We start from the raw sequence: 72,089 nt of genomic DNA on the forward strand, positions 1-72,089 counted from the left end.
CGAAAGGTCAACCTTTTGAAAAGCAGTGAAGAGGAAAAGTTGCTCAGAATTATGTTTTAAACAAAATTGATTTTTTACATAAATTTTAATTTTGCATTCTGGGTTAAGAAAAAAGATGTTAGTTCAAGGTAAAGTAAACTTGTACCTAAAATGAAGTCAAATTTGTTAAGTCGTACTTAAACACATTGTTTTTTTTTGTTAAGTCGTTCTTGAAATGGTTAAGGGTTTTTGGTTAAGTCGTACTTAAAAACATTCGGATCATGTTAAGTTGTACCAAGAATCATTCGATTTTTTTTATCATTTTGTACTTAGGTTTCTTTGTTTCTAGATTAAGAACTCTGCTTCTTAGACGTACTTCTAGTGTTGCTTTCGACATTAGCGGAAAACCCACTCGTTGCTTTGCAACGAGCTTTGCTCTAGTTATTATTATTATTCTTTTTTTTTCTTACCGATTTTGTGCAGACGATTTCTCGGAGATGGCTGGGTCGATTTCGCCCAAATTTTCAATATAAACGTGTTTTTATCTAAAGCTGATACATTTTTTTTCATTTTTGAAAAAACACTTCCGGTCAGAAGTTATCGTCCGTTTACGATTTTAAAAAGTCAATTTTGTCTGTCGGGTTTCTCAAAAACGAGTAAAGATAAAAGGCTGAAATTTTCAGAGATGATCGATCTATCGTTTTTCTGGTGAACCTCGGTCAAGAGAATGTCCGCCGTCACTTCCGGTCGTCACCGGAAGGAAATTTGAAAAATTGAATTTTTCGACTTTTTTATTTTTAAATATTTTTCTTTGAAATTTTTACACCTTATAGTGACCCTTTTACTGATTATGAATATGTAATTTGTTTTAAAATCGATCGAGGCATTCTCGAGAAATTAAGCGTCAAAGTCCTGAAGCGAGAGTCCGAGTAGCTCAGTCGTTATAGTCGTGGACATGGCCCAGGCGACCCGGGTTCAAGCCTCGAGTGCCGCAAAATTTTTTTCTCTTTTTTTTTGCTCAGATCTACGATTTTATCTTTGAATTGATAAGTTTAATCTTATCTATTCAAAAATTGGACGGAAGACCCACTCGTTGCTCGCAACGAGATCGAATCTAGTTATTATTCTTTTTTTGTCTTACAAATTTTGTGCAGGCGATTTCTCGGAGATGACTCGTTCGATTTCCTTCAAATTTGCAGGGCTGATGCCTAGTCATATGAAGTTTATACCGCCGGAACAATTTTGAAAATTTCACTTCCGGTCGGAATTTATCGTCGTTTTACAATTTTTAAAAGTCAATTTTGTCGGCGATGTTTCTCAAAAACGAGCAAAGATAGAGAACTGAAATTTTCAGAGATGATAGATCTAGCAATATCCTCGTGTACCTCGGTCACGAGAATGTCCGCCGTCACTTCCGGTCGTCACCGGAAGCAAAATTAAAAAATGAAAATTTTCAACTTTTTATTTTTATATATTTTTTCCAATAAGATGATAGTGACCCTTTTACTGATTCAGAATATGTAATTTGTTTCAAAATCGATCAAGGCGTTCTCGAGAAATTAAGCGTCAAAGTCCTGAAGCGAGAGTCCGAGTAGCTCAGTCGATATAGTCGTGGACATGGCCCAGGCGACCCGGGTTCAAGCCTGGAGTGCCGCAAATTTTTTTTTCATATTTTTCGCTTAGATCTACGATTTTATCTTTGAATTCATAAGTTTAATCTAATCTATTCATAAATCGGACGGAAGACCCACTCGTTGCTCGCAACGAGATCGAATCTAGTTATTTTTCTTTTCTTTTCTTACAAATTTTGTGCACGCAATTTCTCAGGATTTTCATGAAACTTTCAAATCTGATAGATAATGATCTAAACTTTATTGGTTTTTGCTTATATTGATGACGTCACTTGCGTTTATGAGAAATTGACGTTTTAGCGATTTTTAGAGGGTCGCTTGTCCCTCTACGTTCTCCTAAACTATAAAAGATATTGAGTTCAAACTTTCAGGGATAGTAGATAAAATATTGTAGATTTGTAATTTTATTTTCATTTTGATCTGTCTTGAAAGGCGCCGTAGCTCGCCTGGACCCGACAATTGAGATGGAAAAAACGTCGTAATTTTTTCTGGTTTTCTTCGATAATCTCTTTTCTGAAAAATATGTTGTTAACACTTGTAAAGTAAAATAGGTTTCTATTTACAAGACCGTTTCGTTGAAATCAAGAAAATAGGGCTGGCCCCTTAAATAAAGGGACGAATGAGCTCTAAAGTCTTTAATCTGTAGCCCTTTACTGAGAGATATTTTGTGAAATGTTATAGAAGCAAATATGTTTATCATGCAGTTATGTATCCAAACAATGTAATGATTTTATTATGTGTTGCGTAATTAAGGGTTTTTAGGGGCCAAAAGTCCAACATTTCGATCACCCATACCTCGGAAAGCAAAAATATTTTGTAATGCAATACAGAAGAAAAGTTGTTAAAAAAGATGTTCTCAACAATATGCAACCGTCAAAGTTTGGCTAAACGGCCCCTAAAAGGAGATAAGGGATCTGCCTCTAAAACCTTCTTTCTCATATATCTCCAGAACGGTAACGAATTTCTAAACACTTGTTGAACAAAACTTGTTTAGAATTAAACGACCTTTTATTTGATATCAAGAAAATAGGGCTGGTCCCTAAAATAAGGGGACCAAAGGGCTCTAAAGTCTTTAATCTGTAGCCCTTTACTGAGGGATATTTTGTGAAAGGTTATAGAAGTAAATATGTTTATATCACAGTTATGTATCCAAGCAATGTAATGATTTTATCACGTGTTACGTAATTAAGGGTTTTTAGGAGCCAAAAGTCAAACATTTCGAACACCCATATCTCAGAAAGGAAAACTATTTTGAAATGCAGAAGAAAAGTTGTTCAAAAGGATGTTCTTTATGATATGCAACCTTCACAATTTCGCCAAACGGCCACTATAAGGAGATAAGGGATCGGCCCCAAAAACCTTCTTTCTCGTATATCTACAGAACGGTTAAGAATTTCTAAACACTTATTGAACAAAATTTGTTTAGAATTAAATGACTTTTCATTTGCTTCCAAGAAAAAGTGGCTGGCCCCTTTAATTAGGGGATCAAAGGGCTCTAATAATTGTTATCTATAGCCCTTTAATGAGAACCATTTTGTGAAAGGTTATTAAACCTAGATTAGGTATAATACGTTTAAATACCCAAACAATATATTGATTTTCTCTTTCGTTACCCAATTAGGGTTTTTAGAGGTTAGATGGAAACAAGTTTAATCTTTTCAATCTTTTTGTTGTCGAAAATCAAAGTCAATGATGTCATATTTTCTTCTAAAAATCGGACGGAAGACCTCCTCGTTGCTCGCAACGAGATCGTGTCTAGTCGACTTTCGGTCGAAAAGACCTATTGTTCTCGTCTTTTTAGAGCTTTTCGACCGAAAGTCAAAAAGCCCTATTGTTTTTGTCGTTTTAGGGCTTTTCGACTTTCGGTCGAAAAGACCTTTTGTTTTTGTCTTTTTTTATTATTATTATTATTTTAAAACAAATTTCTGTCAGCGATTTTTTGAGAACTGGAAGGAATATTGACACAAGTATACATTGGTCTGACAGCTAATATATCAGTTTATGAAATGTAAGGTTTTCGATTTCCGGTTCCGAAACTTCCGGTTTTAACAAGGAAAACTGCAAAAATTGATTAAAACTCAATACTTTGTTTATTTTTTAATGTAGAGCATTCAAATTCTATAACGAGATTTATCATAACTAGTTGTACAAAATTGTAAGCGTTGACAACTTTCTATCTCTTACCGTTTTTGAGATATAAAGCCATAAATTTTAGAAAAGGGGATGAAAATCCAAAAAAACTCAAATGACCTTTAAAAGTTTATATGACACTTGAATATTATTTAAGTAGACGTTATCAACCTATATTCCAAGTTTAATTTAAAAATGTCGACTATTTCCGGTTTTATTGGTCGATGAAAATCGTCTATGGGAGTTTCAATGTTCAACAAAAATCACGCGTCATTCGTTTTCTCAAAAAAGTCTCCATTTATAATATAACAATATTTCTTCTGTATATACACACACTCCGCAGACCGGAAAAAGTTTTGGGTACACAATTCTAAAAAATAAGGGGTATACAAGGGTCAACGTGCAAAAGAGCCCTTTAACTGTAACTTTTTTTTATTTTTTATCCGATTTTTAAAATCTTTTCGGCTTAGAATTCAAAGTAGAGAGTACAGTTTAAAAAGTGTGGTCCGAGGGGCCACTTTTAGACTCCTTAGAGGAGTTTTGAAGGCCCAAAGATCACATCTTGTTTAAATTTCAAAATTATTTTTTGGAAGAGTTATCTCGCTTTGCTCCAATAATGTAGAACATAAATACTCTTGGCATACCAAGTTTTGCGTCCCAGGCATGAATACTTACTTTGAAATAATTTTGTGAAAATATTCTTCTGAAAATTAGAAGTGTTAGCTACTTGTTAAAATCTGGAGTTATCTTTCTTTTCACACTGCAGTACTCATAAATCCTATCTAAGCAACTGGTTATACTGAGGCGTTTAGAAAATTTGGAAATAGATTGGTGAATATTTTTTTTGACACTTTAAATTAAAAAGGGCAACTGGGGCTGTCGAAAAGCCCTTCCTTTTTGTTAAAGACCAAAACAGTTCTAGTTTTATTATTATTATTATTATTATTATTATTATTATTATTATTATTATTTTTCTCGACAGATTTCTTTCAGCGATTTTTTGAAAACTGGAAGATATATTGATACATTTTTGTAATGATCTTATAGCAAATGTATCATTCTATGAAATGTAAGGTTTTCGATTTTCGATTTTCGTACTTCCGGTTTTAACAAGGAAAATTGTAATAATTGAATGAAACCCAATATTTGGTTTATTTTTATAGCTTGAACGTTCACATTTTAGAATTAATTATTTAGAGCATTCAAATTTAAGAATTAGATGCATCTTGTCCAGTTGTACAAAATTGGAAGAGTAGGCTTTCCTCTATCTTTTTACCATTTTTGAGATATAAGGGCTCAAACTCTAGAAAAGGGGGGATGAAAAACCAAAAAAAGTTTAAAAAAAACAAACTTTAAAATCTTTTAAAGACACCTAAACATTGTTCAGATAGAACTATTTAACATATATTCCAAATTTGAATAAAAAAAATTGAGTACTTCCGGTTTTATGAGCCTATGAAAAATTGTCTAATTGACTAAAATCAGGCGTGATTCGTTTTCTCAAAAAGTTTTAAAGTAAATTTTACAATATTTTTTTTGTGTAATGACACAACCAATGCGCAGACCTGAAAAGTTTTTGGGTAGACAATTCGATAGAATAAGGGATCTGCAGGGGCCAACGTTCAAAACAGCCCTTTAGCTGTAACTTTTTAACCTTTCGTCCGATTTAAAAAATCTTTTCAGTTTATTGTTCAGAATAAAGAGTACACTCTTAAAATTATGGTCCGAGGGGCCACTTTTTGACTCCTTATAGAAGTTTGGAAGGCTCAAAGATAATAACTTTTTTAAATTTCCAATTTATTTTTAGTTAGAGTTATCTCGCTTTGCTGTAAGAATGTATAGGTTAAATACTATAGGCATATAAAGTTTTGTGTCTGAGAAATGAATACTTACTTCAATATGATTTTTTGAAAATATTCGTCTGGAAATTAGAAGTTTAGCTACTTGTTAAATTCTGGAGTTATCTTTCTTTTCACATTGCGCTACTCAATAATTCCTATCTAAGCATCTGGTTATACCAAAGCGTTCAAAAATTTTAGAAAATAGATTCGAGATGATTTTTTTAGACATTTTCAAAAAAAAAAAGGATAATGGGGCTGTCGAAAAGCCCGTACTTTTTTTTTATTATTTTTCTCGACAGATTTCCGTCATCGATTTTTTGAAAACGGAAAGGATTTCAGAAACAACTATACAATAGTCTTATAGCATTTTTAAATGACACCCGTATGTAAGGTTTTGGAACTTTCGGTTTAAAATACTTGGAATTAAAAAAATCAAAATATTGTTTTTATTTTTTGAGGAATCTCGTTGTAAATTTGGAGTTATATTAACCTTGTCGATTTGTTTAAAAAGTTAAGTGGCGGCAAGTTTCTATCTCTTATCAGTTTTGAGATTTTAGGCCTCAAACTTGAGAAAAGGGGGGATGAAATAACAAAAAAATCAGAAAAGCTTAGGAATGTTCTATGACGGAAAGATATTGTTTAAATAGACGTAATTAAAGCTGACATGAATTCATAAAAGCATTTGGTCGCCATATTACTTTCGATCGCTCCTCTACTGCCACTGGGGTTTATATACCGGTCGAGAAAGTTACGGTCGGTTGCTTTCCGACTGAGGCAGTCACGTTGCACGGACTTCTTAATGCAGGAACTACACATTGTAGTAAAATATTTGTAATAAAAGAATAAAGGAAACCGTGATTTGAATCATTATGTATATGTAACTCTATAAATGTTTTATTTTCAGGGTAAACGGATAAGATTACCGTTTTAGTAATCTACGTCTAATGAAAGATTTAAATAAGGTAGTCATTGCATAGTAAATAAAATACTGCAAGGCGCAATGCGTGCGCAAATAGTTAAATTTGCCGGATGCCTCATATGGACACAACTGTGATCCGCCGAAGCCGATCACAAAAATTACTGTTATGGGGATAAATGTATTATCGTTATTTTTAAGAAAAAAAAATACAGCGGAAAATCATCTTGAATAGTAGCCATTTGTTAATGTTGATTTTGAATAAAGATGAAAATAAACGATGGGCCTTGGTAAACTAGAGCGATATGCCTGTCAAAACATTGTAGTCTGAGGCTCATTGAGTGGGGAGGGGGGCTAGACCTTATCAGAAATCTTGTCAAGCAAGAAAGAAAAAGATTTTGAGTACGGCTACGTCTTACTTTGCAAAAAAAGTGGGTAGGGACCCCCCCCCCCCCTTACACGCCTATGCATTGATTATGCATATACATGTAATAACTCTTTAACATATCACATGATAACATTTTTCATTCGAGCGTATTCATCGATCAAGTGTGTAAGGTAATGAATCGTCGCACGAGTTTTTTTTTTTAAAGATATTCATTTAGATAATAAAAAGGAAGTGAATAACTTGGTCTGAAAGCATTCGTTATGGTCTTATGTTATAATTCCTTAATTCTTACATGTACACACCTTTAACCTTCGGTATCGAAATACATTGAGAGGCCTATTGCTTTATTGTCACTGCATTGTAAAGTTTCTTGTATTCGACTTTAAAGTCCTTGGAAAATGTTATACGATATCTTGAATATGTGATATTTAAAAACAGGTACTATTATTTATCTGAACTTAAATTAGGGTAGAGTACAATCCCGTTGGTAAACATCACTTTAGGTTCTGTAGTTTTACCAGACTTGTTTTATGATTTAGTTATGCTTAACTTGACTTTTAAACTCATTAAAACACATATAAAAAAAAAACGGGTCAAGAGAATACGAAAAAAAAAATCCCAATAAAGATTATGTAATACACATGCAATCCAAATAATCTGTTGAAATACAATCAACATGCCTTTTGTAGCTTTCAAAATGGATATATATTGACAGAAACCTTTGCGTAGGTCCAAAGAAAGTGCTCCACTTTTCAAAAACGTAATTAAAACTTACATATCTGGATCAAGGTCACCCGTTATTTTGATTGAATGTTCAATGTATAGTCTGACATATTCCAGGATCAAATCACTCTTGAATAAGTGCCAAAACCACATTATGTTTCATTAGAATCAATGCTAAATTTTATATAATGTTTTTGGAATTTATACAAAGTGACATTCTAGTAAACATTTAAGTCATGCAATCTAATGCAATCTCTCTCTCTCTCTCTCTCTCTCTCTCTCTCTCTCTCTCTCTCTCTCTCTCTCTCTCTCTCTCTCTCTGGCGTCACATTAAAACTTCATAATTTATCCCTCAGCAAAGTAAGTATGGCTTTAAACTGATTGGCATGGCATATACTTCGATATTAAAACCCCAATTAGACCACGTTGCTCAGCTGTCTCATTTTTTAGTTGACCCTCAATTCCAACCCATTTGGTTATTTTTATCAAAACAAAACAAAATGTCTCGTAGCAATATTCGCAAATCCGGTCTTTTTATCTCTAGATTTTAGACTAAAAGAGCACCATTAGTGGAACTAAAATAATAATATTTCCTAATTTTCAACAAAAGAGGATAATATCTATTGTTGTTTTTTTTTTTTTAAATCATGATTTTCATTTGAAATAAAACTTTAAGAAAGTCGTAAAATCATACCGAAGCGATATCGCGTTTAATTATGTGAAAAGCAAATAACATTTAAAGGAATACAAACGGCCAAGTAAAAATCATCTACTAATGTTCTTTTTTGTCGAGTGTATATAACTTTTTTAAACTTTTTTTCTGTGATGAAATGTACATATAATTTAATTAAGAATCAATTGTTTTACTACATTTATTATTTTTTTAATTTTCAACGCTCTGAAGAAATGAGGGATGCAACAACTCTCAATTTTGTAAAATTCTGATTCAGAATAAATGAAAATTAATCATGTCTTTTATATAGCTTAAATAATTACAATTGGGTTTTGACAAAACCAGTGAGGATGACCAAAAACAGTCACGAACAACCGGATGTAATTTAAACATGCGCGCAAGTTGTATAGATATAATCTAAATATTTCCAAAAATAACGTTCATTTAAGGAAGGTCAAGAAGCACCTTATAAAAGACGTAAACCAAACATTTGCGCAGTATGTATGTAATCGTTTTACAACAACTTTTGGTTGATTGATGATTGACACCTGTATGTGAGGATCATGTCTGAACCAACAGACGTCAAACACGGTCAGGTAAGGTGGAGATTTTATTTTAAAAAAATCATACTCTGTTCACTCATATCATGCGCATTACTGTTGCTTGTTTTTTTTTTTTTTTTGCTGTGTTGGTTTTTTGTTTGTTTGTTTTTTGTCCTTTCCAATCTTCAATAGTCAGAGGGACATTTAATTTAACGAGCTGTGTGTGTGTGTGTGTGTGTTCTATAGACAACACATGACAAGTTGTATCAAAACCATATACCATCACAAATCATTAGGGATTCTTTTAATTGCTTATTTCACTGGGTCTTTTGTTCAGCCTTAATATTTTATATCTTGAAGAAATTATTATTGTTAGCCAAACAACGCATTTATCACAAGACGTCATTAACCTTACGCATGCAAAAAAAGTTCCTTGAAGATTAACAAACAGACATTTCATTTTAAAACATGTAATGATCAATTCATGAAAAAAATTACAACAGCAATAAATGTTTTACATGTTCAACTTTACGAATCCATTCTGTTTCTTTTTTTTTCTAACTGATTTTTTTCCTTTCCTTTTTTTAATTATGTCAACCAACCGCCTAAACCTACGTAATGTTTCATTACGACGTCATGTTGGTTAAGAAAACACAGTGTAATCACAACAATGCATTACATGAGTGACATAAACTGTAGATTTCGCTATTAAACACGAGATTACTAATTTTTTTTTCATACAAACAAAACATAAAGTCGTTCTCAACAGTGTACGTTCGATATGTATCATAGAATGATCTCAGATTGCGAAAAAGGGGGAGGGTTAATTTACTGCAAATGACTCAAATGTATAGAATAATAAAAAGCTGGTTGAAAAAAAATATAGCTCAAAAATGAAAGAACAATAATTTGTAAAGACATTGATATTTCATTATGTTTAAAACCTTTATCTGTAATCTTTTTAAAAATGTGTTTTTACAAACCGATTTATTCATATTTTTTAAAGAATAAGGTTTCTGTGGAAGAAACATGGAATAATATCCAGCAGAACGTGAACGAAGATGAAACAAAAAAGAAAGAAAACTTTACGGGGACAAAGGACACTGAAAACATCAAAGAACCCAAGAAAGAAGTCCGTTCTACCCCTACCATGGTGTTTTCTGTGGTTGGAGACTCAGACAGTTTTGTCCCAAAACCTTGGCCAAAAACAGTGTTCCAGACGGCGCTGATAGAGGCAGCAAAGAGTGGCGGAGGTGAAGTACTGTTAACACAGTGTTTAATATTACAATATTACCATGTTTTATCGTACACTTGTGTTGGACACATGCTCAGAGGCAGAACAAGCTCTCTCCATAAAATAAAATGTTGCTTATAAAACAAGTAAATCAGCAAAGGGATTTCAGTATCTTCGAAACATATTAGAATATCATCCTAGAATATAAAATTAATGGAAGGACGACTATCATAGTGACACTTGTAATGATTCTTGATATATTTTCTTGTAATAATGTGGGTTTTTTTTAAATATTAAGAGTAAGTCTTCCTTTAACTTTTCATATCGTTTCCATATCACAGAGACCTGGATTTTGTACCGAGGGAGTGACGAAGATGTATCAAATGTAGTGAGTGATGCCTACCAGCAATATGAAGACATGGAATTTGGGACAAAGACTTCAGGGATCAGTGACCCAAACAGACATATCAAACTTATCAGTATTGCGGGAAAAAAGGTAAGACTATTTCACCTTTAGTTTGACTAAAATGTATTGAATGCTTATTTTGCTTTGTAAGTTAAACAAAGATTTACTACGCAAAAACAAGCAAAAAATGAAATAATACTGTCCATTGTTATAATGTAAATTGTAATTTGACTTTCAGACTGAGTATTCTACCATGGTGAAAAGGAAACCAACATCATATGAAACCAACATTGGGGAAGGGGATATTTTTTTGCTGGAGTTCGAAAAATTCGTTTCAAAACAAAAAGTTTCATTCTTTAATGAAAAATTGGACATCGGTATGTTTTTTTCAATGTTTGCATAGTTTTGAATCAGTGAACTAATTAGAATATGTTTCAATATTTCAAAGTCTCATTTCTAAGGAATTTTTGAATTAAATAAAACTGAAGTTGCATAATTATTTGCTTAAATTTAAATTTACAAAAGCAAGCGAATACACTTTACAAGAACGGAAACATCATCTAGAATAACTATCAACAATGTAACAAACCAACGGATTTACTGTATAAGATGGCGATAAGTTTTGAGGAATTTAAAATCTAATTTATCAGCGGTTATTGTATACTGTATCAAACTTATACCAAACAGAAGCACAGCCAGGGAATAAACAACTAGTGTTCGTTTATACTGACCAGACGATTAAGGTTTTTAATAAGAATTAAAACCGTCTTTCATAATTGCTCGTAAACGTCTGTTCAATATGAAAACAACTCGATTGCTAAAAAAAAAATAACTTAGCTTGATCTAAACCTATTGATCTTAGTTTAAACGCCAAATTGTTGTAGAAATGTCGGTTCCTATGGCCATCATTGTTTGTGAGGGAGACATCGATACCATAACACATATCTCAGAAGCACTCAAGAACAAACTACCTGTTATCATCATGAAAGGATCAGGAAAAGCCGCCGACCTGGTGTCTGACTACCTTGATAAGTATGAATATCAATTAAGAGAGTCAAATGATTACAATGAACAAAGCTTTCATGTTTAACTAAAAGAATTGATACGCTTACAAAATATTTTTCAAATCCTTCTCGACATTTTTCTTAGAAATGACTGCGATTAACCGCTAGTTTAAAGCGAGCCATTTGAAACATTTTACTTTGGAATTTTATAAATAGTTTGTATGTTTCACTAGATATGCAAATGTAATATTTTTTTTCTTGGGATCGTAGAACATAAAATAATTAAAAAAAAAAATTAAGTTGAATTCTTGATGTGACGTATATGTTTTCTATGTTTGGTATTTTTTTCTCCATTTTTTTTTGTATAAATACACTATATTTTTATGTTTTTTAACTATTGTGTCGTTATTGTTCTGGAAAAGGTTGTTTATTTTATAAAAAACTAAATTTTCTAGTTTGCATTATCTGAAATTACATTGGGGTTTTTTCCAGTCCAAGTGTACTTCGAAAGAAAGCAAACAATTTATTCGGTATTCAGTTTGATGATGCGAAATATAACAAACTAGGAAAACTTCTCGAAACAATATCTGAAAGACGAGAATTGGTGAGTATTTTTATGTGTTTAATTTATGTTGCAATTATTTATTATTTTGGGTATTTTATAGGAAATGTAATAACATTTACATATAAAGTTCCGGGATAGGCAAGCAGGGTTTTTCATTAATTGTGTTTAACTCTTGTTCTAAATGCTAGTCAAAAAATGTTTAATGATAATATGCAATCGCTCTCATGAATTATTTTTGACATTGAAAAAAATTGTAAAATAACAACGAAGAATATTTAAATCAAGCCCGGATTTATAACATTTAACGTTGGAATATTATGCTTTTTATAAAATATGAACCCTTTGTTTGTAGATTGGGGTGTTTGACCTAGATCGAGATGATCCCTTTATGTTATCCAGCATTGTTGGGGAGGCAGTAGTCAGTTGCTGGTCCATGGAAAATATCCTCCCTGCTGAGTCAACTAGTAAGGCCACTGACAGTAAATTTTTGTCAAAATCTAGAAGCTCTCAAACAAACAAAAGTATCTTATATAATCAAATGATGGAATGGAAAACGATATAGCCTCTTTACAACATGTTATTGGATTGGAAACAAAACTTAAATAAAAATGAATTTCATCATATCTAATATACATGTAGATATGAAAGATATTTGATCTTTTTTTACGAGGTTTGCCCCAAAATAGCGTAGACAGAACACATACCTTAAAATCTGTTCACTACAATGCCATAAGAATTCTATGTTTTCTTCAATAACCCTTTGGCATACAGTACTAAAAAAGTCAAACCTCTACTTTATTTTTTTTAGGAAATAAGTACTTTAAGTCTTAGATAATATCCAGCATACCTTCATTTCACTAATTTAAACTCAAAACAAAATTAGATTTTATGACATAATTTGTATGCAAATTATTTGAACACATTGTAACAGAAGTCTCATCTTCCAGAGTCTTCGACTAACGACAAACGCCATTTGTATTCGCTATTTTGGGACAACCCTTGTATATTATGTATATTAATACAATCACTATAAAAATGCAATATGAAATGGTTTTCCTTGTCTTTGGAAACAAAATGGGAAGAATATAATCAGCTTGAAGCTACAACGAACCTTATTGATTAAATGAAGATAAAACAATAAGGAGTATATTTGAATGGGTCATAACGAATTACTTTATTATACTATTCATTTTATTGAGAGAGGTTCAAGTGTTTGGATAATCAACCAATAGAATTTGATGGGCATCATTTTTGAAATTTGAATATTTTCTATAAGAGGTAGAGAAAAATAAAAAGGGCATATTTATAACAAAAAAATATTTACTTTTTAACTTTTTTCAACTGTTTTGACAATGGAAGGGTTTTGATTTATTGCCCCTACTATACATTTTAGAAAGTATAGAAAAACCAGCCAACGGCTCATTAGAAAATACAGGTATGAAATCATCAAATTCGAACCGCCTACGTATAAAGGGCTTTTCTCTTACCTGGAAAGTTCTACGCAGAAACTCCATACGACCGGAAGACGAAATCATCGAACAGATTTTGAAAGGTTTCAAAAAGGAATCAAAGCCTTACGTGTTGAATCCAAAATACTCCACTCCTACTTCGCTTCCATTGTATTTTTATTTTGGTTATCAGCTGTTCCAAGAATCAAAATGCTTTGAAGAATGCGGTCCTGTACGTAACAAATTTCTTGTTTTCCTGTTTGTGTGCGTGTATGTTTGAAGTCAAGTAAACAGTTTCAACTTCTTAGAAACAATTGCCATTGGGTGTTGTTTTTTTTAAATTTTCTTTTACAAGTGGCCTCTAGATAAACTTAATGTGATCGACTTTCCTAAATATGGTTTAGATTCTCCTATTTGAGGCACTGAAGGCGAATCGATGTGATTACGTGAGGGTATTGCTGTCCAAAGGAGTAAAGTTTGACATGAATAATCTGCCGGAACTGTACAGTCAGGTCAGTTTGATGACGTGTATCTTATTGTGTTTATGCCAAACTGTCTGAGTAAGAATTAACAGTTAAGAATTGCTATTACTTCCAGACTGTTGCGTGTCAGGACTGCAAGTTTAAAGACGAGGACTGCCTTCATATGCAATGGATTTTGAAGGTACGTAGAATTACTTAGTTACTTAGTTTTTAGCTTTCCGAGACGACTTCGGTGGAGGGAAGTTGATGATATATCCTTGGCGAGCGACCATGGTGGTAATCGTAGCTTGAGCATATCCCGTATTGACTTCTTATTAGTCCCATTAAACATAGGTTATGATGCTGTTGGATGTACACATTTTTAAGGCAAGTGCTTTTTAATGACCATTTATAGTTATTACTGGTACTTATTTCAACAAACATGCTTGAAATGTGCATCATAAAATAATTCTTTTTTTTCCTTCTTTTTTTTTTTTTTTTTTTCTAATTTAGTCAAAGTTTTCAGCTGCTGAAGTAGCTAATAGTTTTTAGCATGCTAAGGCTAAGGTTTTTTAAACGTGTAACTTTCACTTATTCATACCGTGAGTCATGTCATTTTATTTAATACTGCTTCATTATATGTTGGAATACATTATAAGAAGATGATTAAATATACCATTGAGAAATACGACATGATATTGTAACGTATAAGATGATGAGCTGCCGAATTTTATTGTTTAACTGTTAAATATTTACTTCAAATAATACCATCAATTTAGATTTGTGTTCCGACTCAATTTGAGAAAATAAATTATAAACTAGTATTAAATTTTTTGTATATACATTTTGTTACAGCAAATCAAAGAAAAACAAGCCAGTGACCTATGTCAAGAACATATGCAGCTGATGGAAGAATACGTTAACGCAGAGGATGAAAATGAGAAGAAGATGTGCCTGAAGAAAATGAAAGGTTTAGCCTCTCCAGTGGCAGATGCAGCCAAGCACCTGTGTTGCTCTATTCTCCGATATGAAGGTAATGGAGGAAAACCAAACAACATAATCCGAAAAATCATTTAAAGATGTTCATCATATAAAGTTAACTTGTATATAAAGTTAGATTTAGTCAAATTAGTTAAATGTTTTAAATTAGTTAAAACTAAGTAAATTCAGTTTAAAGTTAACATTGGATGCAGAGATTGATACAATTGTATTTGCTTCATCATTTCCTTGTCATCAAAACATCTAATAAGGTATGGTTGCCATTTTTTTAAAGAATATGTTTTAAAAGAGGAAGATGAAAAACCTGAAGATGAAAATATTTCCAATATTCTGTTGTGGGCAATATTTGCAAATCGGAAAGAATTAGCTGAAATATGTTGGCTGAGAGTTGAAAACCACTTGTGTAAGTTTCACAATATTTTCAATTGAAAGACAGCACAATGTGCAGATTCAGATAATCAGTACCTGCCACATTTCAATTATTTTTATTATTGCATTGCAAATATTAAGGCATTAAGCACAATGTCAAACAATTCATAGGCTTATTTTACAATTGTTTTTGTCATATTGAAACTCAAAATAGCAACGTAAAAACAAATGTATTTGGATCCTAACTTATTGTTCAGATATTAGCAAAAAAGGTAACTTTCTTTGACATCGTTTTTTTTTTCTTAGTGACAGGACTAGTTTGCTCCGCTATTTTGAAAAAGCTTTCCACAAAAGCCAACAACGTCAAAGAACAGATCTTATCGAACGAACTAGAGGAGCACTCAAAGTAAGAACATTCAAGTACAATTAATTAATTGAAACCATATTATTTTTTCAACACCTTGAATAACATTTAGAAATATATAATCTGTTTATTGTTTACTTTAAATCTAGTTCAAAGTAATAATCAAGTGTGGTATATGACATCAATATTTTTTTTTTGGTTAAACATATTATAGCCTCAATTTCTACTGTGCTATATAATGATATTTTTTAAAGAAAGACGAACAATTTGATGGTTTTTTAAAAATAAAATTTCTATATTTGATTTAAGTATGTTCAAAAATAGTCATCACTGTTTCGAAAACATTTCTTTTGTGATAGCAGTTTTAAAAAAAAGAGAGAGTTCATTTTAATTTTGACTGATTTTAATCTGTACCTTATTGCTCTTCAAATAAATTAATAAAAAGTTACCATAAATAAAATGTGTATAAAATTAATCACAACTAGACTTTGACCCGTCCGTGCACGGGTTAACGTTGTAAATCAGGCATTTACGAAATAGGTACATCGACACACCTTATTATTGACATTTACGTCTACAATAATGCTACTAATTTCCCTACGTTGTCCTTAGTTTTAATAATCTAACCGTGTCTCGGGAAAGGCACTCACCACAGTTAGATTGCTTTGTAAAACTGGGTCCGTAGGATATTATTCATTTTTACGATAAAACATATTCTATCTTCACTCTCTTAACAAATATTTTGTAACTTTTTTTGCATGTAATCAAATATATTTTGTCATCACGAAGACAAAAGTAAGTACTGAGTTAAAATGTATATATGTCATTTTATACTTTCTCTCATATAAGAAATCATTAATATATATGAACAGAATATATAGCAAAAGTCCAATGAAAATTTACCCGTATTTAAACAAAAGATCCCGTTAGCGTGAATGTATTGCGCAAGCGCAAGATTATAAAATCCGAAAAATCAAGGTGATTTCCGGGATTATTTGAGGAATTTTCGTTGATAATTAATTAGCGAAGCTTAACTGAGAAAAAATAAAACCATATTGGTAATCTTCAAATACCAATGATGTTTAAAATATATAAAACAAAAGACAGTATTCTTCCGATTTCTCGGTATCAAAGACCAAAAATTCGAGTCTATTATTTTAATATAGTATTATAGATTATCATTTACAATTTGTAATTCATGGATTAAGACACGCAAAACATATACAAAGAACTATTTACTAATATGGTTTGCACTTTGCACAATATTTAATTAACAAGGAGTGAAATCGCTGATAAGTTTTATTGTAATTGTTTTAGAATATTTGAAAAACGTTGTATTGGAATTATGGACAGCATGTACAATGAAAACTCACAACATGCCATTGAACTTATGGATGACGACGCGGTGGTTTGGGGAATAAGATCGAGTCCGCTTACTTTTGCCTACGAAAACTTCTTGTATGATGTAGTAGCGCATGATTGTTCCCAGAAAAATATGAACAAACAGTGGTACAACAACTTGGCACCTGACTTAAAGTTATTCTTTATGGTAAAACAAGGCTGATTCAACTACTTCTTACATATTATTGTAACTCACATTGAGTTTTGAAATAGTGCATTAACTATTGAATTGCACATGCAACTTAATCATATTGGTCCATTTATTCGTATGTAAGTTTTTAAAATATAATTTCAGTCTGCATTCACAAACAAATATCTTCAGTTCTTTACCGCACCACTGACAAGATATATATTCAATTACGTGAGTATATATTTACAAATTACAGTATTTAAAGCTAAAAAGACTTAATAATGTTTCTTTTCAGATCTATAACTTCGTCAATAATAAAAGAACGGTACTTTCGTTAACCGATATTTATTCATATTTTGGGTATTACTTTAGATGCTGTTTTTCTTAATGCTGGTGATGTATAGTGCCATTGTGTTGACAAGTGTAAGCACTGAATACTTCGACCTACCAACTGCACAAGTGTTTGAATACTACTTGTATATCTGGGGTGCAGGAGATTTCATTGAAGAACTCATCAGCTGTTTTGTAAGATTCTTCATCGATATTAAGGCTTCTTAAGAAATAGATAAAAGCTTATCAACTAAATTCTGGTTATTGCAAGGAATACTCATTTTGTGCAACATATATGAAAAAAGATGCAACCATTTCAAATTTAATGAAACAAAAACATAAACATTGTTTGTTAAAAAAAACCATGCATGGTATATGTAACAAGAGGCCCAGGGGCCACATCGCTCACCTGAGCAACAATTGCCTTAATTCTGATCAAATTAGAATTACAGTATCAAAATATCTTGACAACTAAGTACAATATATCTTGCTAAAAAAACCTGAAAATCTGCCAATTTTTATCCACCTCTTTTTTGGTAAATACCAAGTCCTTTTTGTTGTTGTACCTGTAAGAAGATTTTTCTCTATTGCTATATACCCCCTCCCCCCCCCCCATTTCGTGGCCCCACTTTTCTCTAGGGAATCATGGTTTCATCAAACTTAAATCTGCATAACCTGTGCTTTCACACTAAGTACTGAGTTTTGGACCGAAAAATTCCCAGAATATTTTTAGAGATTTTTCTCTATATATTCCTATGTAAAAATTCAAACCGCCATCACGGCCCCGCCCTATCACTAGGGACTGTGAATTTTCAAACTTGAATTTACACTACTCGAAGATGCCTCTACACAAGTTTAAGCTTTTTCTGGCCAAGTAGTCTTTAAAAAGAAGAGTTTTAAAGATTTTCTTTATATATTCCTATGTTAAAATTCATCCCCCATTGTTGCCTCACCATACCCCTGGACTATTATTTAAACAAACTTGAATCTATTCGATCTGGGGATGTTTCCACTCAAATTTGGGCTTTCCTGGCCTAATAGTTTTGAGAAGAAGATTTTTAAAAGATTTTCTCTATATATAAAAATTTATCCCCCATTGTGGCCCTGCCCTACCCCCAGGGACCATGATTTGAACAAACTTTAATCTACATTATCTGAGGATGGTCACACGCCAATTTAAGCTTTCCTGGCCTAATAGTTTTTGAGAAGAAGATTTTTAAAGATTTTCTCTATATATTCCTTTGTAAAACTTGATTCCCCTATTGTGGCCCCACCCTACCCCCGGGGACCATGATTTGAACAAACTTGAATCTACACTATCTGAGGATGCTTCCACTCAAATGGGACTTTTCCTGGCCTAATAGTTTTTGAGAAGAAGATGTTCACTATATATTCCTATGTAAAGCTTCATCCCCCCATTGTGGCCCCACCCTACCCCCGGTGATCATGGTTTGAACAAACTTGAATTTACACTACCTGAGGATGCTTCCATTTTAATTTGAGCTTTTCTGGCCTTATAGTTTTTGAGAAGAAGATTTTTAAAGATTTTTTCTATATATTCCTATGTAAGATTTGATCCCCCAATTCTGGCCCCACCCTACCCCCGGGGACCTTGATTTGAACAAACGTGAATCTACACTATCTGAGGATGCTTCCACTCAAATTCAAGCTTTCCTGGTCTAAAATTTGTTGAGAAGAAGATTTTTAAAGATTTTCTCTATATATTCCTATGTAAAACTTGAATCCCCCCTTGTGGCCCCACCCTAACCCCAGTTACCATGATTTGAACAAACTTGAATATTCACTACCTGAGGATGCTTTCATTTTAATTTGAGCTTTCCTGGCCTAATAGTTTTGGAGAAGAATATTTTTAAAGATTTTCTCTATATATTCCTATGTTAAACTTGATTCCCCCATTGTGGCCCACCCTACCCCCAGGGACAATTATTTGAACAAACTTGAATCTACACTACTTGAGAATGCTTCCATTTTAATTTGAGCTTTTCTGGCCTAATAGTTTTTGAGAAGAAGATTTTTAAAGATTTTCTCTATATATTCCTATGTAAAACATGATCCCCCTATTGTGGCCCACCCTACCCCCGGGGAGTATGATTTGAACAAACTTGAATCTACACTATCTGAGGATGCTTCCACTCAAATTTGAGCTTTTCTGGCCTAATAGTTTTTTAGAAGAATATTGTTAAAGATTTTCTCTATATATTCCTATGTAAAACTTGATCCCCTAATTGTGGCCCCACCCTACCCCCGGGGACCATCATTTGAACAAACTTGAATCTACACTATCTGAGGATGCTTCCACTCAAATTTGAGCTTTCCAGGCCTAATAGTTTTTGAGAAGAAGATTTTTAAAGATTTTCTCTATATATTCCTATGTAAAACTTGAACCCCCTATTGTGGCCCCACCCTACCCCGGGGGACCATGATGTGAACAAACTTGAATCTACACTACCTGAGGATGCCTCCACACAAGTTTAAGCTTTTCAGGCCGAATAGTTTTTGAGAAGATTGAAAAATACCAACAAATTTTCAATAATTCTCAATAATCTCCCCTTTAAAGAGGGCATGGCCCTTCATTTGAACAAACTTGAATCCCCTTTACCTAGTGGTGCCTTGTGCCAAATTTGGTTGAAATCTGCGCAGCGGTTCTTGAGACGAAGATGAAAATGTGAAAAGTTTACAACGACGACGACAACGACGACAACGACAGACAACGGACAAATTGTGATCAGAAAAGCTCACTTGAGCCTTTGGCTCAGGTGAGCTAAAAAGGCATTTAATCTTTTTATCAACAGGGGTGCTTGGAAGCTCGAGGTCGCTCTCACAGAGGTTACTATTCCCGAATGAAGAGATACTTGTACGACTTTTGGAATGCGGTGGACCTGCTGTCATACATCTTACTTATAGCGGCGCTCTTTGTGCGTCACTTCTACTCTGATTCTTCGTTTACAATAGCCAGGCGGATGTTTGCTCTCTCTCTGCTTGTGATGTACCTGAGATTTTTGGAAGTGTTTCTTGTCCACAGAAAAATGGGACCGACTCTCATTATGATCAAAGAAATGGTATGTGTTAATATTTTTTAACAAAATGAATATCATTATGACAAACAAGGCAATAAATAAGTCAGCTATAATAGAACTAATATCCTTTTGGGTTTTTTAGTTCCCTGTATGGGATTTCCATTTTTTAAAAATATTTTTCAGCTGAAGGATCTGTTGAAATTCCTGTTCATAGCTGTATTTGTTGTTTTTGGCATCGGAATCTATTACCATGCCAACCTCTGGCCGGACCACCGATCGTTCTGGGATGGAAATTGGCAAAACTGGAGAGTCTGGACCATCTTAACTTTACCGTACTGGCAGCTTTATGGGGACCCGAATCTTGATTCACTTGACGGTAAAAGCCACCGTATTTGTTTCATCTAATCTATTTGCTTGTCTAAAAAAAAGATCGACCCATATGTTTTAAAAAGAACTAATGTTGATGATGTGCGATATTCTGGGTTTTTTTTAAAGGATGTAAAAATGTAATCCCGATATATACCTTCAATTTCATATCATTATAAGGACGAGGTTTAAGGAGAGACTGTCAACATTCTAGATATTAAAAAGAATATTGCAATGATATAAACGGATTTATATTTTGAATTTCACACACTTGTTGACGCCTCTAGCTGACCTTAAGGAGATTTTGGAAAAAAACATATTAGCTTGAAATATTGGATAGAATGCTTATGTCATTCTTTGGATTAAAAAAAAAACGTGGTAAAGAGCACAGGGCTTTAAGCCCAAGGCTTTAAGCCCAATTTGTTTTGGCAACAAAAAGCTGTGTAGTTGTCATATATTCACTATTTGAATATTTCCTATACTGTCTGAATATGAACGAAAACAGTGAATGCACGTATTCAAAAAGGAGGGCTTAACGTAGGTAATATCGTGAATTCAACCATATGCTCAACATCTACAGATTAAACATTTGGCTTGAAAATGTATACTTCTTACTTGGTTTCATGAATACATGTAATTACTATGGACCTTACGTCTTATGATTTATTAGGCAGTGAACCAAAAAACTGCAGCAGTGATTACAATACATGGGCGGCCGATACTTCGGTAGAGAGATGTTCCCAAGAGGACTGGACGGTACAAGCTGTAGGTGCCATCTACATGCTGTTCTCTAATCTACTGCTGGTTAACCTCGTCATCGCCATGTTTAGGTAATGATGATATGTTAAATTGCTGTGAATTTTCTGAAAATGTTACGCGATCAACAAATGCGTTCGATAACATTCCTTATTAAAGAAAATTTGATGTTGTGGGAAACGTCTAGTCCTTAAATAAACATTAACATAAACTAAACAAGATGTATTTGAAATTTCTTTTTACTATGATATATGTTTAGCGAGTGCAGCCCATCAGTGCGCTTCGCTAGCGAGCGAAGCGTCTTTTAAGTACTAGTGTGAGGAAATAGAATGAGCTAAACCCACAGATTCATCAGCAAAATATTTTGGCAGCATCCCATAATGCTTTCTACATGTAGCCCTGGTTACTAGTGATATGCCAATAATAGCTGAAATTTAACTCCGAAATTCCGGTCCCTTGACGTTTGAAGTCACGTTTTGATAACCGCACAGGCTTTGTTACGACCAAAGAGATTAATGACATGCTTCCATTCCTTCGTATTGATTCGAGATAATTTAACAAATGAATATATATTAAAAAAATAGCTTTGCGCAAGAGAAAGATTTAAACAATCTTAGTATATTTTGCATGAAGATAGAAGAATACAGTATCAATGTAAATCAAGCATGTGGAAACCTACTAATGGAATTGATTTGTGTAAATCAAGCTTAAAAAGTAAAAAAGGGTCTAATTTTGAGTACAAAACGAGTGTTTTGACAATATTTTAAGAAAATGAAATATCCGTATTAAATCCTAGCAAGAACATCAAAATACACAATTTATCGACGGATAAACAATAGTTGATGCCCTTCTTCACATGCGCCGATGCGATTTAAAATAAAGCTTTTGATATTTCTGTTCATTTATGACAAAAAATCATTTAGAAATTTTTCCCGATTTAAGTGTTTTTTTAATGATAAGTAAAACTATACCATTTCCCAATTGTAATTTTTATTTGGACAGCCTTAACATAGATGCTAAATTTACAAAAAAAACAGTTAACATTTTTTAGTAAATTGCATTTTGTCATATAATTAAATTGTAAAATGAAAAAAAAACACACTTACAAACTAGGTCTGAGGGCATGGATATATGTATTTAGCATGCAAAATCTCTCTCAAGAACTATTTGATGTTCGTTGATAATTGTCACAATATCACATAATTGACAATTCTGCAAGATTTGTGAGGTTCGTGTTGCGCTTGTCCATTGAAATGCCATGTCTTATCTATAGTATCTTGTAAATAAAACCAATTATACATGTTAGTGTCATAATGCAAACCTTTTTTAACAAGCTACAAAAGTTAAAAGAGAAATAACACCACAATATACATTTGTTGTATAATGTGATGTAGCATTTTAATTATTCATTAGTTTTAAAGTAAAAAGTAGTTTTTTTGAGATATCTGATAATAATATAACCTCAAACATTTCTAAAAACGACATTGCATTCAAAAGGTGTAAATACATTTTTAGCTACACTTTTGAGAGGGTACAAGAGAACTCTGAGAAGCTGTGGAGATTTGAGAGATACACTGTGATCAATGACTACGAATGGAGAATCCCGTCTCCTATCAACCTGGTGTTTCTTCCGTACCGCATGTGTTGTCCAAACAGAGATAATTGTTGTATACATATGTTCAAAGGTAAAAAAGTTGGTTCATTTAGTGTGTTTGATGATAAATTATTGTATTTGTTATAATTAAATGGTTAATTCTTTTGATGGTACTCGATCGCTTGCACAATGCTAACATTGATTGTAATAATAAAACAAAATTGTTAAAAACGCCTAGGTACCATCAAATAAGTAACACGAGTGGGTATATTACTACTTATATTTAGTTTGGAAATTCCTATAATTCCAAAAAATAATGACATCGTGAATATGACTTTAAAAGGGTGCACCTATTATTATTTTATCCAGGGATGTAATAGCTAGCTTTAGAAATATGTTCGCACGAAAACAAGGGCTATTTGTGTTGGCGACCTCCCATACTTTCTCCCGTAGTTCTATACCAAATTAGGCTATAACTAACTCGAGGTTTGAAGACACGCTTGAGTATTGCAGAAGCTTTAGTGAGACCAAAAAGATTTTGTCTGCATATTTATATTACCTTGCATTCAGTCGAGGTACGTAAACAAATGAATATAGGTTTAAAAAAAAAAGACGTCGCAGTGATCTTGCGCTATATCTCCTGCGATAAAACAGGTGGATCATACATCTGTAATGCGTGTTCTCGATATTTAGGTTATATGTTTTACGGTTCGACCGTTTGGGCGAGCGCAGCATGTGATAAAAAAATGAATTATGATAAATCAATGAAAATAGAAGAAGCAACGTAACGTAAATGAATTTGAATGCAAAATGAAATAAAACATACCCTTTTTCAGTAAATTTTCATTATTCATTATTTATAAGATTTTTTTATTTAATCATAAGTACAATTTATCTCAGATACAATGTTGATGAACAAATAAAGATTCAAATGTCCATAGGAGTTTATTTCCTCAAAACAATGCTGATTATATAAGGAAAATGAAGCCCCCCCCCCCTCCTTGGGAGCATGTAATAAATTGAAGCGAAAGTAAACATACCATTGAGCAGCTAAAGAGCAAAATGCATACTACGCACTCCACATTCCCTACCTCGGATCACAGTTTTCCTGATATTGAAAATTATTTTTTTCTTTTTGCTTGTGAAGATGTTTTAAATGGGGCTGCCACGTACCCTTTTAAAAATTGTTCTTGGAAATTACCGTAAATGTAGTGACTAAAATAAATGTGAGGATTTATCCAAATGAGAGCAAGGTACAACTATTTCCTATCTCTGAAGAAACGTCACCATTCGTTAGCTTGGCAAGGTTTTGATAAGATTTTGGTGTGTTAATATTTCAGCACATTTACAATACTACGCGAAACATACTGTTTTATTTACTTAAAAAGCATGGTGTTTTTGAAATTAAACATTTTATCTCTTTCTCAAAAGTTAAATACTTTGATTCCAAAGTATCAAATAGGTACAAAAGAAATCAACATTTATCGCCCACACATTTGATCAAATTAAACACAAATTATAGTTTACAAAATTATAAATTATCTCCATTTTTTTTTAAGTTTCTCTCTCTCTCTCGATCGATCGATTGAAATTCAATGACGATAAGATGTAATATGTATGTATATATATATATATATATATATATATATATATATATATATATATATATATATATATATATATATATATATATATATATATATATATAAATGATAACGGATGTTACATTCATTGTCCCTCACTCTCATATACGTAAGATAAGAAATGAAATGACTTGTTGTGTTGCTGTGATAATAGGTAAACTTGCAATTTAAGAATAATTCATTATTATACATTTTTTCCTATTTCTTTTAGTCGGTTTCTGTAAAAAAAGATTGCGCGCCGAAACGATGGAAAGGAAAACAAGAAGGGCATACAGGAGGAACTTCCAGAAAGTAATGGCCCTCAGGAATCACAACAAAATCTAATTATAAACCATAACAGTGAAAATTTAAGTGGATTTAAAATGATTTTGAAATGTTAAAAAGAGGAGGTTGTGACAAATCATTCCAATTTTTGTCGCATAGTGTTAAAGACGTAGAAGTGATGTATATTATTACTATGTCATCATTAAGTATAAATTACATCATTGATTAAAAAAAAAACCCATTAAAACATACAATCGTTTAAATCCCTTATACCATGAACAAATTGCAAAGTTGTGTTTTTGAGCTAATCAAACTATAAACATTTTTTATGTCATTGGTGTTTGCCATGAGGTTCAAAATAATTTGAATATCTTAGAAAAAAGAAATCGGTTTTCCAGGTGTGGTTTATTTTAAGGCAAGAGGATTAAAAAAAAATCCAAAGTAATGCAATGTAGCATTATAGCCTATATATAAAAGTTATAGTTATTATTGTTTATATAGAATGAGGCTATCCAGGTGACACTTGATCTAGTGAACGTTTTTGATTCCTTAATGCATGCAGAATTTACAAAAGACTAGTATTGCCCAGAGAGTTTAATATAAGAGACAGCATTTGAAAGTTTTTATATTTATATATGTAAATTGTAGTGATATTTTATTTAAATGATCATTATTAATAAATCGGTGAAACAATTGCATAGTACCACTTCATTCTTCACCATAACTGGTGGATATGTTAAACACATGACACAGAGAAATATTTTATCTAATCGATCATTTTAAGCAAATTTGATATGTTATTAATTTATCAATTTTAAGAGACATTAAGTAGACATTTTATTTTATATCAATGACTATCCTTTGACCTTGCTGGCGGATAAATATCCTCTGTGAAAATTCCACAACATTAATGTTTTACTTTAATCTATCTAATAATAGTAAAATATATATAAACAAATATATCGCTACTACATGTTACGTTATTCTTTTTATGACATAATCATTAGAGTATCATATCTCAGCACAACATATGTGTGTTCTGATTTCTCTTTGAAACGTAAAAGATCTAAAGCAAACATAACATGGATATTTAATTATACAATGGTAAAATCGAAATAAAAGTAAACTATATTTAATCAAAATGTATGCAATTAGGAGTTAGATAATTTCAAATGAGTACGAAAAAGACAACATACAAATCAGCAAATACAGAAAAAAATGGGGAAAAATGGATATAAATCCACTAAAAAGAACGATAAATGCATGCACATCAAGTCACAATATAGGGTTAAATAACAGAATATATTAGGTATATCATCATTACGGCGCATGAAACTATTATACTGGGTTGAAGTATATTGTACATGTATCATCTTACAGTTCTTAATACGGAGAGCCTCGGCAGCATAAGCGTCAATTTCTGTTAGGTTGCTTACTCAATAGGATGAGGAACAGTTTGTCATCAGAATGAAACCTGGTTTCGCGTTGACAAACAGACGGTATATTTGTTATTGATATTAATCCTCCATAACTGTTTTAAGTGTCAAGGTTTGTTGCACAGGAGCATATATTGTATATTATGCAAGATGTTAAAGAAAAGTGATACTTAAAGACGACAAATGTTCAGAGAACCCTTTAGACAATCGGTCACAAGTTTACATGTACATTTACACAAACGGATCTCATATCAATTCCCCGGAGCTGCCAGCGAAAACTACAAAATACGTGGTTAGACATGTTGAGGGTCTCTATGAAATTTTTAAAGTAAAGTTGTAAATCTTTTAATCTCTCTTAATGGTAAAAATAATACAACAATACGCTCGAGCATTACTTTTTTTTAAAGTTGTTAAATCAATACTTAAATTTATGGAAACTGTTGTTTAATCGTATTACCTTTAAAGAAAGAATTAAAAAAAAAATAAGTGTGCTTATCATCAACTATTGAACACTATATATGTAATCATTGAATAGGGTAACACTGGGCAACTCATTTTTGAAGTTGATTACTGATAAAAGTTTGGATAAATGAAACAAAAGACATGCAAGGATTTTTTCCTTAAATTATAAGCGATAAACAAATTTCAAAACATTGTAATTATAAAAAGCATAAGCAGTTCAATTATAGATATCAAATCAGATCACATTGTCAATCACATTCAGGCAATTATCAAAATTGGCTCTTGGGAGGTAAAGGGTGATTTTTTTAAAACCATTCATCAGGAAAATTTGTGCCAATTCTCTAGAACAGAACTATCAACACAAATCATTTGCATGCTCAAATACCTACAAAAATCATTTTCTTATATCATTTTTTGACATAATGTCAAGGTCTTGGAATTAAACCTGATATTTGAATTGCAAGTATTGCTTTACATTATGTTTATATTCACCGTGTAAATTAACAAAGTTTAAAAACAAGGTGTTTATGTTGGTATTAGAGTCTTGAAATCGAAGAACTATTAAAGAATGGAAGTTAAACTTCCTCCACTATAGATAGATAGATAGATAGATAGATAGATTGATAGATAGATGGATAGATGGATAGATAGATAGATAGATAGATAGATAGATAGATAGATAGATAGATAGATAGATAGATAGATAGATAGATAAATCCAAGAAAAACCTCAGTGGTCGGTGAAATATATATTAAACTTAAATAAATGAAAACACAAAGATCGAGTAAAACATAAGCGCTTTCATTTTCTTCAGATGTTTTACAATACTGACATGGTAACGTTTGTTATGACGTCATAATAATTTAACGGCGTCTTCAAGTCTCTGAATTACGTCATATTTTCCCGTTTTTTTAGATACCACAATACTAATAATAACAGATTATATAACACGGTTAAAACATGAATAAAACATTTAGAATACTCAGAGGTTACATTAAGCTATTCAATTTAGGTTTAAAAGTTATTATAAAATGTTTTTCTTTATCACGCCTTTTAACAGTATTAGAATTGTACATTTTATAGAACGGAAAAACAGTAAATGATTTCCCTCCAAGGTACTGTTCTCTCTCTCTCTCTCTCTCTCTCTCTCTCTCTCTCTCTCTCTCTCTCTCTCTCTCTCTCTCTCTCTCTCTCTCTCTCTCTCTCTCTCTCGTTAATGTAAGGAATGAGGAAGTCGGCTTTTATTCTGAATTACAACAATGCTTGTTTTTGCTATAAATAAAATTTTCTTGCGATGGTTAACGTATGCTTCACATAAACTATTGAAGAATGTGTAAATGTAATCACTGACTAGAATAAATTGGATTTTTCTTTTCATCTTTGTAATTTTTTTTCAAAAAAAAAATTCTATGAATGAAGAGAGGCCAGTACGGCAGTTTTCCCCGATATATGAGTCTCTTATAGTTTGTTTTCAAGAAAGCAGTAAACAAGTTTCAAAATGTTGAATCTCTAGAAACAAGCATATACAATCTAATTTTAAACATTAGATAAGAGCTGAGAATCGTTCAATCAATCGCATTCAAAAGATCAATAAAATGAACTACTTAGGAGGTAAAATATGCCATTTTAAAACTCTAATCCTTAAGAAATCGGGAACCAATTCTCTATTAAAGAATTACGAACACCAAAGAATTGCATGCTCCATTCTGACGAAGGAACATTTTCGTATTACCTTCGTGTTGAAGTCAAATCGTCAAGGTCTTTTTCTGAGATTTTTCGCTAAATTCATAACATTAGTTACCATAATGAACATATACATTACGTGAATTGACTGTGTTTCAACAAAAGGAAATATTTGGTCTTTAAATCTTGAATAGGAAAAACTTCTAGAATTAAAAAGAAGGTTTAGGTATACTTCCTCTTTACTGATTTTTCGAAAATGTAACATGTCAAAATCACAGGATGAATGACCATCTTTAAGTCCTCCTTAAAGATAGCTTAAAGGTGTTTAAAGGTAGCTTAAAGACGATCTTTAAGCCACCTTTAAGCTACCTTTAAGCTATATGTATTGCTTAAAGGTGGCTTAAAGAAAGCGTAAAGATGGCTTAAAGGCAGCTTAAAGACTATCTTTAAGCCACCTTTAAGCCACCTTTAAGGACAACTTATAGATCCTTAATGTCCAAACTTCTTTAAGCCACCTTTAAGCCACCTTTAAGCTACCTTTAAGCCACCTTTAAGCCATTAAAATAAATTTAATTCAATATGGTGCTTAATTTCCAACAAAATGTATTAACTTTATGAAAGAAAAGGTATTAAAACGGTTTTTGTTCTAGAAAGAAAAATAAAAAAAACACATAAAAAAACCAGCCACGGCGAGAATTGAACCCGGGACCCTTCGTTTACTAGCATCACCACACATCCTCTGCGCCACGGCAACTTACATATATATGAGCGTTTTTATATCCTATATATCAGTGGATATTGAATCACTGTATTGAATGTGTTTACTTGAAAAGATTTTGACAAATCATTCAGTTTGTAACAATCAATTATATCTAATTTATAAATTACATGCATGCATGTATTTAGAATGAAATACGGAACTTGGTCTTCAGTGAACAAAAATATATTATACCTAAATGAAAACCTTTAGGTTCACTACAGTAGGCTTTTTTACATGTAGTTAATAAATTTAAACCCAGTAGATATACGTTCATCTCATTTATAGCTATAAAACGTAAGAAAGAAAATGAAATCATTTCTTTTATTAAATGCATTGATACTATTAGGGTATTTGTTCAATTTCCCGCAATTTCCCGGTTTTCATGATCGCGGCGCCGTTCCAATATGTTTAAATATTTACATGTAATTGTATGAACATGATTTATAAACTATCAATTCTATAACAAACAAAATTACCAATTACTGGTGACGTATTTACTGCATGTGGCAATTGCAAATGACTTGTACATACAATTGTATGATGTGCCAGGCCGGGTATATTTGACATATTTACCCTGATACATGTATTTAAATAATCAACCCCTATTTATGATCACCGGTACATTACTTAATTAGCCTCAAGATTTTACTCTTACATACATGTATCGTTAATTTGTAGACGTAACATCTTTGAAACCCAGAACTAGGAAATAATTCTTTGAAAATAAATTACAAATGTAAATTAACTTTTATTCATTAGACTTATCGTATACTCGTACATACTAAGATTCAACGCCTTTAGAAACCCTGACGTGCACCTGGGCACACGGCCCACCTGTTGTGTATATCTTGTATATTTTGTGTTAGTTCCAGGGGTTTTCTTAAGTTGGACACACAATAGACTTTAATTAGATATACACAAACATGCACCTGGGCACACGACACAACTGTCGTGTATATCTTGTATATTCTGTGTTAGTTCCAGGGGTTTTCTTAAGTTGGACAAACAATAGACTCTAATTAGATATACACAAACGAACAAAACTATGTCTAGACAAACAAAGCAGTAATATCCTGCCCGATATAACAAAGGCAGTTGAGAGTCTTTTCATCTTTAACATGTATCTAGCAGATCTAGAGTTAGAAATAATGAAAATTGGAAACAAAATACAAACCTTAAACCGATTAACAAATTAAATCATGCAGAGAGAGAGAGAGAGAGAGAGAGAGAGAGAGAGAGAGAGAGAGAGAGATTTTTTTCACCGAGTAATTTATAATAGGAAACAAACATACTTTAATTAGTTTTATGCACATATTGAGATACAGAGACTGCGCTCATCCCTACAATACTATTGAAACCCTAAAAAAATTATAAAGAATTTTATAACGGCAATCTGTGTCCATCGGAGCTGTGCTGATGATAGCGATCTGTATTTAATGGAGCGACGATTAAAACCGCCTGGAACACCCCCCCCCCTTCCTTGGAAATTATATTATTACTCGGATGACCCCCTCCCCTCTCTATAAAAGAGCTTTTGCATTTAATATATGTTTTTATTGTTCAGCTTGATCAATATTGACTTAAAGGCCACTTAAAGACAGTGTAAAGGCAGTGTAAAGAGAGCGAGAGCGTAAATGCCACTTAAAGATGCTTAAAGGTGGCTTAAAGGTTGTATAGCCTTTAAGCTCCTTTAAGTCACCTTTAAGCCGCCTTTAAGGACTTGCTTAAAGATGGTTTTTCGTCCTGTGAATATTAAATTCAATTGTAGTTTAGCATGATAAAATTTGTAGCTAAAAAGTGTTAACATTTTAAAATATATGCATAACAGGCTTTTGATAATGTACAGACTAAAAATTAAAAAAATAAAAGATTTTATCTAATAAATCTGAGAGGTCAAAACATTGTCCACGCTGCTTAAAAATGTATTTATACATTCTTTGGTACTATATCAGCAGGAAGGTTATGTTTTTATTTTGTTTTCTTTTCTTTTCTTGGTACAAAATAAGCAGGCTAGGCAGACAGTTAAATTTCTACTGTTCATGAAAAAGAAGGCATCTCGTCATACGCACATATGTTTTTTTAAAAGCTTAACAACGTATATGTATTTTTAAAACAGATTAAAAGTAGCTTAGCGGTGTTTTTAAAGACATTTCTCATTATATTTAAAAGAAATCATGCATGATACAGGATCCTAAACAACACAACATACGAAAAGTAACGTGCACATCTATGTTATTTTTGTATGTAGTATTTTGATCTAAACTTTACTCTGTTTTCTTTTATGTTTAGCAAATACATAAATCAACAAAATAGGGGATTTATTTCATAAAAAGAAATTACGTGTTTTGGGAATATCCGCTCAAGCAAGTTGAAAGCATGAATAGCTAAGAAATTACATAGCTAGATAAACATACATATAATTTCAAACATCATGGTTACAGTTTCATTTGAATATTTGATTCAAATGAAATGTTGACGATGCTTTACTGTATTTAATAAAAATACTTTGTGTTAATGAATATAAATGACAATTAACGAGCTATATACATTTTTTTGAATATATTGTAAATAATTTTGCTTTAATCATTATTTATAGCCTGTTGTCTATTCAAGATAGGTCTTCTATTATATAGAAAAATACTACAAAAGTAACATTTACAAGCCTAATTACAGCTGTAGACGAGCTTCTAATAGGCCTATATTTATGTGGATCTAGATCGCCTGTCATTCCAGCATCTGTCCATGTTGCTTTGTTTTCGATTTGAATCTCGTTTAATAGATTTTTGAGATAGTTAATGGCTTGTTATTGTCATTTTCTCATTGACTCCATTTAATTGTTACACCTGACTGAACAACTTTAGCACATTCTTCGCGTGTTGATCTATTTCATCACATCATCTTAGATTGTGCATTTTTATTTCATTAGTTTACATGCAACTTGTGTTTAAAACAAATCTACACAACCTTCAACTTGTCAATGTTATCAGAAATCTTGTCCCAAACCATGTACCTACTTATGTAACTGATTGACATAATGGGTTGGCCTTTACCCGTTACACATTCATTAGGGAGTTTAAAGTTACTACCTGAATGTCTAATTGATGAAATACAATATCACCAAAATCCTTTAACGTGCGACGGCATTTAAAATGTTCTAACAATTATCCACATACCCGTTGGATTCTAAAAATAATGCTGTTTACATTGATATTTGCATGAGTCTTTTAATTATGAATACATAAGTTCCATGCATAACCTAAATTTGAATTGATATAATAAAGGTCTTTTGTTTTCAACAGAAGACCTTGTACTGATTCTGATGGTAGTTATTCATTATTGTTATTCTTCTTCTAGATGTTTTAAAACTTCGATAATTTTTTGGGTTATCTATCGATTTCATTCAAATCTTCAAGGTATATTGTAAATTGAAATAGGTTTCTAGAGCACAAAAATATTTAAAATCGCAATTTCCAATTTTGAGTTATTCCCCTTTTTCTAAAATTGTAGAGGCATTCGTTTCCAGACAAAGGTTCCGTAGTGGTCCGTAGCAAACAATTTAAAGTTTAAAATCTTTATTAATGACACTTTGAATATTGGCCTCTAATTTTGTTTTATTTTAGTTTTTTCCAATTATACCACTTGAATTAATAAATCGAAATCTATTCTATAAAAAAAGCTAAATTTGACATGTGTTAACTTCGTAACATTTTAGTTTAAAATATTTCCTTAATATATATAGAACAAAAGTTGCGCATAAGTTTATGTGCTTTCATTTGAGACCATACAAAAAGGTCTGGTCTCTTAAAAAAGCGACCTTAGCACCCGGAAAGTCTTTGGTTTATAACTAATAAACGGTAAATATTTGCGTGATGCTGTCGCTAGAAAAGTTGTTCTTCATTATCTTATCAATGCAACTGTAATTTAATATTGTGTGGATTTTGCATAATATGAGAGTTAAAAGCTTCACATGAAAACATGTGTACCCGCTTTCATTTTGTAAATAGACATTAAATCCCTGTGCGTATTAGTGTTTTAAAGTCGCATAACTCGTTTTGGGATATGTCTTCTTCTTATAAAAAATGAAAACAAATTAGGAAGCGGTTAATTAAATGAAGTTGAAAAATTGGTAATTTTCTGTCTGTTTATCACAAGAAGTAAAAACAAAACGATTGAGTATATGGTTATAATATAAATAAGCAAACAATTACTGCAGCATTTTAGAACGAAAGCTTTGTGAAATATATTAACGTAACTCATTCATCGGTCTTGGCCGTAGAGAGTTATCACGCCTTGAATGATTATGTGCTTTACAGAAGCTTAGATTACTTTTAGGTAGAAACACGCGAAGTTTATGTGTTGCCGTCAGACGTCAATGATTAGACACTGTATATGAATTTTCTTCATTTGTTTTATTAAAAAAATCCTTAGATATTAATACTTCTGTATTTTGACTTAGTTAATATTTTACATGTTCCTGCGATGCTCCTGCGTGCGACGACAGGCATTAGCATTTGTTATTGCAGAAATTGTTGATTTTGATGTTATTAAAATTATAATAAATGCATATAATTTTATGTGTCGGCGTTAGACGTCAATGATTAAGCATTGTATATGAATTTTCCTCCTTTGTTTTATTAAACAAATCCTTAAAGATCGTTATACTTCTGTATTTTCACTAAGTTAATATTTTACATGTTCATGCGATGCTCCTGGGTGCGACGACAGGCATTAGCACGATCGTTGTTAATGCAGAAACTGTTGATTTTGATATTATTAAAATCATTATACATGCATATAATTAAAATATTAATCAAGACTATCCAGCATATATTCTGTTACGATCGACCTATAGACCCCTGACTTTTGGGTACACAGTTACGTAACTCATCTTTTAAACAATGGCCAAGGAGATCTATCGCGTGGGAACTGGCCATCTGCGGTCATCTAAACATAATCATAAACAATGCAAAACCAATGATACAAACATGTATGCATGTAACAAATACCTAACCCCCACTTAATCTGCACGTTTTAGATTTTTACAGACTGTAATTTCTTGATATATATTTATGAGAAAACAGAAAGCACAAAACAAACAAAACAAAAACAAGAAACATGCGTCGAATTTCCGTTTAGTACATGTACTAACAGACCAAATATGCCCCTTTGTCACATTTATTTCAATTAAAATGAAAATAAAAATCTTTAGAGCATGATCTTACGCATATTTTATAAAGGTTGCTCCCGTTTTTTCCGAGTGAATTACATTTTATCTGATAAAGAAGGAAAAACTGACATACAAATAAGGTATTTGTGTATTATTGCGTCATCAAAAGAAGTAATATTCATTTATGTAAATAAGGTTATTTAGTACTTAGTTACATAGCGGTGTCTCTATGAAATAACACCAACTGGTGTAAAATTCAGACGCCCACTTTTTCATAAATTATCCCGCTGATCTTTGATAGCTAATTATTATTTTGAATGTCCAAGTCTACTCGTATCTTTAAATAATTATACCAGCCATATAGATATGTAACATATGCCATCAATTTTGACTATTCACAAAAAATTGACACCACGCAACAATTTCAAACTTGCACATAGTCTTCCAAAAATTTAGAAAGATTGAAATACAGAAGATATCTTAAAAAAGTCACGTGTTATACAGGCGGGTTCGATCTCTTGAAATAAAATTCCTGACATGAATCATGAGTACATGTATATAACAATGCTTGCTACCCTTTAAAAATTTAACTCGCCATAAAACTTCTCATTGTTTAAAGAGTTGTTGAAACGATTACATAAACTGTGTTTGACAAATAGTTTTCCTAAACATTTTCTTCCTGTCTTTTTCGAAACACGTTTTTTTTATACAGGCTTTCAACAACAACACGCATTCGTAACAAAAGCAAAACTAAAAGTTTAGTCATTATAATCATTAAAATCGTTTGACACCTAATGATATATATTTTCAACTCGCAGCAACAACGGAAGACCTACTCGTGGCTGCGCCAGTAAATTATTCCAGAATTTATTTTTATTGATAGAACTATTATGCCGTTATGATTTCTTTAAAGAATCTGTTTTCCGTTTTTACGGCTTTAATGGAAATATGTGGATAATTGTTTAATTTGTTGACATTTTATGTTACATTATTGGAAAAGTGATCCCGATACCCATACTTATTTTGATATCATTTTAAAAAGGAGGTCAAGGGCTTTTTAACTCCGGTTTTTTTTAGAGACTGTAGGTTTTTAGATAGATTTTATTAGTCAAACATGGACAAGTCAAATTTCATTAAAAACGACGGTGTAAAATATAATTTTTCATTATGTATACTAAACATTTTAGCCCCGGTACACCATATCAAACAAAGCTATTATTATGGGGAATTATATCTATAAATTTATAAAGCTGTAGTTTTCATTTACTAGATCGTACCTGAACAAACATAAATTGTCATTAAAACTTGATATGTCATTGAAAGTTTAATACACATATCTCTTCCTCAAAAACACGGTTTAATACACATATCTCTTCCTCAAAAACACGCAAAGACTCTGTTATTTTATTCATCTGTGATAAATAAAATATACATATATAATTATATCAACGCATGCAGAATTCTCTTTTTTCGGATGTGACTAAAATTCTGAGCTATGTAGGAATTGTTATCTAGAATTGCGTTAATACATATACACGTACAATTACACGTTTCAACTGCTGAACAAAAAAAGTAATGTGAACTGGTACGCGTAGTTCTAACGTGTGTCTTACACGTACAAGTACGCGTACCCGTTTGTCTGCTTAATCTCTCTAATACATGTATGTTGAATAAACAATATTATTGATTAAACGAATGTTGACACTATAAAAGTACTTAATGCATTTTTGATGCAACATCAAGTTTTTTTTATCAAATAAACATCACTGTCTTGTTACAAATATGATAAGCAACAAATACACATCACAGTTACTGAACTGATGTGATTCATAATGGTTGGTAGCAGTGAAAAAAAAAAACGAACGAACAAACAAACAGACAAACACTGCACTCAAGATATCAAATCTCTACTATATATATATATATATATATATATATATATATATATATATATATATATATATATATATATATATATTCTTTATTTCCTCCATATTATTGGAAAGTATTATGATGTTTAACATGAAACTAATTAACAAAAAACAATAGGAGATAATAAACATAAATGCAAAACATATTTACAATCAGTTCAGGAGAAAACAGTATTATTTTAATTTTTTTTTACAATCAATTAAAAAATAATCCGACAATAAAAATACGAATTTTGATACAGAAATCGAAATCGAATGTTGCAATTTTGAATCTAATGTTGAGTTGAGATCATTGTCAAAGTAGTGCACAAGCTGGTCAATATGCTGTTTAAATTACTCAGTTATGATAAAAGATCTGCTTTCTAGATGTCATGTACCTTGTTTCTACTTTTTACATGATTTCTCAAAAGAACGTTTTTTTTCAGACATCAATGGAACAAAGATAAGAATTTCTTTCCTAAAATTTGCTTTGTAATTCTGCACTCTTATCTCTGCTGTCCCCTGTATCAGCCTATGCATATAGTAGGCTTTGTCTGTGTTTCTGCAGCCATTCCTTTACTTGGTAAGATTTGTTGTCATTAATGACTAGTAAGATACCTACGAGTAATTCACGGTCTCTTCTACAAAGGAGTCATGCGGAAAAAAAACTATATAGGATTAGGTATGAACATTATGAGAATATACAAGCTATCCATGCTGTCCAGTTTAAGTCTGCATTCAGCGTTCGTAACCTGTCCTGCATTTTTCCATTTAATTCTTTTTCGTACGGCAAATTTCCTTAAGTATGATAGAGAGTTACCTATCTTTTAAATACCAAAAAATTGCATAGCTCTTTCAGTGTCTTGCCGTTGCAATTCCTATCTTGATTACCGTGTAACAGATTAGGGATACAATACTTATGACGCCATTCATAGACAAAATGTAAAGTAACTGTTGAAACCTTTTTTATTTTATTTATGAATAACCAGTGTTTCTTTCATTAATATGTCCGCAATAACTAAACAATTGAATGTCATCTGGGTTCTCTCAAACAGAACAAAACAATTCTCGCCAACATCTGTTCAGGTTTATTCGTTAATAAATTACCTAGTGTCAGATGATCTGCTGCTATTTTAGCGATTTTACTCACAGGTAACTTTAGGGCCTACATACTGGGTACCAATTACAACAAGATACATACCTTGAACTAATAATGATTATTATAAATCATTTGATGAGTTTTACCTTAAGGGGCACATGATCTTTAATCTTTTTTAGGTAACCTTTAAATTAATGGTTATGTGTCCTAAATGTTCAAACTTCTTTAGATGTTGTGTGCTCTCTATTTTGACTATTTTCTAGTCTCTTTAAGTTGCCATTAAGTTTGACCAAGCTGATTAGTTTCATGTGAAATAAATTATATAGATGCAAACGGTTATTTTCAATTAAGTGGGACTGGGGGGTCCGATGGAAAATTGTTTCCTTGTTTGTTTGTTTTTTTTGTTTTGTTTTGTTTTGGGTTTTTTTTTGGTTTTTTATAGGGGGGGGGGGGTTTTGTTTGTTTTTTTTTTTATTGTTTTTTTTTTTTTTTTTTTTGTGGGGGGGGGGGGTGCATTGAAAAGTTTCATGTTAATTTCATGAGAAAAAATAAAAGAACATTTTTAGGGGTGTTTTGTGTGGGAGGGGGCTGAGGGTCAGGATGTTCGAGGGATAATTAAAATTTCATGGGAGGTGGGATGGGTTGTGGTTTCCAGGTGGTTTGAATTGTCAATACTAACCATAAAGAAGAAGGTGTCTTTAGCCAATTGTCCTTGTAATACACATTCAGTCCCTCTACTGAACACTGATTGCCGTTATTAACGCCGCTCCAACGAACACTGATTGCCGTTCCAAAATTATATTCCTATCATTTTTTGATAAAATAGGTCACCCCTTTTTCTAAAGGTCTTTGAAGCAGCGAGCACTTTTTACTAATTTCTATTATAAACTAATCAGTTAAATATCTCTTTCTCTCTCTCTCTCTCTCTCTCTTTCTCTCCTCTCTCTCTCTCTCTCTCTCTTTCTCTCTCTCTCTTAGGGTTGTTAAAGGTCCATCTATTGAAATATCATTATACATGTACAAACATGTCGATAGTATAAGTTCACTGACTTATTAAATTCAATCTCAATCTCAAAATATTCATTTTCTCACTCTGGGTTTTAAAATAATTACATTATCTATGAATCAAAGACATGCATTATGAAAATCCATGACAGTTTTTCATCATAGGGTTTTGATTTATGTTACAGATGACTAAATAGGCCACACTAGGTGTGCACCACATGTGCTTATCATGCCACTGTTTGTTTTAAAATTGATAGCTAAAAAACCAAACACATTAGACATTTAAACATATTACCATTTAACTTGATTTGTTATTATGCTTTAGATGAATTGTTTATCTATATTATTAAAAATGTAATTGGCAGGATTGAGCACGTGATAGTGAAGAATTGGTAAATACGTAGTACTGTGTATCTGTTTATTACCCGTTGATTGCATAAGGATATCAATGTATATTAAATATTTTTTTCTTAAAAAAGTTAAGTACAGATTTTAATCCTTTTTAGTCCCCTACCGGTTTTTACCGGAGGGACTATAGCTTTCCTCTGCGTCCGGCAGTCCGTCCGTCCGTCTGTCCGTCCGTCTGTTTGTCCCACTTCAGTTTTCCACACTTTTTTTCTTTATGCGTTTGAGAAATAATATGAAATTTGCTGAACAGCTTCAAAATGTCAAACTACAGATCAAGTTTACACTTTTGTAGCGTCTGGTTGACATATTTTTGAGAAAAATTATTTTTTTATATTCCAATTTTTTAATGTTCGGGTTCGATATTCTGCATAATAGTGCATTGTTTTCACAATTTCCACAAACCAGTATGGGAAGTGTATTGCTTATGCAATACTCTCAGAATGCTTGTTTAATTTTTAAATCAATAGTCGCGTCTATTGTAAATCTGAGCTGGTTAAAAAAGCTTACAGTCAATTGATATAATATGATACGTACTCATACTTTACTGATGAGCATTTATTATTTCGTAAATATCCGATGATTTAAAAGCTTTTTTTCTAAAAGGAACCTAAACAAAACGTACTTTCTTGGCTATATTTCAGTAGAAAGATTTTTTTTTGTCAAAGCAATCCGACTTTATCGATAGTGTTGCCCCGTTGCCATCAAATGCAAATTAACTCAGAAAGGTCATGTTTCCAAAACTGCCTGTTTCAAATGCCTAAAATACCCTTAAAATTATACGGTTATTTAAGACCGAATTTTTTTTAAAGCGTAAAGTTTGTTTGGTGCACTGTTTTTTAAACTCTGCGTGACACACTCATTAGTAAACTATAAGTAAGCTATAATTAGCTACCGCACGGACCGATTTCTTTTGAATCGGAAGAAAACGATCTTTAAAAAAATGGTACCAAGAAGAACGGATTCTTTAATCTGTTTATATCTTTTATAAAAGAGATACGGACTCTCTATGGATCTTATTTCTATATCTACCGATGACAGGAATGATGTATAGAGAAACTGTTTTCTCGAATACTTATAATAGAGGTGAAGCTATATTAAAGACATGGGACATAATAAGGCACCATTTTTATAAATAATCATCAGAAGGAGGATATAAACGGTTTTCATAAGGTATACATGTAACGCAAATAAAATCTTGGATCTGAAATCATTACCCTTTGAACACAATGCAACATTTAACAATTTTGTGAATAACGCGGATTTATATCGTTTTTGCACTTGAACACTATATTCAAAATGATATGGTAATCTTTAAAAAAGAAAGAAAGGTCAATGTACTGTCCGTTTGTTAAAATTCTCATTGAATATCAAAATGGCAGGGCGGATCTATAAAGAGACATTTTTCTTTAAATAGAGTTAATGCTCTTAAAGGGTAGGATGAGCCTATAAAGAATCATTTCTATGAATATTTTTACAACAGGAAGGATATGAATGGTTTTCATAAGGTATACATGTAGCGCAAATGAAATATAAAATCGGAATTTATTACCTTTTGAACACAATGCGGCTTTTAGCCATTTTGTGAATATCGCAGATTTATATCGCATGTGCATTTGACAACACTGTTTAAAATTATAAAGTAATCTGTAAAAACGAAAAAAATATCAATGCACCGTGTCAAATGAATATCAAAATAACAAGGCGAATCTATACAGACACCGTTTCTCTATTATTTTTTTAAGGTAGAGTTAATGATTTATAAAAGTAGGGTCGACCTAAGAAGAAACATTTCTATAAATATTTATAACAGGAGGATCTTTAAGGATATATTAAACATAATTAAATACGTGCTGCAGTTATTTAATATGATAGTGAAAATCTAGAAGCATGTGCATTAGATATTTCTTTAGTCAATTCATTTTATAGAAACTTTTGTCACCATCACTAATCTACCAAGTGAACATTTATTAAACATATCCTTATTCTTTTACCGGTGTTTTAGTTGAATTCAAACAAAGACATTCATTTTGTTTAAAGTTTGTATCGTTTGTCATCGTTGAAGTTTGGCCAAAAATTTCAAAAGTAGAAATTTAAAAAATGTTTTTTTTTTTTGTTTTTTTTTCTTAATTGCAAATTTACAGCTAATATCAAAATGTTAAGAAATCTTTACAAACGAGTTAAGTGAAATTAACAACGAAAAAAAAACCAACAAAAATATGTTGCTGTCTTGATATTTCATCTTTAAATGTCATCTCTGGATAATGATGAGGGCCCATATGTTTATAAATGCATAGGAGTATGTATATACGAGGGTTGTTCGGAAATTATTGAGACATTTTCTCTTATTCTTTTAGTAAAAAAGATAAACCCTTGAAATTTCACCAAAACCTAAATCAGGATAGAGATTATCAATGTGAAAAGTTTCTTGTCCATGGAATGAATAAGAACATTCCTGGTAAGCGGACCAACGTGCCTTCGTCCAGTGACCCGGCGCAACCGCAAACTTTTCGCAACGTCATTTTTACGCTTTTTATTGCTACTGTGTTTTAAACACCTTACAAACGAACGGAAATAAGAATTATTCTTTATTTTTCATCTGTTCTTTTCATTTCAAGATGTTTTCATTTACATTCTCTCTCATTCATGTTATTTTTAGGGGATAAATCGAGTTATTTTTCCCGAAAGTCTAATTACTGGGAATGTCTCCATCTGTCATTTTTATATGTATTTTAAAACTGTTGACAACAGTTAGTGTGTCAAAAGTACTTTATAATTAATACCTTTGGCCTCATTCTAGTTAAACAATCGGTGAAAAAATATGATGAACTGAAGCTTTATACCTTGTCTTGTCATTGTATATTTTTTTTTAAGCAACTGATTGGCCTTAAAAGGCCTTCTTCTGAGATTTCCACTGGTTTGACAGTTTTCAATGCGCCGCCTTGACGTCAAAATTCAATGTAAAGTCGTTGTCAGATTACTATTGTTTGGTAAATATATGTCTACCATATCCGTATTTCAACTCGAACATCAGTGAAACTTAATCAAAAGTTAGTCACAAAGAATAGCAAAATGAACATATTTAATTTGATTTCTTTTATCATTAACTGTAATTCTACAGACACTTAATCTCATGATTAAGTGTACTATAGTGTTCAGCAATTAATTAAGGTACGAGTTAATTTAACCAAGAACTTAGCACTTCTTTCTTAACAAAGAACGTGGAATCAAAATTTCCGGAAAAATCATTTTAAAAGTCCAATATCTCTGTAATGCAACGTCCGAGTTTAAAACGGCTTTCAGTGTTAGATTCAGCTCAGTAAGCTCTAAAAAACAGATATTCTTTTTTTGATTTGACCAAAAAATTCAATTTTTCGAAAAATTTGATTCACTTCCGGTCAAAACCGGAAGTGACAGATTTTCATTTCCAGCCTTATTACAGAGGTAAATCGACAAAATCATAACCATTGAAAATTTCAAGCTTCTTTCTTAGAGCGTTTTTAGAAACACCGCGGACAAAATGACTTTTTTAAAATGTTATAAATGACGTAACATAAAAACAGAAGTGACGTTTTCAAAGCAACTTAAGGATCTTTGAGGCGTAATCGTTGCACATAATCTCTGAAAGTTTCATTTCAATCGGTCATAAACTTTATGAGTTATAAAGCCGAAAAGGAGTCAGAAATAAAATATGTCACCTTTGACCTTCCAAACTGTGTGCTTGTTGCACCATCAAATGTCAGAAACTTACCAACCGAATGTACAGTTTATAATATTTCTGTGAATATTTCCTATGTAAAACAAGAGGTACTGTGAGCAAGCTCACAATTGATACCCCCCGCTAAGAAAAATATCAAAACGAAAGCATTTTTGCTATTATAGAAAATATTGGATGAATCTATTTCACTGTCCATTTTCTATAAATAACAACCAATTTCTATGATCAGATCTAAAACCAAATTGCAATGGGCGTGGAAAACAGATTTGTCTATCTAATAAATCATTTTCAATATAAGACAGAATAACCTTCTCAAACAGTTTACTAAGTGTTGATGTTAGAGTTATACTTCTATAATTTAGGATTACTTTTATCTTTGTTTTTACCTTTGAAAACTGATATAACCTTTCCAACTTTAAACATTTCGGGAACATATGCATGTCTAAGTATCGAGTTTAACAAAAGGCATAATTCAGCAACAATTTTATCGCCACAAAAAATGATATGTTCGTTCGTGAGAAAATCTGGACCAGGTGTTTTTCCCTTGGATAATGATTTAATATGATTTTGAATTTCCTCGCGTGATATTGAAATTTTTTAATCTAATGTTGAGTTGAGATTATTGTCGATGTCGTGCACAAGCTGGTCAATATTCTGTTTGAATAACTCGCTATGATAAAAGATCTCATTTCTAGATGTCATGTACCTTGTTCCTACTTTTTACAAAATTTCGCAAAAGAACGTTTGTTCAGACATCAATGGAACAAGGATACGAATTTCTTTCCTAAAATTCGCTTTGTAATTATGCACTCTTATCTCTGCTGTCCCCTGTATCAGCCCATTTATATAGTGGGCTTTGTCTGTGTTTCTGCAACCATTCACTTACTTGGAAAGATTCGTTGTCATCATTGACTAGTAAGATATCTACGAGTAGTTCAGGGTCTCTTCTACAAAGGAGTCATGCGGAAAAAAAACTATATAGGATTAGGTATGAACATTATGAGAATATACAAGCTCTCCATGCTGTCCAGTTTTAGTCTGCATTCAGCGTTCGTAACCTGTCCTGCATTTTTCCATTTAATTCTTCTTCGTACTGCAAATTTCCTTAAGTATGATAGAGAGTTACCTATCTTTTAAATACCAAAAAATTGCATAGCTCTTTCAGGGTCTTGCCGTTGAAACTCCTACCTTGATTGCCGTGTAACAGATTAGGGATACAATACTTATGACGCCATTCATAGACAAAATGTTAAGTAACTGTTGAAACCTTTTTTTATTTTATGTATGAATAACCAGTGTTTCTTTCATTAATATGTCCGCAATAACTAAACAATTGAATGTCATCTGGGTTCTCTCAAACAGAACAAAACAATTCTCGCCAACATCTGTTCAGGTTTATTCGTTAATAAATTACCTAGTGTCAGATGATCTGCTGCTATTTTAGCGATTTCACTCACAGGTAACTTTAGGGCCTACATACTGGGTACCAATTACAACAAGATACATACCTTGAACTAATGATAATTATGTTATGTGTCCTAAATGTTCAAACTGACCAAGCTGATTAGTTTCATGTGAAATAAATTATATAGATGCAAACGGTTATTTTCAATTTAGTGGGACTGGGGGGTCCGATGGAAAATTGTTTCCTTGTTTGTTTTTTTTGGTTTGTTTTTTTTTTTTTTTGTTTTTTTTTTTGGGGGGGGGTAATTGTTTTTTTTTTGTGGTTTTTTTTTTTTTTTGTTTTTTTGTGTGGGGGGATGCATTGAAACGTTTCATGTTAATTTCATGAGAAAAAATAAAAGAACATTTTTAGGGATGTTTTGTGTGGGAAGGGGCTGAGGTCAGGATGTTCGAGGGATAATTAAAATTTCATGGGAGGGTGGGATGGGTTATGGTTTCCAGGTGGTTTGAATTGTCAATACTAACCATAAAGAAGAAGGTGTCCTTAGCCAATTGTCCTTGTATACACATTCAGTCCCACTACTGAACACTGATTGCCGTTATTAACGCCGCTCCAACGAACACTGATTGCCGTTCCAAAATTATATTCCTATCATTTTTTGATAAAATAGGTCACCCTTTTTTCTAAAGGTCTTTGAAGCAGCGAGCACTTATTACTAATTTCTATTATAAACTAATCAGTTAAATATCTTTTTCTCTCTCTCTTTCTATCTCTCTCTCTCTCTCTCTCTCTCTCTTTCTCTCCTCTCTCTCTCGTTCTCTCTCTCTCTCTCTCTTAGGGTTGTTAAAGGTCCATATATTGAAATATCATTATACAAGTACAAACATGTCGATAGTATAAGTTCACTGACTTATTAAATTCAATCTCAATCTCAAAATATTCATTTTCTCACTCTGGGTTTTAAAATAATTACATTATCTATGAATCAAAGACATGCATTATGAAAATCCATGACAGTTTTTCATCATAGGGTTTTGATTTATGTTACAGATGACTAAATAGGCCACACTAGGTGTGCACCACATGTGCTTATCATGCCACTGTTTGTTTTAAAATTGATAGCTAAAAAACCAAACACATAAGACATTTAAACATATTACCATTTAACTTGATTTGTTATTATGCTTTAGATGAATTGTTTATCTATATTGTTAAAAATGTAATTGGCGTGATTGCGCACGTGATAGTGAAGAATTGGTAAATACGTAGTACTGTGTATCTGTGTATTACCCGTTGATTGTATAAGGATATCAGTATATTAAATATTTTTTTCTTAAAAAAGTTAAGTACAGATTTTAATCCTTTTTAGTCCCCTACCGGTTTTTACCGGAGGGGACTATCGCTTTCCTCTGCGTCCGGCAGTCCGTCCGTCCGTCTGTCCGTCCGTCTGTTTGTCCCACTTCAGTTTTCCACACTTTTTTTCTTTATGCGTTTGAGAAATAATATGAAATTTGCTGAACAGCATCAAAATGTCAAACTACAGATCAAGTTTACACTTTTGTAGCGTCTGGTTGACATATTTTTGAGAAAAATTATTTTTTTATATTCCAATTTTTTAATGTTCGGGTTCGATATTCTGCATAATAGTGCATTGTTTTCACAATTTCCACAAACCTGTATGGGAAGTGCATTGCTTATGCAATACTCTCAGAATGCTTGTTTAATTTTTAAATCAATAGTCGCGTCTATTGTAAATCTGAGCTGGTTAAAAAAGCATACAGTCAATTGATATAATATGATACGTACTCATACTTTACTGATGTGCATTTATTATTCCGTAAATATCCGATGATTTAAAAGCTTTTTTCTAAAAGGATCCTAAACAAAACGTACTATCTTGGCTATATTTCAGCAAAATGATTTTTTTTTTGTCAAAGCAATTCGACTTTATCGATAGTGTTGCCCCGTTGCCATCAAATGCAAATTAACTCAGAAAGGTCATGTTTCCAAAACTGCTGTTTCAAATGCCTAAAATACCCTTAAAATTATACGGTTATTTAAGACCGAATTTTTTTAAAGCGTAAAGTTTGTTTGGTGCACTGTTTTTTAAACTCTGCGTGACACACTCATTAGTAAACTATAAGTAAGCTATAATTAGCTACCGCACGGACCGATTTTTTTTGAATCGGAAGAAAACGATCTTTAAAAAAATGGTATCAAGAAGAACGGATTCTTTAATCTGTTTATATCTTTTATAAAAGAGATACTGACTCTTTATGGATCTTATTTCTATATCTACCGATGACAGGAATGATGTATAGAGAAACTGTTTTCACGAATATTTATAATAGAGGTGAAGCTATATTAAAGAAATGGGACATAATAAGGCACCATTTTTATAAATAATCATCAGAGGGAGGATATAAACGGTTTTCATAAGGTATACATGTAACGCAAATAAAATCTAAGATCAGAAATTAATACCCTTTGAACACAATGCAACATTTAACAATTTTGTGAATAACGCGGATTTATATCGTTTTTGCACTTGAACACTATATTCAAAATGATATGGTAATCTTTAAAAAAGAAAGAAAGGTCAATGTACTGTCCGTTTGTTAAAATTCTCATTGAATATCAAAATGGCAGGGCGGATCTATAAAGAGACATTTTTCTTTAAATAGAGATAATGCTCTTAAAGGGTAGGACGAGCCTATACAGAATCATTTCTATGATATTTTTACAACAGGAAGGATATGAATGGTTTTCATAAGGTATACATGTAGCGCAAATGAAATATAAAATCGGAATTTATTACCTTTTGAACACAATGCGGCTTTTAGCCATTTTGTGAATATCGCAGATTTATATCGCATGTGCATTTGACAACACTGTTTAAAATTATAAAGTAATCTGTAAAAACGAAACAAATATCAATGCACCGTGTCAAATGAATATCAAAATAACAAGGCGGATCTATACAGACACCGTTTCTCTATTATTTTTTTAAGGTAGAGTTAATGATTTATAAAAGTAGGGTCGACCTAAGAAGAAACATTTCTATAAATATTTATAACAGGAGGATCTTTAAGGATATATTAAACATAATTAAATATGTGCTGCAGTTATTTAATATGATAGTGAAAATCTAGAAGCATGTACATTAGATATTTCTTTAGTCAATTCATTTTATAGAAACTTTTGTCACCATCACTAATCTACCAAGTGAACATTTATTAAACATATCCTTATTCTTTTACCGGTGTTTTAGTTGAATTCAAACAAAGACATTCATTTTGTTTAAAGTTTGTATCGTTTGTCATCGTTGAAGTTTGGCCAAAAATTTCAAAAGTAGAAATTTAAAAAATGGGTTTTTTTTTGTTTTTTTTCTTAATTGCAAATTTACAGCTAATATCAAAATGTTAAGAAATCTTTACAAACGAGTTAAGTGAAATTAACAACGAAAAAAACCCAACAAAAATATGTTGTTGTCTTGATTTTTCATCTTTAAATGTCATCTCTGGATAATGATGAGGGCCCATATGTTTATAAATGCATAGGAGTATGTATATACGAGGGTTGTTCGGAAATTATTGAGACATTTTCTCTTATTCTTTTAGTAAAAAAGATAAACCCTTGAAATTTCACCAAAACCTAAATCAGGATAGAGATTATCAATGTGAAAAGTTTCTTGTCCATGGAATGAATAAGAACATTCCTGGTAAGCGGACCAACGTGCCTTCGTCCAGTGACCCGGCGCAACCGCAAACTTTTCGCAACGTCATTTTTACGCTTTTTATTGCTACTGTGTTTTAAACACCTTACAAACGAACGGAAATAAGAATTATTCTTTATTTTTCATCTATTCTTTTCATTTCAAGATGTTTTCATTTACATTCTCTCTCATTCATGTTATTTTTAGGGGATAAATCGAGTTATTTTTCCCAAAAGTCTAATTACTGGGAATGTCTCCTTCTGTCATTTTTATATATATTTTAAAACTGTTGACAACAGTTAGTGTGTCAAAAGAACTTTATAATTAATACCTTTGGCCTCATTCTAGTTAAACAATCGGTGAAAAATTATGATGAACTGAAGCTTTATACCTTTTCTTGTCATTGTATATTTTTTTTTTAAGCAACTGATTGGCCTTAAAAGGCCTTCTTCTGAGATTTCCACTGGTTTGACAGTTTTCAATGCGCCGCCTTGACGTCAAAATTCAATGTAAAGTCGTTGTCAGATTTCTATTGTTTGGTAAATATATGTCTACCATATCCGTATTTCAACTCGAACATCAGTGAAACTTAATCAAAAGTTAGTCACAAAGAATAGCAAAATGAACATATTTAATTTGATTTCTTTTATCATTAACTGTAATTCTACAGACACTTAATCTCATGATTAAGTGTACTATAGTGTTCAGCAATTAATTAAGGTACGAGTTAATTTAACCAAGAACTTAGCACTTCTTTCTTAACAAAGAACGTGGAATCAAAATTTCCGGAAAAATCATTTTAAAAGTCCAATATCTCTGTAATGCAACGTCCGAGTTTAAAACGGCTTTCGGTGTTAGATTCAGCTTAGTAAGCTCTAAAAAACAGATATTCTTTTTTTGATTTGACCAAAAAATTCAATTTTTCGAAAAATTTGATTCACTTCCAGTCAAAACCGGAAGTGACAGATTTTCATTTCCAGCCTTATTACAGAGGTAAATCGACAAAATCATAACCATTGAAAATTTCAAGCTTCTTTCTTAAAGCGTTTTTAGAAACACCGCGGACAAAATGACTTTTTTAAAATGTTATAAATGACGTAACATAAAAACGGAAGTGACGTTTTCAAAGCAACTTAAGGATCTTTGAGGCGTAATCGTTGCACATAATCTCTGAAAGTTTCATTTCAAACGGTCATAAACTTTATGAGTTATAAAGCCGAAAAGGAGTCAGAAATAAAAGATGTCACCTTTGACCTTCCAAACTGTGTGCTTGTTGCACCATCAAATGTCAGAAACTTACCGACCGAATGTACAGTTTATAATATTTCTGTGAATATTTCCTATGTAAAACAAGAGGTACTGTGAGCAAGCTCACAATTGATACCCCCCGCTAAGAAAAATATCAAAACGAAAGCATTTTTGCTATTATAGAAAATATTGGATGAATCTATTTCACTGTCCATTTTCTATAAATAACAACCAATTTCTATGATCAGATCTAAAACCAAATTGCAATGGGCGTGGAAAACAGATTTGTCTATCTAATAAATCATTTTCAATATAAGACAGAATAACCTTCTCAAACAGTTTACTAAGTGTTGATGTTAGAGTTATACTTCTATAATTTAGGATTACTTTTATCTTTGTTTTTACCTTTGAAAACTGATATAACCTTTCCAACTTTAAACATTTCGGGAACATATGCATGTCTAAGTATCGAGTTTAACAAAAGGCATAATTCAGCAACAATTTTATCGCCACAAAAAATGATATGTTCGTTCGTGAGAAAATCTGGACCAGGTGTTTTTCCCTTGGATAATGATTTAATATGATTTTGAATTTCCTCGCGTGATATTGAAATTTTTTAATCTAATGTTGAGTTGAGATTATTGTCGATGTCGTGCACAAGCTGGTCAATATTCTGTTTGAATAACTCGTTATGATAAAAGATCTCATTTCTAGATGTCATGTACCTTGTTCCTACTTTTTACAAAATTTCGCAAAAGAACGTTTGTTCAGACATCAATGGAACAAGGATACGAATTTCTTTCCTAAAATTCGCTTTGTAATTCTGCACTCTTATCTCTGCTGTCCCCTGTATCAGCCCATTTATATAGTGGGCTTTGTCTGTGTTTCTGCAACCATTCACTTACTTGGAAAGATTCGTTGTCATCATTGACTAGTAAGATATCTACGAGTAGTTCAGGGTCTCTTCTACAAAGGAGTCATGCGGAAAAAAAACTATATAGGATTAGGTATGAACATTATGAGAATAAACAAGCTCTCAATGCTGTCCAGTTTTAGTCTGCATTCAGCGTTCGTAACCTGTCCTGCATTTTTCCATTTGATTCTTCTTCGTACTGCAAATTTCCTTAAGTATGATAGAGAGTTACCTATCTTTTAAATACCAAAAAATTGCATAGCTCTTTCAGGGTCTTGCCGTTGAAACTCCTACCTTGATTACCGTGTAACAGATTAGGGATACAATACTTATGACGCCATTCATAGACAAAATGTTAAGTAACTGTTGAAACCTTTTTTTATTTTATGTATGAATAACCAGTGTTTCTTTCATTAATATGTCCGCAATAACTAAACAATTGAATGTCATCTGGGTTCTCTCAAACAGAACAAAACAATTCTCGCCAACATCTGTTCAGGTTTATTCGTTAATAAATTACCTAGTGTCAGATGATCTGCTGCTATTTTAGCGATTTCACTCACAGGTAACTTTAGGGCCTACATACTGGGTACCAATTACAACAAGATACATACCTTGAACTAATGATAATTATGTTATGTGTCCTAAATGTTCAAACTTCTTTAGGTGTTGTGTGCTCTCTATTTTGACTGTTTTCTACTCTCTTTAAGTTGCCATTAAGTTTGACCAAGCTGATTAGTTTCATGTGAAATAAATTATAGAGATGCAAACGGTTATTTTCAATTTAGTGGGACTGGGGGGTCCGATGGAAAATTGTTTCCTTGTTTGTTTTTTTTTTTTGTTTGTTTTTTTTTTGGGGGGGGGGGGGTTATTGTTTTTTTTTTTTTTTTTTTTTTTTGGTTTTTTTTTTGGGTTTTTTTGTGTGGGGGGATGCATTGAAAAGTTTCATGTTAATTTCATGAGAAAAAATAAAAGAACATTTTTAGGGGTGTTTTGTGTGGGAAGGGGCTGAGGTCAGGATGTTCGAGGGATAATTAAAATTTCATGGGAGGGTGGGATTGGTTATGGTTTCCAGGTGGTTTGAATTGTCAATACTAACCATAAAGAAGAAGGTGTCCTTAGCCAATTGTCCTTGTATACACATTCAGTCCCACTACTGAACACTGATTGCCGTTATTAACGCCGCTCCAACGAACACTGATAGCCGTTCCAAAATTATATTCCTATCATTTTTTGATAAGATAGGTCACCTTTTTTCTAAAGGTCTTTGAAGCACCGAGCACTTATTACTAATTTCTATTATAAACTAATCAGTTAAATATCTTTCTCTCTCTCTCTCTCTCTCTCTTTCTCTCCTCTCTCTCTCGTTCTCTCTCTCTCTCTCTTAGGGTTGTTAAAGGTCCATATATTGAAATATCATTATACAAGTACAAACATGTCGATAGTATAAGTTCACTGACTTATTAAATTCAATCTCAATCTCAAAATATTCATTTTCTCACTTTGGGTTTTAAAATAATTACATTATCTATGAATCAAAGACATGCATTATGAAAATCCATGACAGTTTTTCATCATAGGGTTTTGATTTATGTTACAGATGACTAAATAGGCCACACTAGGTGTGCACCACATGTGCTTATCATGCCACTGTTTGTTTTAAAATTGATAGCTAAAAAAACAAACACATTAGACATTTAAACATATTACCATTTAACTTGATTTGTTATTATGCTTTAGATGAATTGTTTATCTATATTGTTAAAAATGTAATTGGCGTGATTGCGCACGTGATAGTGAAGAATTGGTAAATACGTAGTACTGTGTATCTGTTTATTACCCGTTGATTGTATAAGGATATCAGTATATTAAATATTTTTTTCTTAAAAAAGTTAAGTACAGATTTTAATCCTTTTTAGTCCCCTACCGGTTTTTACCGGAGGGGACTATAGCTTTCCTCTGCGTCCGGCAGTCCGTCCGTCCGTCTGTCCGTCCGTCTGTTTGTCCCACTTCAGTTTTCCACACTTTTTTCCTTTATGCGTTTGAGAAATAATATGAAATTTGCTGAACAGCATCAAAATGTCAAACTACAGATCAAGTTTACACTTTTGTAGCGTCTGGTTGACATATTTTTGAGAAAAATTATTTTTTTATATTCCAATTTTTTAATGTTCGGGTTCGATATTCTGCATAATAGTGCATTGTTTTCACAATTTCTACAAACCTGTATGGGAAGTGTATTGCTTATGCAATACTCTCAGAATGCTTGTTTAATTTTTAAATCAATAGTCGCGTCTATTGTAAATCTGAGCTGGTTAAAAAAGCATACAGTCAGTTGATATAATATAATACGTACTCATACTTTACTGATGTGCATTTATTATTCCGTAAATATCCGATGATTTAAAAGCTTTTTTCTAAAAGGATCCTAAACAAAACGTACTATCTTGGCTATATTTCAGCAAAATGATTTTTTTTTGTCAAAGCAATTCGACTTTATCGATAGTGTTGCCCCGTTGCCATCAAATGCAAATTAACTCAGAAAGGTCATGTTTCAAAAACTGCTGTTTCAAATGCCTAAAATACCCTTAAAATTATACGGTTATTTAAGACCGAATTTTTTTAAAGTGTAAAGTTTGTTTGGTGCACTGTTTTTTAAACTCTGCGTGACACACTCATTAGTAAACTATAAGTAAGCTATAATTAGCTACCGCACAGACCGATTTTTTTTTAATCGGAAGAAAACGATCTTTAAAAAAATGGTACCAAGAAGAACGGATTCTTTAATCTGTTTATGTCTTTTATAAAAGAGATACTGACTCTTTATGGATCTTATTTCTATATCTACCGATGACAGGAATGATGTATAGAGACACTGTTTTCTCGAATATTTATAATAGAGGTGAAGCTATATTAAAGACATGGGACATAATAAGGCACCATTTTTATAAATAATCATCAGAAGGAGGATATAAACGGTTTTCATAAGGTATACATGTAACGCAAATAAAATCTAAGATCAGAAATTAATACCCTTTGAACACAATGCAACATTTAACAATTTTCTGAATAACGCGGATTTATATCGTCTTTGCACTTGAACACTATATTCAAAATGAGAAAGTAATCTTTTAAAACGAAACAAAGGTCAATGTACTGTCCGTTTGTTAAAATTCTCATTGAATATCAAAATGACAGGGCGGATCTATAAAGACACATTTTTCTTTAAATAGAGTTAATGCTCTTAAAGGGTAGGATGCGCCTATAAAGAATCATTTTTATGAATATTTTTACAACAGGAAGGATATGGATGGTTTTCATAAGGTATACATGTAGCGCAAATGAAATATAAAATCGGAATTTATTACCTTTTGAACACAATGCGGCTTTTACCCATTTTGTGAATATCGCAGATTTATATCGCATGTTCATTTAACAACACTGTTTAAAATTATAAAGTAATCTGTAAAAACTAAACAAATATCAATGCACCGTGTCAAATGAATATCAAAATAACAAGGCGGATCTATACAGACACCGTTTCTCTATTATTTTTTTAAGGTAGAGTTAATGATTTATAAAAGTGGGGTCGACCTAAGAAGAAAATTTCTATAAATATTTATAACAGGGAGGATCTTTAAGGATATATAAAACATAATAAAATACGTGCTGCAGTAATTTAATATGAAAGTGAAAATCTAGAAGCATGTGCATTAGATATTTCTTTAGTCAATTCATTTTATCGAAACTTTAGTCACCATCACTAATCTACCAAGTGAACATTTATTAAACATATCCTTATTCTTTTACCGGTGTTTTAGTTGAATTCAAACAAAGACATTCATTTTGTTTAAAGTTTGTATCGTTTGTCATCGTTGAAGTTTGGCAAAAAATTTCAAAAGTAGAAATTTAAAAAAAAATGTTTTTTTTTTGTTTTTTCTTAATTGCAAATTTACAGCTAATATCAAAATGTTAAGAAATCTTTACAAACGAGTTAAGTGAAATTAACAACCAAAAAAAACCCAACAAAAATATGTTGCTGTCTTGATTTTTCATCTTTAAATGTCATCTCTGGATAATGATGAGGGCCCATATGTTTATAAATGCATAGGAGTATGTATATACGAGGGTTGTTCGGAAAATATTGAGACATTTTCTCTTATTCTTTTAGTAAAAAAGATAAACCCTTGAAATTTCACCAAAACCTAAATCAGGATAGAGATTATCAATGTGAAAAGTTTCTTGTCCATGGCATGAATAAGAACATTCCTGGTAAGCTGACCAACGTGCCTTCGTCCAGTGACCCGGCGCAACCGCAAACTTTTTGCAACGTCTTTTTTACGCTTCTTATTGCTACTCTGTTTTAAACACCTTACAAACGAACGGAAATAAGAATTATTCTTTATTTTTCATCTATTCTTTTCATTTCAAGATGTTTTCATTTACATTCTCTTTCATTCATGTTATTTTTAGGGGATAAATCGAGTTATTTCACTAAAGTCTAATTACTGGGAATGTCTCCTTCTGTCATTTGTATATATATTTAAGAACTGTTGACAACAGTTAGTGTGTCAAAAGTACTTTATAATTAATCCCTTTGGCCTCATTCTAGTTAAGCAATCGGTGAAAAAATATGATGAACTGAAGCTTTATACCTTGTCTTGTCATTGTATAATTTTTTTAAGCAACTGATTGGCCTTAAAAGGCCTTCTTCTGAGATTTCCACTGGTTTGACAGTTTTCAATGCGCCGCCTTGACGTCAAAATTCAATGTAAAGTCGTTGTCAGATTTCTATTGTTTGGTAAATATATGTCTACCATATCCGTATTTCAACTCGAACATCAGTGAAACTTAATCAAAAGTTAGTCACAAAGAATAGCAAAATGAACATATTTAATTTGATTTCTTTTATCATTAACTGTAATTCTACAGACACTTAATCTCATGATTAAGTGTACTATAGTGTTCAGCAATTAATTAAGGTACGAGTTAATTTAACCAAGAACTTAGCACTTCTTTCTTAACAAAGAACGTGGAATCAAAGTTTCCGGAAAAATCATTTTAAAAGTCCAATATCTCTGTAATGCAACGTCCGAGTTTAAAACGGCTTTCAGTGTTAGATTCAGCTCAGTAAGCTCTACAAAACAGATATTCTTTTTTTGATTTGACCAAAAAATTCAATTTTTCGAAAAATTTGATTTACTTCCGGTCGAAACTGGAAGTGACAGATTTTCATTTCCAGCCTTATTACAGAGGTAAATCGAAAAAATCATAACCATTGAAAATTTCAAGCCTCTTTCTTAAAGCGTTTTTAGAAACACCGCGGACAAAATGACTTTTTTAAAATTTTATAAATGACGTAACATAAAATCGGAAGTGATGTTTTCAAAGAAACTTAAGGATCTTTGAGGCGTAATCGTTGCACATAATCTCTGAAAGTTTCATTTCAATCGGTCATAAACTTTATGAGTTATAAAGCCGAAAAGGAGTCAGAAATAAAAGATGTCACCTTTGACCTTCCAAACTGTGTGCTTGTTTCACCATCAAATGTCAGAAACTTACCAACCGAATGTACAGTTTATAATATTTCTGTGAATATTTCCTATGTAAAACTAGAGGTACTGTGAGCAAGCTCACAATTGATACCCCCGCTAAGAAAAATATCAAAACGAAAGTATTTTTGCTATTATAGAAAATATTGGATGAATCTATTTCACTGCCCATTTTCTATAAATAACAACCAATTTCTATGATCAGATCTAAAACCAAATTGCAATGGGTGTGGAAAACAGATTTGTCTATCTAATAAATCATTTTCAATATAAGACAGAATAACCTTCTCAAACAGTTTACTAAGTGTTGATGTTAGAGTTATACTTCTATAATTTAGGATTACTTTTATCTTTGTTTTTACCTTTGAAAACTGATATAACCTTTCCAACTTTAAACATTTCGGGAACATATGCATGTCTAAGTATCAAGTTTAACAAAAGGCATAATTCAGCAACAATTTTATCGCCACAAAAAATGATATGTTCGTTCGTGAGAAAATCTGGACCAGGTGCTTTTCCCTTGGACAATGATTTAATTTGATTTTGAATTTCCTCGCCTGATATTGAAATTTTTTAATCTAATGTGGAGTTGAGATCATTGTCGATGTCGTGCACAAGCTGGTCAATATGCTGTTTAAATAACTCAGTTATGATAAAAGATCTGATTTCTAGATGTCGTGTACCTTGTTCCTACTTTTTACATGATTTCTCAAAAGAACGTTTGTTCAGACATCAATGGAACAAGGATAAGAATTTCTTTCCTAAAATTCGCTTTGTAATTCTGCACTCTTATCTCTGCTGTCCCCTGTATTGATTATTTTTTCATATCGCCGGTTTAATAACACAGCAGGCCGTGTAGACAAATTTAATACTACGCGTCAGAGCAGTATTATTTCCAAAAATAGGCATTCAATGCTTACATTTTTTCTCTTAACTCTGCTTTTCTCTGTATCAGCCCATACATACAGTAAGCTTTGTCTGTGTTTCTGCAACCATTCATTTACTTGGTAAGATTCGTTCTCATCATTGACTAGTAAGATATCTACGAGTAATCCAGGTTCTCTTCTACAAAGGAGTAATGCGAAAAAAAAACTTTATAGGATTTAGGATGAACATTATGAGAATAAACAAGCTCTCCATGCTGTCCAGTTTTTGGTCTGCATTCAGAGTTCGCAACCTGTCCTGCATTGTTCCATTTAATTCTTCTTCGTACTGCAAATTTCCTTAAGTATGATAGAGAGTTACCTATCTTTAAAATACCAAAAAATTGCATAGCTCTTTCAGGGTCTTGCCGTTGAAACTCCTACCTTGATTACAGTGTAACAGATTAGGGATACATGTACAATACTTATGACGCCATTCATAGACAAAATGCTAAGTAACTGTTGAAACCTTTTTTTATTTTATGGATGAATAACCGGTGTTTCTTTCATTTATATGTCCGCAATAACTAAACAATTGAATGTCATCTGGGTTCTCTCAAACAGAACAAAACAATTCTCGCCAACATCTGTTCAGGTTTATTCGTTAATAAATTACCTAGTGTCAGATGATCTGCTGCTATTTTAGCGATTTTACTCACATGTAACTTTAGGGCCTACATACTGGGTACCAATTACAACAATATACATACCTTGAACTAATAATAATTATTATAAATCATTTGATGAGTTTTACCTTAAGGGGCACATGATCTGTAATCCTTTTTAGGTAACCTTTAAATTAATGGTTATGTGTCCTAAATGTTCAAACTTCTTTAGATGTTGTGTGCTCTCTATTTTGACTGTTTTCTACTCTCTTTAAGTTGCCATTAAGCTAAGTTTGACCAAGCTGATTAGTTTCATGTGAAATAAATTATATAGATGCAAACGGGTAATTTCAATTTAGTGGGACTGGGGGGTCCGGTGGAAAATTGTTTCTTTGTTTTTTTTTTTGTTTTTTTTTTTTTTGGTTTTTTTTTGTTTTTGTTTTTTTTTTTTTTTTTTTTTTTTTTGGGGGGGGGGGGGGTGGGTGGGTTTTTTATTGTTTTTTTATTGTTATGTTTTTGTTTTTTTGTTTTTTTTTTGTTTTTTTGTGGGGGGGGGGATGCATTGAAAAGTTTCATGTTAATTTCATGAGAAAAAATAAAAGAACATTTTTAGGGGTGTTTTGTGTTGGAGGGGGCTGAGGGTCGGGATGTTCGAGGGATAATTAAAATTTCATGGGAGAGTGGGATGGGTTATGGTTTCCAGGTAGTTTGAATTGTCAATACTAACCATAAAGAAGAAGGTGTCTTAAGCCAATTGTCCTTGTATACACATTCAGTTCCTCTACTGAACACTGATTGCCGTTATTAACGCCGCTCCAACGAACACTGATAGCCGTTCCAAATTTTCATTCCTATCATTTTTTGATAAAATAGGTCACCTTTTTTCTAAAGGTCTTTGAAGCAGCGAGCACTTATTACTAATTTCTATTATAAACTAATCAGTTAAATATGTATTTGTTCTAAACTGAATGTGTATACAAGGACAATTGGCTAAAGACACCTTCTTCTTTATGGTTAGTATTGACAATTCAAACCACCTGGAAACCATAACCCATCCCACCCTCCCATGAAATTTTAATTATACCTCGAACATCCCGACCCTCAGCTCCCTCCCACACAAAACACCCCTAAAGATGTTCTTTTATTTTTTCTCATGAAATTAACATGAAACTTTTCAATGCATCCCCCCCTCCCCCCACAAAAAAACAAAAAAAAAAACAGTGAAAAAAAAACAAACAAAAAAACAAAAAAAAAACCCCAAAAATCAAAAAACAAAAACAAAACAAAACAAAACAAAACAAAAAAAACCAAACAAACAAGGAAACAATTTTCCATCGGACCCCCCCCCCCCCCCAGTCCCACAAATTGGGTATAGATGGTTAGTGTTGACAACTCAAACCACCTGGAAACCATAACCCATCCCACCTTCCCATGAACATTAAATATCCCTCAAACAACCCGACACCTCAACCCCCTCCCACACAAAGACAATAAAAAAAACCATAAAAGAAACAATTTTCCATCGGACCGCCCAGTCCCACTAAATTGAAAATACCCGTTTGCATCTATATAATTTATTTCACATGAAACTAATCAGCTTGGTCAAACTTAACTTAATGGCAACTTAAAGAGAGTAGAAAACAGTCAAAATAGAGAGCACACAACATCTAAAGAGGTTTGAACATTTAGGACACATAACCATTAGTTTAAAGGTTACCTAAAAAAGATTAAAGATCATGTGCCCCTTAAGGTAAAACTAATCAAATGATTTGTAATAATTATTATTAGTTCAAGGTATGTATCTTGTTGAAACTGCTACGCAGTATGTAGGCTCATATAGCTACATGTGAGTAAGATCGCTAAAATAGCAGCAGATCATTTGACACTAGGTAATTTATTAACGATAAAACCTTAATAGATTTTGGCGAGATTTGTGTTCTGTTTGAGAGAACTCAGATGACATTCAAATGTTTAGTTATTACGGACATATTGATTAAAGAAACACTGGTTATTCATACATAAAATAAAAAAGGTTTTAACAGTTACTTAACATTTGGTCTATGAATGGGGTCATAAGTATGGTATTCCTAAACGGTTACACGGTGATCAAGGAAGGAATTTCAAAGGAAAGGACGGGGGGGGGGGGGGGGATTTTCGTGGATGGCTCAAATTTTACAGGTACGCGAGGACGTAATTTAGTGTATTCTCATATATTCTCAAAAGGATATATAACGTTATTACCCTAATTCATCAATTTGTGGAAGATATTATTTCGTGGGTGAGAGATACCCATGAATTCTACAAAAATTGAGCCACCACGAAATCCAATGATTCCACAGTAAAGAAGTTATCTTAGAGAAAAGTTGACGTGTCTTGTTGGCTGATTCGGTTTAAAAAAAATTAATACAATTCCTAACATGAATTATGAGTAAATACTGTTTATAACAATAATAATAATAACAATGCTTGCTACCTTTTGAAAATTTAGCTCGCCATTAAACATCTATTTTTTTAAAGATAATTGAAACGATTACACAAACTGTGTGCGACAAATAGTTTTCCTAAAACATTTTCTTCCTTTCTTTTTCAAAACACGTTTTATATACAGGCTTTAAATCACAACACGTTTTTATAACAAAAGCAGAATTGAAAGTTTAGTCAGTATAATTGTTTGACACCATATTACATATATTTTCAACCCGCAGCAACAACAGAAGACCTACTCGTAACTCTGCCACGAGCCTTAATCTAGTTTGTTAGTATCATTTTAAATCTCACTGAATTGAAGGTATTTATTCCTTTTATACCTTATACCTTATATAAATTTCCTTGGAAAACAATGAATCTTAATACATGACATTGAATTTATCGATTATTTTTAAGTACTACGTTTTGTCAGCGATGATGATTTGTGCTTAGTCCAAGCAGTCTTTTATTTTTCTGTTTGCCAGAGGAAATGCATAGGCGAGTTGTTTATTTTTTTTATTCATTTATATTTATTTGTTTTTTTTGGTGGTTTTAGACGGAACTACTCTGAATAATTGCGCGTATGCAAAATTACATTTTAAACGATATTAAATGAGACTTTTAACATACGTATAGTGCATATTCTTTGTTTGGTCAGTTAATAAATTGCTATAGACCAACAATTTTTTTTCTGTTTTTCTTTTTTCTTTATAATTAACTAAATTTTTAACAATATTCCCATATAATGATTTTGATATGTCCTTAGGGTCAAAGGCCAGAGATCACAATTTAGATTTTATTAGCTAGGAAGCTTACATATTGATTGATTATCGCATATTATAGCATTGAAGATCTCGAGAAGATGCAAAAAAATTTTCAAAGTATATATATACTCCTATGCATTTATAAACATATGGGCCCTCATCATTATCCAGAGATGACATTTAAAGAAAAATCAAGACAGCAACATATTTTTGTTTGTTTTTTGTTTGTTGTTAATTTCACTTAACTTGTTTTTAAAGATTTCTTCTCATTTTGATATTAGCTGTAAATTTGCAATTAAAAAACAACATTTTTTAAAATTTCTACTTTTGAAATTTTTTGCCAAACTTCAACGATGACAAACGATACAAAATTTAAACAAAATGAATGTCTTTGTTTGAATTCAACTAAAACACCGGTAAATGAATAAGTATATGTTTAATAAATGTTCACTTGGTAGAATAGTGATGGTGACAAAAGTTTCTATAAAATGAATTGACTAAAGAAATATCTAATGCACATGCTTCTAGATTTTCACTTTCATATTAAATAACTGCAGCAAGTATTTAATTATGTTTAATATATCCTTAAAGATCCTCCCTGTTATAAATATTTATAGAAATGTTTCTTCTTAGGTCGACTCTACTTTTATAAAACATTAACTCTACCTTAAAAAAATAATAGAGAAACGGTGTCTGTATAGATCCGCCTTGTTATTGTGTTATTCATTTGACACGGTGCATTGATATTTGTTTCGATTTTACAGATTACTTTAAAATTTTAAACAGTGTTGTCAAATGCACATGCGATATAAATCTGCGATATTCACAAAATGGCTAAAAGCCGCATTGTGTTCAAAAGGTAATAAATTCCGATTTTATATTTCATTTGCGCTACATGTATACCTTATGAAAACCATCCATATCCTTCCTGTTTCAGAAATATTCATAGAAATGATTCTTTATAGGCTCATCCAACCTTTAAGAGCATTAACTCTATTTAAAGAAAGGTGTCTCTTTATAGATCCGCCCTGTCATTTTGATATTCAATGAGAATTTTAACAAACGGACAGTACATTGACCTTTGTTTCGTTTTAAAAGATTACTTTCTCATTTTGAATATAGTGTTCAAGTGCAAAGACGATATAAATCCGCGTTATTCAGAAAATTGTTAAATGTTGCATTGTGTTCAAAGGGTATTAATTTCTGATCTTAGATTTTATTTGCGTTACATGTATACCTTATGAAAACCGTTTATATCCTCCTTCTGATGATTATTTATAAAAATGGTGCCTTATTATGTCCCATGTCTTTAATATAGCTTCACCTCTATTATAAATATTCGTGAAAACAGTTTCTCTATACATCATTCCTGTCATCGGTAGATATAGAAATAAGATCCATAAAGAGTCAGTATCTCTTTTATAAAAGATATAAACAGATTAAAGAATCCGTTCTTCTTGGTACCATTTTTTTATATATCGTTTTCTTCCGATTCAAAAGAAATCGGTCCGTGCTGTAGCTAATTATAGCTTACTTATAGTTTACTAATTAGTGTGTCACGCAGAGTTTAAAAAACAGTGCACCGAACAAACTTTATGCTTTAAAAAAATATTCGGTCTTAAATAACCGTATAATTTTAAGGGTATTTTAGGCATTTGAAACAGGGAGTTTTTGAAACATGACCTTTCTGAGTTAATTTGCATTTGATGGCAACGGGGCAACACAATCGATAAAGTCGGATTGCTTTGACAAAAAAAAATCATTTTGCTGAAATATAGCCAAGATAGTACGTTTTGTTTAGGATCCTTTTAGAAAAAAGCTTTTAAATCATCGGATATTTACGAAATAATAAATGCACATCAGTAAAGTATGAGTACGTATCATATTATATCAATTGACTGTATGCTTTTTTAACCAGCTCAGATTTACAATAGACGCGACTATTGATTTAAAAATTAAACAAGCATTCTGAGAGTATTGCATAAGCAATACACTTCCCATACAGTTTTGTGGAAATTGTGAAACAATGCACTATTATGCAAAATATCGAACCCGAACATTAAAAAATTGGAATATAAAAAAATAATTTTTCTTAAAAACCAGACGCTACAAAAGTGTAAACTTGATCTGTAGTTTGACATTTTGAAGCTGTTCAGCAAATTTCATATTATTTCTCAAACGCATAAAGAAAAAAAGTGTGGAAAACTGAAGTGGGACAAACAGACGGACGGACGGACTGCCGGACGCAGAGGAAAGCTATAGTCCCCTCCGGTAAAAACCGGTAGGGGACTAAAAAGGATTAAAATCTGTACTTAACTTTTTTAAGAAAAAAATATACATAATAGTACAAGTACAAACATGTCGATAGTATAAGTTCACTGACTTATTAAATTCAATCTCAATCTCAAAATATTCATTTTCTCACTCTGGGTTTTAAAATAATTACATTATCTATGAATCAAAAACATGCATTATGAAAATATATGACAGTTTTTCATCATAGGGTTTTGATTTATGTTACAGATGACTAAATAGGCCACACTTGGTGTGCACCACATGTGCTAATCATGCCACTGTTTGTTTTAAAATTGATAGCTAAAAAACCAAACTCATTTGACATTAAAACATATTACCATTTAACTTGATTTGTTATTATGCTTTAGATGAATTGTTTATCTATATTATTAAAAATGTAATTGGCGGGATTGAGCACGTGATAGTGAAGCTGTTTATTACCCGTTCATTGTATAAGGATATCAATGTAAATTAAATATTTTTTCTTAAAAAAGTTAAGTACAGATTTTAATCCTTTTTGGTCCCCTACCGGTATTTACCGGAGGGGACTATAGCTTTCCTCTGCGTCCGGCAGTCCGTCCGTCCGTCTGTCCGTCCGTCTGTTTGTCCCACTTCAGTTTTCCACACTTTTTTTCTTTAAGCGTTTGAGAAATAATATGAAATTTGCTGAACAGCTTCAAAATGTCAAACTACAGATCAAGTTTACACTTTTGTAGCGTCTGGTTGACATATTTTTGAGAAAAAGTATTTTTTATATTCCAAGTTTTTAATGTTCGGGTTCGATATTCTGCATAATAGTGCATTGTTTTCACAATTTCCACAAACCAGTATTGGACGTGTATTGCTTATGCAATACTCTCAGAATGCTTGTTTAATTTTTAAATCAATAGTCGCGTCTATTGTAAATCTGAGCTGGTAAAAAAAAGCATACAGTCAATTGATATAATATGATACGTACTCATACTATACTGATGTGCATTTATTATTTCGTAAATATCCGATGATTTAAAAGCTTTTTTTCTAAAAGGAACCTAAACAAAACGTACTATCTTGGCTATATTTCAGCAAAATGATTTTTTTTTGGCAAAGCAATCCGACTTTATCGATAGTGTTGCCCCGTTGCCATCAAATACACATTAACTCAGAAAGGTCATGTTTCAAAAACTGCCTGTTTAAAATGCCTAAAATACCCTTAAAATTATACGGTTATTTAAGACCGATGGAAAATTGTTTCTTTTATTATTTTTTTTTTATTGTCTTTGTGTGGGAGGGGGTTGAGGTGTCGGGTTGTTTGAGGGATATTTAATGTTCATGGGAAGGTGGGATGGGTTATGGTTTCCAGGTGGTTTGAATTGTCAACACTAACCATCTATACCCAATTTGCCTTGTGTACACATTCAGTCGCATTACTGAACACCGATTACCGTTATTAACGTCGCTCCAACGATCGCTGATTGCCGTTCAAAAACTACATTTCTGTCATTTTTTGATAAAATTTATGGTCTTTATTTTGTTAAATGTTTTTGAAGCGACGAACACTTATTAATAATTTCCTTTATAAACAAGTCAGTTAAATCTCAATCTCTCTCTCTCTCTCTCTTTCTCTCTCTCTTTTTTCAGGGTTGTTAAAGGTTCATATATTGAAATATCATTATACATGTACGTACATGTGCGATAGTATAAGTTAAATGACTTATTCAATTCAATCTCAGTCTCAAAATATTCATTTTCTCACTCTGGGTTTTAAAATAATTACATAATCTATAAATCAAAGACATGCATAATGAAAATGCAGAGACTAATTTATGACAGTTTATCATTAGGGGGGTTTGATTAATGTTACGGATGACTAAATAGGCCACACTAGGTGTGAACCACATGTGCTAATCATGTACACATGCCACTGTTTGTTTTAAAATTGATAGCTTAAAAAAACATACACATTAGACATTTAAACATATTACTAATTAACTTGATTGTTTAATATGCTTTACATAAATTTTTTAACAATATTATTAAAAATATAATTGGCCGTGATAGTGAAGTATCGGTAAATACGTCGTACTGTGTACTTGTTTATTACCCGCTCATTATGTGATGATATCAATGTATCCTAAATATTTTTTTCTTAAAACTTGACTCTTATTTTTTACTAGCTATAAATTGTTATAGGTCATTGTTATAAATATATATATATATATATATATATATATTTATATATATATATATATATATATATATATATATATATATATATATATATATATATATATATATATATATATATATATATATATATATATATATATATATATATATATATCCTAGAAAATTAAGTACATATTTTAATACTAATTTAATTTTTAAATCAATAGTCGGGTCTCTTGTAAATCTTAGCTGGTTAAAAAAGCATAGTCAATTAATATAATATGATACATACTCGTACTAAATTGATGTGAATTTACTATTTTGTAAATATCCAATGATTTAAAAGTTATTTCTTTTCTAAAATGCACTAAAACAAAACTTATTATCTCGGCTATATTTCAGCAAAATGATTTTTTTTATCAAAGCAATCCGACTTTATCGATAGTGTTGCCGCTTTGCCATCAAATGCATTTTAACTCAGAACAGGTCATGTTTCAAAAACTGTCTGTTTCAAATGCCTAAAATACCTTTAAAATCACATGCTTTTTCAAGAGCAAGATGTCTTTTAAAGCGTAAAGTTTGTTCATTGCACTGTTTTTTAAACTCACTGTGTGACACACTCATTAGTAAACTATAATGAGCTACCGCACGGACCGATTTCTTTTGAATCGGAAGAAAAAGATCTTTAAACAAATGGGAGCAACAGGAACGGATTCTTTAATCTGGTTCATACATTTTATAAAAGAGATAGTGTCTCTTTATGTATCCCATTTCTATATATACCGATGACTGAATTTATCTTTAGAGATATAGATATTTTAACGTATATTTATGATAGAGGTCAGGCTATTTCAAAGGAATGGGAAATAATAAGGCATCATTTTTATACATGGTCAGCTCTTAAAGGGTAGGATGCGCCTATAAGGAATCATTTTTATGAATATTTTTACAACAGGAAGGATATGGATGGTTTTCATAAGGTATACATGTAGCGCAAATGAAATAATATCTGAAATTATTACCGTTTGAACACAATGCAACATTTTACCATTTTGTGAATATCGCGGATTTATATCGCCTCTGCACTTGAACACTGTGTTCAAAATTATATAGTTGTCTTTTAAACCGAAACAAATGTCAATGCACTGTCCGTTTGTTAAAACTTTCATTGAATATCAAAATGACAGGGCGGATCTATAAAGACACTTTTTTCTTTAAATAGAGTTAATGCTCTTAAAGGGTAGGATGCGCCTATAAAGAATCATTTTTATGAATATTTCTAAAACAGGAAGGATATGGATGGTTATCATAAGGTATACATGTAGCGCAAATGAAATTTGAAATCGAAATTTATTAGCTTTCTAACACAATGCAGCTTTTAACCATTTTGTGAATACCGCGGATTTATATCGCCTGTACACTTGACAACTATGTTTGAAATTATAAAGTAATTTTTATAAAACAAAGCAAATATCAATGCACCGTGTCAAATGAATATGTAAGTAAGAAAGTAATGTATTTATTTATAGTGACATGTGTATATATTTCCAAGTTTAATATTAACAACAGTCAGCATAGATTAAACACCCGGCCCGTCGGGCTTATATGCCACTTTGAACACATAATACATGAAAAAAAGGATATAACACAGCATCAAGCGGTAAACAAAGATATGATTGAAAATCCTATAGAACCTTGGGTTTGCATAGTTTATATAATACAGTGTATGTTTATTTTATCAACAAATAAGATTGTCTACGTGTAAAAGAATGATATAAGTATTTGGCAACCTACCAAGGATAATTTGAAATAAGAACAATTATTACATCTGTATTTGACAAATCTAGTAATTGATTAAACACAGTTTTTTTCGAAAAGGATTCTTCTATAGTCGTTATACAAAGGACAATGTAATAAAAAGTGAATTTCGTTTTCAATACTATTTTTACAACAAAAAATACAAATTCCCTCTTCAACGGGTTCACCGTGGTATCTACCCGTCTCAATTCTCAATGGTAAAATCCCACATCTAAAATGAGCCAAAATTGATCGCAGATGTTTAGGCATATCTAAGACTACATAATTTTCTCTACCGAAAACTTTTTTTTAAAGTGCCTAAGTACGTAGTTTTGGAATATTGCTAATCTCACTGTTCCAGAAATTTGAATTGAAGAAGTGTGTTTTTGATGAACTATATTTGTGTCTACGATCATTTTAGGGTCAAAGTAGTAATCTAAATCTAAACAGTGAAATTTATTTTTAAATCACTACACCAATTATTCCTGCATCTGTTGTAATCAATTTCAAATACATTTCTTGTGATCCGTTCATTGTCAAAGGACAAAACTCTATTCCAATATCTAATTACATTAATCCAATTAATATATAAGAATGAATATCAAAGTAACAAGGCGGAACTGTAAAGACACCGTTTTTTCTTTTTTTTAAAATGAGTTAATGCTTTATAAAGGTAGGGTCGACCTAAGAAGAAACATTTCTATAAATATTTATAACAGAGAGAATCTTGGAGGATATATAAAACAGAATTAAATACGTGCTGCACTTATTTAACACGGAAGTGAAAATCTAGAGGTATGAACATTAAATATTTCTTTAGTCAATTAATTATAACAAATAATAATAAAAAAACTACATGGTTACCAACAATTGGACTTGGTAGTTCCTAAGTTTGAGTTCAGTACCAAGTAGATCAAGACGACGAAAGGCTTAGCCTGTCCGAGAAATAATAAGTTTTCGTGCGAGAATGGGGGGAGGGGGGGGGGGGGGTAGGGATTCCAAGCGGTTTTATTTTTCAACACAAGTCATACAGAAACGGGTATCTATACCTAATTCTCCTTGTGTAAACTCTTAGTCGCTTTAATGAACACCAATCGATGCTATTAACGCCGCTCCAATAAACACAATTCACCGTTAAAAGTTTTATTCCGGTTATTTTTTCTTTTTATTATTATTGTTTTTTAAGTTTTAAAGTTGCAAGCACCTACTCCTATTTTATATGATAAACTCATGAGTTAAATGTGTGTGTGTCTCTCTCTCCCTCTCATTCTTTCGATGTGTAAAATTTGTAAAAATAAAGAAATTGCACTCTGTACTTGAAAAGTTATACTAAGTCGATAAGATTAAGATCTTATTCCTGATCTGCTAAACACATGTAGAAGACGAATGTGTTGCGATACTCTATTGCCTTTCTAAAAGCGCGTGGAATATTTGTGACCGCACAAATTTGTACAGTATTGATGAATTCATATGGAACTGCATTCTTCGTGTGCAGTACGAACGGGATGAGGGAATATTGGCGTAGAGGGTACACTGTATAACGCTGAGGCGTGCTGAGCGGCCGTAGGTTAAAAACGAAGAATAGGTTTGCTGTATTCGCAAAGGTACACCAAAATTCGATTCCAGAAAACAAATTGCAATTGATGCATAATGCAGGATTCCGAGTTTTATTGGATGAGACTAAACAATGGCAAAATTACAACAATTAAACAGACAGACAGGATACAAACAAGTCGGATATGGCAAGTAGTGGCCTCCGGATTAAAATATCTGGGTAAGTCGGACGTGGCCGAAGCTGGCCGCCGTACTCCGGACTGCCAATTGTACATAACAAGATATAGAACTCCAAACGATGAGTAAAAATTTACGGTTGATGACATAAGGAGGCTGAGAGAAAGCTTGACACATATAAAATAATTAAATAAACCCAACGAGTCTTTGATGTCATAGACACACAAGAAAAAAAAATTGCACAACAAAACGTGAGAAAATATTACAAAACAGATGTTTTATTTTAAAAGTAAAGACCAAAATAAAGTTATAATTAGACATTAACAAATTGCTTGTATCATTTTTTTTTATCACGGTGAAATTTGCACGGTGATATATTGGTGCTTTGTTTACATTTAGTTATATATATTTACAAGAGGCCAATTGGCCTTAACTCTCACCTGAGTTGCATATAACCCATACACAAACTCGTCGAGGAGTCTCATATATATGCATTTTTTTAAAAAATATTTATTATTTAGTTTTTATACAGATAGCAATAAGTCATTAACAATTCAGGAATAAGTTAGGAAAACATAAATCTAGATTTGACGATCAATACACAGATATCGTATATTAATTTGAACATATTTTGTTTTCAAACAATGAATATACATATATTGGATAAATTGTATTTGCAATTGCATCGTATAAGCATAGGTAAAATATAGAAGTACTCTGATACTATTTGAAAATTATGGTCCACCAGGGTCCTTACAGCACAAAAAGTCCAAACACTCCCCAGTGAACGATGCTACATGACACTGTTCTCTCAAATTAGCTAAATACTTTATAGAATTACAAATTAAAACATGTAAGTACATGTATATATCACAATGAATCAGCAAATTTTGAGAAAAGACGTTGTTGTCACATTTCATAAGACGTCACATAGAAGAATATTGAATAAGAGCATTTTTGACACTTTTACACACATTTATTTCAGTTTCTTGCAGAGATTCAATTCTTCAGTACCTTTTGTATTTCTATATTTTATAAGCAATGAAAGAAATTAATAAATTTTAAGACTCAATCTTGTCCTTTTGTTCTAAATAAAAGCCTAGAAAAATATGTTTCTACCCATTATTATAAAAAACGTCAGTTAGCATGCGACCCAGTGGAAGATTTTATTTGCTGACAAGGTCGCTGTATCAACCATAGAACTTACGAAAAGATAACCTCAAACGAGACTGTTGATGGTCCTGTTTTATCAACCTGTTTGTCAGTAGCTTGCCTCGCCTTTAAAACTGTTCATACGAAGAGCATACCCTTTTGTATCGAATTAACTGAGCGACAAAAACACCATATGCAGGTGATAAGGTATATTGCTCTTTTATTTCAAGTTCACCAGGATATATCGAGTCGACGTATGTATGGAAATAACAATTGTGAAATGATAAAACGTCGATATACCTAAATATTGAGTTGAAGGCCAAAACGAGTGATTTTTATTTCACGTACAAGTTTTAAAATAAATTCTGCTTCATAAGAATTCAAAAATAGGTCTGCTAAAATAGGGCACAATTGGTACCCATTGGAGGACTTAATTTCCCAAAACTAAATAGATGTTGTCTATCAGAAACTCAAGCATTCAAGTACATAATTTGTGTTCAACTTGCGAAATACCATGTAACTAACACAGACTATACAAGATCCGACAAATGGCGTGAAGGTTTCTAAAAGTACGATATTTCATTTAGTCTTAAAATATTCATTTTCTCACCCTTTGTTTTAAAAAATGACAAATAAAACACGCATCATTAAATGAAGAGACTGATTTATAATAAAAAATGGGCATAATTAACACATTAAACATTTAAACATAAGTTAGTTTAATTTCATTTCTTAATGTGTTGTAAAATAATTTCATTCAATAGCATTAACAATATTACGGCCTGGACGCATTCAGCAAAATGTTCTAACAGAAGCAAAAGGGCTTTACCCTATTTTAGAACAGTCAGAAAATATGAAGAAATTATCACAATCTGAGGATATTATCAGTGGTCGGCGACAAGCACCAAATCTTAAACATATATTGAACAAGGCCCGATTTCAAATGCGGGAGGAAGTTCCATCCGTGAAAAAATGCGGCGACCCGAATTGTGGTACATGTGCCTACATAGAAGAAGATAATACAATTCTACTAGAATCCGGGATGAGAATTCACACCAATTCGTCGATGAACTGTGAATTGGAAAATGTTATTTATTGTGCTATTTGCCCAACATGCAAAGAATTTTATATTGGACAGACGGGGAAACTAAACACGCGTGTTCGTGTCCACATGCAACATATTAAAGACCCGAGTCTTTAATAAGAGTTTTTTATGTTGTGAACATTTTTCCAGAATGCAGACAGGTAAAATTTAAATTATTCCAAATAAAAATGAAATACTGGGTTTAGCCAAGGAAGATCTGTTCATTAAATTATTTGAACATAAACTAAATTGCATTCAATAAAAGATTTATTATATGCATGTGATAAAATTGAATCATTTGTACTATTTGCTATTATCATTATTATTATTTTGGCGCCTTTTTGCTCTGTGACTTTAACTTTCCGCTACTTTACGTCAAAATGAACTTTTGTTTATTGACGTTACTACGTTAAATAGTCATTCGTACATAACTGCCTGAAGAGCCAGGAATGACGAAAACGTTTGCAGAAAATAGGAAAAATTTGTGATTTTATCTGTGTATTTTTTATTTTTAAATTATTTAAAATTGTGGCGATATATTTTTGTTGTATTGGGAAATTATAGATGGATATATATATAGAAAATAACACTAATTGCAAAACATAAGCGCTTTCATTTCTTCTTTAAATGTATTGTGAAACTTCTGAGGAAGAAATGAAAGCGCTTACGTTTTGAGATTAGTGTTTTAATTATTTTTTTTAATATATATTACCGGAGACTGTGACTTTTTATTTTATTTCGAGCGATATAGATAGATAGATAGATAGATAGATAGATAGATAGATAGATAGATAGATAGATAGATAGATAGATAGATAGATAATGTGTGTGTATGTGTGTGTGTGTGTGTAAGTTAGTACAGTTTTCAATCCTAATTGTATTTTATTTTAAATGCATGCATGCTTGTAATCAGGTATTATTTGTTACGTAAATTATGTAAAACAGGTCATAATGCATTGATAAATAAAGTTAATTGAACCCTGATAGTCTTATTTGATTTCCCTATACTTTATCGATAGTGTTGCCCATTTTCCATAAAATGCATATTAACACAGAGCAAGTCAGGTTTAAAAAACTGACGCTTAGAATGCCTAAAATATCCTAAAAATCAGTATGTTTATTCAGGAGCGAGGTCAGACTTTGAAAAGAAAAGCGTAGAGTTAGATCAATGCAATGTCATTTGATCTCTGTGACACTAATTGGTAAGTAATAATGACGTACCGCACGGACCAATTTCTTTTGAATAGAAAAAAAAACGACTTTGAAATATAATAGGGGTAACAAATAATTTTCTTTAACACGGCAAATCTACAAAAAAACATTTAATAGTTTCATACATTCTTTTAAAAAAGAAAATGTGTCCCATGTCAAAAGAGCTCTTTATTTCTATATATACCGATGACAGGAATGATGTAAAGAAACACTATTTTACGAATATTTATTATAGAGGT

The 72,089-nt window shown here is 31.9% G+C and overlaps 1 protein-coding gene across 2 annotated transcripts; it reads left to right on the forward strand.

Moving 5' to 3' along the window:
* The first annotated feature begins 8,730 nt into the window (after positions 1-8,730).
* LOC105326897 (transient receptor potential cation channel subfamily M member-like 2) lies at positions 8,731-25,890 on the forward strand. 2 transcript variants are annotated; one of them, XM_034464678.2, is made up of 21 exons: positions 8,731-8,877; positions 9,830-10,076; positions 10,399-10,553; positions 10,702-10,840; positions 11,348-11,495; positions 11,960-12,071; positions 12,385-12,496; positions 13,426-13,712; positions 13,885-13,992; positions 14,078-14,143; positions 14,797-14,974; positions 15,215-15,343; positions 15,616-15,715; positions 16,991-17,222; positions 17,370-17,435; positions 17,577-17,729; positions 20,348-20,614; positions 20,756-20,948; positions 21,609-21,768; positions 23,210-23,379; positions 25,143-25,890. In XM_034464678.2, the coding sequence occupies exons 1-21, from the start codon at positions 8,845-8,847 to the stop codon at positions 25,253-25,255; spliced, it is 3,168 nt and encodes a 1,055-aa protein (XP_034320569.2). In that variant the 5' UTR covers positions 8,731-8,844; the 3' UTR covers positions 25,256-25,890. The 2 variants fall into 2 exon arrangements, with proteins under 2 accessions (XP_034320569.2, XP_065938048.1); XM_066081976.1 differs by lacking the exon at positions 15,215-15,343.
* Positions 25,891-72,089: the final 46,199 nt, after the last annotated feature.

Source organism: Magallana gigas, chromosome 1 (genome assembly GCF_963853765.1).
Source record: "Magallana gigas chromosome 1, xbMagGiga1.1, whole genome shotgun sequence".
In the NCBI taxonomy this organism is placed as follows: domain Eukaryota; kingdom Metazoa; phylum Mollusca; class Bivalvia; order Ostreida; family Ostreidae; genus Magallana; species Magallana gigas.

Bases quoted from the DNA above. Each gene is read 5' to 3' on its own strand.
- LOC105326897 (XM_034464678.2), top strand. From the start codon at position 8,845: ATGTCTGAACCAACAGACGTCAAACACGGTCAG. The intron at 20,949-21,608 runs GTAAAAGCCACC...ATGATTTATTAG, and splicing joins GAATCTTGATTCACTTGACG to GCAGTGAACCAAAAAACTGC. The intron at 23,380-25,142 runs GTAAAAAAGTTG...TATTTCTTTTAG, and splicing joins TTGTATACATATGTTCAAAG to TCGGTTTCTGTAAAAAAAGA.